At 39.7% G+C, this 59,417-nt stretch overlaps 2 protein-coding genes, 3 long non-coding RNA genes and 1 pseudogene across 5 annotated transcripts; 2 read left to right on the forward strand and 4 right to left on the reverse strand.

Moving 5' to 3' along the window:
* The first annotated feature begins 203 nt into the window (after nt 1-203).
* Nucleotides 204-1,580, forward strand: LOC106416426. The gene has a single exon (XM_013857301.3). It carries the CDS (start codon nt 307-309, stop codon nt 1,444-1,446), a length of 1,140 nt encoding a protein of 379 aa, XP_013712755.1. The 5' UTR covers nt 204-306; the 3' UTR covers nt 1,447-1,580.
* Nucleotides 1,555-7,524, reverse strand: LOC125585324 (annotated as a pseudogene).
* Nucleotides 7,525-9,100: 1,576 nt separating this feature from the next.
* LOC125586057 lies at nt 9,101-11,264 on the reverse strand. The gene is made up of 4 exons (XM_048755847.1): nt 10,908-11,264; nt 10,532-10,845; nt 9,912-10,416; nt 9,101-9,721 (listed from the first exon to the last, which is right to left on the reverse strand). Exons 1-4 carry the CDS (start codon nt 11,262-11,264, stop codon nt 9,101-9,103), a joined length of 1,797 nt encoding a protein of 598 aa, XP_048611804.1.
* Nucleotides 11,265-19,017: 7,753 nt separating this feature from the next.
* On the reverse strand, nt 19,018-20,681 carry LOC111210878. Its single transcript, XR_002662140.2, has 5 exons — nt 20,068-20,681; nt 19,846-19,982; nt 19,630-19,764; nt 19,417-19,564; nt 19,018-19,313 (listed from the first exon to the last, which is right to left on the reverse strand). It is a non-coding gene; the product is annotated as an uncharacterized LOC111210878 (long non-coding RNA).
* Nucleotides 20,682-42,264: 21,583 nt separating this feature from the next.
* Nucleotides 42,265-44,670, reverse strand: LOC106381473. Its single transcript, XR_007322241.1, has 4 exons — nt 44,559-44,670; nt 43,983-44,116; nt 43,355-43,409; nt 42,265-43,092 (listed from the first exon to the last, which is right to left on the reverse strand). It is a non-coding gene; the product is annotated as an uncharacterized LOC106381473 (long non-coding RNA).
* A 989-nt stretch (nt 44,671-45,659) lies between these two features.
* LOC106381475 lies at nt 45,660-46,324 on the forward strand. Its single transcript, XR_007322242.1, has 4 exons — nt 45,660-45,721; nt 45,954-46,031; nt 46,101-46,171; nt 46,265-46,324. It is a non-coding gene; the product is annotated as an uncharacterized LOC106381475 (long non-coding RNA).
* The last annotated feature ends 13,093 nt before the right edge of the window (nt 46,325-59,417 follow it).

Consider the following 59,417-nt stretch of genomic DNA (forward strand, 5'->3'; position numbering starts at 1 on the left):
AAAATATTAAAATACACATGTTTTCATAACGAACCAAATAAATTTATAATATAATTTGAAACTGTAAAACATATTGATTAGGGTATTTTTGATATCAGGACTGTATTAATAAAAAATAAAGTGAATATCCGACCAAAAACTTGGTGCGCAAGGCTGTATCAATAAAAAATAAGGATAGTGAATATGAGAGTAAAGAACCTAACCTTGGTGGGCAAGGCTATTTCTCTGTATTAATGGAGATGTTTTAGGTGGAGAAGATGGAAGATCATTAGATCTCTCTTGGCTTTTTGTTTAACAGCACTGATCATGTCTTTGTTTCTCAGCCGTCTCCGCCTTGAGGTGAGAAGATCCTCCTCTGTTTCCCTTCTTCTCTCTAAGGGCTTCTCAACTTCCTTGCGGCAAACCCCTCCTTGTTCCATCATGGGCGCTTTTCCTCGTGAAGACGGCGGTCTAAGAAGACTCGCAGTTGCCTATGCTCATAAACCTTCCGTGACTCAACTGGACAAGGTGATACCTTTGGGGTTGGGGTTGGTGTTTAACTGTTATGATGATGACGACTTGGATGATGAAAAAACCCTAACGATAGGGGCATCTCATGGGTGGGTAGCTACTCTGAAGAAAGATGGAATCCTGCGTCTACAAGACGATTTTAACCCTGTGGCATCGGATGCAAATCCGAAACGTATCCCTCTGCCTCCTCTTGTGACTCTTCCTCATTGCCAAACCAATATCATCACCAACGTGTCAATGTCATCATCTTCTCCAGAGGATGATGAGGACTGTGTCGTGGCTGTCAAGTTCTTAGGACCTCAGCTCAGCTTTTGCAAACCAGCAGCTGGTCAGAGTAGACCGGAGTGGACAAACATTAAGATCGAAAACCCTTGCTTCTTCTCCTCCCGTGTCATGTATTCCGAGAAAGACAACATGTTTCGCATTCCCGGATCTGGAGGACACCTCATCGGGTCATGGGACCCTTGCAATCCCAGCGATGACCCCAAGCTGCACAAAGTAGAGTTCCAAAACCTTCCTAAGCTTCCCATGGCCACACGTGAGCTTATGGATTCGTGCTTCACGAGCGAGCACTTGGTTGAGTCAAGACCCACCGGTGAGACTTTTTTGGTTAAGCAGTACAAGAAGACAGCCAAGAACAAGGAAGGTGTTGACATAATGAAAACAGAATTTTTAATGGTGTTCAAGCTAGACGATGAAGGAAACGCTGTCTGCATTCAACGCATGGGAGATCTCAACATGTTCCTCTCAATGTCTGAACCTTTCTGTGTCCTTGCTTCTTCCTTTCCTGGCATGCTCTCTAGCACCGTTCACATCTATGATTATGATGATATGGGATATGTGTATATGGATGACTTCCCCTTCCACATCTATAGAGTAAGTGGTCCACATCTTGTCCCTTATCAGATTCCACCTCAAGATATCATCGAAAACTAGTTTTGTAATGTTGTCTTTTGTTATATGCCTTCTCTTTGGAGAAATTTCTGCTTTACTACTCTCAGGGGCAATATTACTTTTGAACTGCTATATCCAAATTATTGTTATCTGCTCCTTTGAAATTATTTTGATCTTATACTAATCTTGTGATAACAACTAACTGCATGAGATGAAGCATCTCTGAGTTTTGTCATTCTATTAATGCCAATTAATCGAATACTGTCACTCTTCTCAGCCAATAAGTAATGTTTAAACCTTTAAGCATGTGTTTCTTTTTTTGGGGGAAAATTTTGCATCAAATAAAGTTGTGGTGTGAACAAATAATAGCTATCATTTTTCATAATTAAGTACACAACTAATTTTGTAGAGAGTTTTAGCCGGCATGGATGGTCGTATGTGATACTTGTAATTTGTAAACCCTTCACAGACCAAAAAACAGAGTAACACATAATCCATGTGAAGGGTTTACAAGTAAATTGTGTATAGTATTTTTTAAACATTGAACAAAACAACGTATAGTAATACTTTTCATATTTACAAACCCGAGTTACAGATTTCAAGAAAAAAATAATAATTTACATAAGAAGCTAACGTGACGTAGAAGCTAGAGCAACCGCTTGTGCCCACATCTTTAGTCTCGCCTTAACCTCCTTCGGATCATCTCCAGGGCTTGAGATACATACAACAGTTGGCAATCGGAGAGTTGCTGCCACTACTACTAGTCTGAGTCTCCCGGTTCGACCCGTTGGATACTGAAACCCGACCCGAAACTTCAAGATCGAACCCGAGATCTCTACAAGCCTTCACTTCCTCAAAACCCATCTTCATTGACTTCTTTCCTCCTTTCACCTTTGAAAAAACCGTCAACTCTCCTTCCCCTCCTCTTACATAACAGTTTCCGTCTCTGTCACTGTCTCTCTCGTCACCGTTAAAATTAAAACCGTGACCGTACCTTTTTTGGTTAACTAACGTATCGACGTTCATCACCTCGTTATCTTTCTCTAAACGGGTGGATACGTTGACTTTTCTTCTCCCGCGAGACATGATCGTTGGGAGAGTGTAAAACCCTGCAGATTCCTTGTCGGAATCTGAATCTTCACCGTCAGAGATCTCTCCATCAGCCTCGGCTCTGATGTCGTTGAAGCTCTCAAGAGACATCTCAGACATGAAGTTACCCAGTTCCGAAGGTTGACTTGTGAAGTTATCTTCATTGTCGTCGTCGTGGAATGAGCTCATGCAGATAGATAACCTATGTTGAATACGAGTTTGGTTGATCGAATGATAATGAAATGGACTCGGTTTTGTGGGTGTTACAAAGACGTTTTATTCACAATATGAGATAAACGAACGAGATTACAAAGATATTAAGGAAAGAAGGAAAAGGTCGGAGCTTTGTTGAAAGACTCCGACGGAAACACTAAGCAGAGCGATCGGTCGTAAACCCTAGATCTTGCCGTCGGTGTCTTAGTATCTGTTTACGGATCCCTTTTTCTTTCCCTTATGTCCTCCTTTTATAGCCTCGGTCCGTCTTCCTTTCGTTTGCCCTAAAGCTAGTTCTCCCTAAAAGCCTGGCCCAATTTCATGTTGAAATGGGATTTTGAGCCGAACGAGAGTTCGTCGAGCCGAAGTCGACCCAGTCAGTCGATCGGTCGCGAGACCAAGCTGATTGATCGGTCGCGAGACCAAGCTGATCGATCGGTCATTTAGCCGGTCAATCCGTTAGCCAAGCTGGTCTTGCCTGGGTTCCTGTTGTTAATTTAAGCTGATCGAATGTGTCTCCAAGCCGATCGACTGTCAGTTGCGCTTGCCGCTCAACTTGGTTGCTGATGCTAATGGGCCGAATCCTGTTGTTCGATGGGCCTTGTGGGGAATGCTAAATTCCACTCCAACAGTAAGGCCCCCCATAGTCCACTTGCGATGGATCATGGTTCGTCGTAATGGGGTGGCAAGAATTGGTTCTGAGAATGACGGGTTCGGTTCTGCTCCGACCGATGGCCCGATGTGTCTTCATACGTCTCTTGGAGGGCGATGGATCAATACGCTATGAAGTTTGGAAGGGCATTGTCCGGTGCACAGTTGCTTATCAGAAGGATGTCCTGGCTCCGTTTATGCGATAGATCGATCGGTCAATACGCCTAGATTCTTAAATCTCGATCGATCGATGCTGGATGTTTGTGCGGGCATTCCATGCTCGATAGCTAACGTCCACAAAAATATTTTCAACCAAGTCATTATTGTCGATCGAGTGCTTTTCGCTGGTCGATCGATCGATTGACCGCCGTACTGTTTTCATGTCTCTTGTTATTCTCTGTGAATATTCGACCATCGATCGGTCGATACTTATCGAATGCTCCGTGCTCGATTCACAGCGTAGGAGCCTGTCAATCGATCGGTCTGATCTAGACGTGGGAATTTGTAGTGACACCTTGAGCGGCGCAGGGAACGAGGCGATCGATGGAGTTACTGGCGGAGGTGTAAAATCTTAGGGTTTCTGAATCTTGTTGTGCGGTCGATCGCTCAGACGTCATTGTGCTACAATCACCTTTCGTCCGTTCGATCAGTCGGGTTACGCGTTGTCCGATCGATCGACCATTGCAAAGGCGCACGTACATAGCCTTTATCGACCGTTTGGTTGCGGTGCAGATGCGTTAGGGACTCCATATTTTGACTAGTCATCCTTCGGGGACGAAGCTTTGGCAGTGCTCCTACTCTTATGTTAGGGCCGATAAAACTTCTTTCGAGGATCCGCCAGATGAAAGCTTACGTGTTGTATGGAACTCTGATATTGGTAGTTTGCTAAAGTCGAATCGATCGATTTCTCAATTCTGATTTTAACTTGGTTTCTTTTCTTTATGGCTTTGCAGTTCCTCATCCGAATACTATCGGTCCTCTGGATACTATCGGTCATCTGGAAAGATCTCCCGAAGGTTGTAGTACTTAGTCAACAGACGTGGGGAAGCTTCGACCGTCAGAGGATCAGTCGTCAGTAGAAACACATCGCGAAAGGTACTTTCTCGCCGCTTTGTTCAATCGATTGACAGCCATCATTTTCCTCTCACGTCGGCTACTCTTTCTTTTGATATAGTTGATTGGGCGCAGGACGTCCCGTGTGTGACAACGACCAGGAAAAGGATAAAACTTCCACTCATGGGGAACATTCCAAAGGTATATCCGAGTTATAACGAGATTCTGCTTGCCCAACTTGGAGCCGAGAGCTTCAGTTCCATGTTTGCGTCCGAGGGAGAAGACGCCGAACCTGCCGTGGAAGTGGCGGCTGACGGGGAAGACATTGAGGTTACGAATCTGATGGTTGAAAAGACAGACGTTCCTACGGCCGATGCCTCGACGGAAGGGTGACTGAATCAGCTCCCGGCGTCATTCCGTCGAAGAAGAAAAAGAAGAACAAGTATTCTAGAAAGGCTGTGGACGACTTCGAAGGTGGGAAGAATCTAGCTGAATCAGATCAGGTGAGAGGAGATCGCTCGACTAACGAAGCGGATGGTTCTGACGACCTGACCGAGAGGGATCCTGCTGGATCGTTTGGTGTGAAGAGGAAAGAGCCGACCGGTGGAAGTTTTCCCGGTCCTGGCGAAGGAAAACGCAAGATGTCTTGCGATCGTTCTCATCCTTTTCTTAAGGAGATAGCTCTGCCGGCTTCTCGCTTGCTGCCTTGGGGAGGGTCAAGCCCTCCATATGACAGGTTTGTGTTAGTTTCATCCGAGCGTTGGACCTTTTGTCATGATAAGGATGCGTCAGTTGTTAACAACCCCGATGCATGCTCTGAATTAGTACGTCGGACCCAAGGTGGTACGCATCTGATGCCGGTGGTCCCCGAGCTTGCATTTTCAAATGGATTTATCAAGTCAGCTCAAGCTGATATGGAAGTAAGTCCCCAATTTAATAAGTGTCTTTCGGTCTCTTCCAATGTGCATATGAGTCGATCGTTACATGGGTGACTGACCATTGTCTTTTTGTCTATTTTGCAGGCCATCGTTCGTCAAAACCAGCTCATATTGGACTATGAGCAGGTGCTGTGGAGAATGTCTTCAGATCTCTCTAAGGCTGAAGCGGCGATTGAAACCAAGGATGCGGAGATTGAGAAGTCTAAAAGGGATGCGCTGAGCAAGTCCAAAGAGATGATCGCCGAGCGGACTCGATATTATTGCGAGCATAAGTAATCTGCCGAGAAGGGCGAACGTCTTGAGAAAGAGTAACGGATTGCTCGGGGCGAGATTGCTCGATTGGAGACGGGGAGGGTCGAAGAGGCTGAGAAAGCGAAGAAGACGCTGGATCGCGTGAGGCTGAGAAAGTGAAGAAGATGCTGGATCGCGTGAGAAGAGTTGCATTAGGGCCACAGCGATGGATCACTTTGATAAATTTAGGAGATACATGGCTGACCGAGATAGGCACGAGGAGAAACTCCTTCTTCACAGCCAGGATTTCGGGACCTTAGAAGCGATGGACATGTTGGAAGATTGGGGGATGCGGAGCAGGGTCTTATTGTCTCCTCTCTCCCCCGTCTTGAGCCGCTCCAAGGTTTGAACCAGTTTGGTTCAAACTTAGAGATTGTTGATTCAGAGGCTGTAGCTTCTCTTCGGTATCCCGCTCTCGAAGTTGAGCATCTTGCGGCTTCGTTGGGTCGGAACAGTTTCGATCGAGCGAAAACTACTGTGTCCGAAGGTCGGGCAGCTAAGCTGTCGGAGGGAACGGAATCCGCGGGGGCGACGGGTGCTGCCGTTTCGGATTTGGTTGCCGAGGATCAGTCTCCTTGAGTTGACTGAACCGTCTGTTGCTGTTTTATTACTTATATTTTATCTTTTTGTTGTGGCCTCCAAGTTGCGTCTTTTGATTGCTTTGATACCATGCTTTCGAACGGTTGTTGTATTCTTAGCTTTTTGCTCTTTTGGATGTTGATTATGCTTGAACTTCGACACGTTTTATCAGATGTTTTATGTTTACACCTTGTTCCATGTAAATTGCAAATGGTATATCCGACCAAATGTTGAGGAGAGATAATGCCGATCGATCGGTCACCTATTTGGTCGGTTCTCCACTCGTAGAGGGTGTTCGTGGGCTGTGTGATGTGCAATCATTCGGTCTGTTCGAAAGTGATGTACAAGCGTTCACATGATGCCTTTTGTGACCAAGTTAATGGTGTTGTGATGTGCAGTCATTCGGGCTGACCGAAAGTGACGCACAAGCGCTCACATTATGCCTCTGTGACCAAGTTAATGGCGTTGTGATGTGCAGTCATTCGGGCTGACCGAAAGTAACGTACAAGCGTTCACTTGGCGTCTCTGGAAACATATGTTCCATGTCGATGGCGTATGTTTTGGTTTTAGGTTATAGCTGGACCTGAAGACATGCTGCCTACGTACCCCGGAAAGGGGATCAAGCCATTCGTAGTTTGATTTGACCGAATGAAAGTTTAGTGGCCGAACGAAAGTGATGATAGAATCATTCATTCGGTGTTTTTCTTTTTTATTTTTTATTTTTTAGCGGCAGACGGCTGAGTATAATACTTCAGGAGGTTGGCGGCGTTCCAGGCTCTCGGTACTGGTTTACCAGTCGAGGTTTCCAATCGATAGACACCGACCAATTACGACCTTGACTATCTTGTAAGAACCTTTCTAGTTGGTTCCAAGTTTTCCTGCTCTCCACTCCTTTGTGTTCTCAAACACTTTGCGCAGCACCAAATCGTTCAGTTCCAACGGTCGGGCTCGAACTTTCTTGTTGTAGTAGGATGTTGGGGTCAAAAACGGTTGCGACAAATTTAACATTCAAAACGTCCGAGGAAGAAAATTAGAATTTCTCCGATGAATACTTTCCGAAATAGATTCTTTTTTTACGAAAAAGCTTTACGGAAGAAAGAATCGAGACGTCCGACGAAAGCTTAAAATAGGTCGTTACACAGCGACCAAACGTCCGTCCCTCTCGGTCGCTACGTAGCGACCGTGTATCCGTCTCGCTCGGTCGCTACGTAGCGACCGAGCGCTCGTCCCGCTCGGTTGCTACCTAGCGACCGAGCTCGAGCCGAAGCTCGGTCTCTACGTAGCGACCGAGCGCTCATCCCGCTCGGTCGCTACGTAGCGACCGAGCTCGAGCCGAAGCTCGGTCGCTACGTAGCGACCGAGTTCGAGCCGAAGCTCGGTCGCTACGTAGCGACCTAGCGATCGTCCCGCTCGGTCGCTACGTAGCGACCGAGCAATTGTCCCGCTCGGTCGCTACGTAGCGACCGAGCGCTCGTCCCGCTCGGTCGCTACGTAGCAACAGAGCTCGACCCGAAGCTCGGTCGCTACGTAGCGATCGAGCTCTTCCGAACATCGATACGACACCAGTCCATGCATTCTCGCCAAACCTTCAAATGCTACGCAGCGACCGAGCGGGGCAAGCGCTCGGTCGCTACGTAGCGACCGAGCGCTCGTCCCGCTCGGTCGCTGCATAGCGACCACACTCGAGCCGAAGCTCGGTCGCTACGTAGCGACCGAGCTCGAGCTCGAGCCGAATCTTGGTCGCTACGTAGCGACCGGGCTCGAGCCAAAGTTCGGTCGTTACGCAGCGATCGAGCTCTTCCGAACATCGATACGACACCAGTCCATGCATTCTCGCCAAACCTTCAAATGCTATCTCCCGAAGATCGTAGCAGGCTCAGTCCATGTTTTCCACTATTCTAACTCATCGATCAAACTTTGCGGATTAGAAACTGCGGAAAATTCGTTCATTGTCAGAAGAAATCGTAGTAAACGTGTCGAGTCGGAAGACGGCCCAAAGGGACCTAAAACACGACTCGAGGCCCATCCTACGATTTCTTAACCAAAAGCCCGTAAACCACAGCACGGTTTACGCTTGGTCCACAAGGAAGGATAAATGCCAAGTTTCCGCGAATAAATATGGAATTTTTGAAGATAATTGTGAAGATCGGGAAAATGGAATATCTCCATTTTATGCTATGACGGCTTAAGGGCAGAAGAGTAAAAGCGTAAACCGACCTTGGAGCTAGTATATAAGAAGTCCTAGGCGAGGAGCATAAAGGGGAGAACTTTTTCAGAGCAAACTTAGTACTTAGAGCAATTTAGGCAATAATCCGTTTTTGTTATTTCGAGCTGCGACTCAATTAGGTTTAGCCGTCTTAGGGTTGCTAGAACTAGGAATCTCGCCGACAGCTCTCGAGCCCAGGCTTATACCTTGTTCTCTTTTTCGATTTCTTATTTTTATCGTTGTTATTCTCGTGTTCTGATTGCTTGACGTGTGGTAATTAGCAGATATCCGGGTCCTCTGGGAAATTAGGGTTTTCCTAGTTTCCTTATTTAAACGGAAATCGACAGTGCGAATTTCGGTTCCCACAGTGGACTCGGTGAGGTGTTGGTAGTTCTGGATTTGGAGGAGCGCTTGGTCTCTTCGTTCTTCGATTGTATCAAGGGCATCGAGTAGTATCGCTCTGTTGAGTTTCGCGTTTTGTGGCATCCTCAAACACGCAAACTTGTGACTTTAACTTCTGCCGGAGCCATTGCTTCGACCCCGTAAGCGAGAGAGAATGGCGTTTTGCCCGTCGCGCTTCGTGGAGTTGTTCAATGTGACCAATTCATCGGCCCAGTGTCCCTTCTTGAGATTGAGGCGTTTCTTGATTCCGTCGAGGATTGTCTTATTGGTGGCTTCAGCTTGACCGTTGCATTGCGGGTATCAGGGCGAAGCGGTTGAGGCGGATTGCCCATCGTTCGTAGAAACCGCAGAAGTTGTTCGAAATGAACTGAGAACCATTGTCGGTGACAATTTCGTACGGGACACCATGCCGGCAGATGATGTTTTTCCAGATGAAATTTTGTACCTCGTTGTCGGTCACTTGGACAAATGCTTTAGCCTCCACCCACTTGGTGAAGTAGTCTGTCATGATCAGGATGTACTTTCTCTGTCTCGAACTCGTCATGGGTCCAACAATGTCGATCGCCCAACGCATGAATGGATATGGTGCCGTTGAAGATTGTAAGAGTTCGGTCGGACAGTATATGTAAGGGGCGTGTCGCTGGGGCGTGTCGCTGGCACTTGTCGCACTTTCGGGTATACGCTTCGCAATCAGCGACCATGGTTGGCCAGTAAAACCCATGCTTTTTACTTTGAGGGATAATGCTCGACCGCCTGAGTGGTTTACGGCTGCTCCTTCGTGAGTTTCGGCCATGTCCAATGCTGCTTCCTTTGTGCTGAGGCACGTCAAGAGGACCTTAGCAGAAGTCCAGAGGTGCAACCTTCCCTCGATGGCGACGTAGTTTGCACACTTGGCCTTCAACCGAAGTGCTTCCAACTTGTTTCTTGGAAGTTAACCGTTGGATAGGTACTGGAGGAATGGAGTTCGCCATTCAGTAGGCGTATCGTCAGGTCGATCGGTCGAGCCACTTATATCCATCGCATTCGTCATGCGAAAGGGTGATGCTAGGTTTGTCGATGTGTTGAATCGGGATGGTCCGTTTGACCTGATCTCTTGGATTGCTCCCGAGCACTGCTAGAGCATCTGCACAGACGTTTTCACCGCGAGGGATCCTTGTAAGTTGGAAAGACTCAGACTCGTTGGCGAGATCTTGCGCGACTTTGAGGTAAGCATCCATTTGTTCGTTCTTCGCATCATAGTCGCCCCTGAACTGGTTGGATACCAATTGACAGTCACAGTATGCTTGAATACATTTTGCTTGAACCGCTTGTGCTAGATGTAGCCCAGCGATGAGTGATTCGTAGTCAGCTTCATTGTTGGATGCTTTGAAACCCAACCGAAAGGACTGTTGGAGCAGTTCACCGGTTGGAGATTGGAGATGGAAGCCAATCTCGGAGCCTCTACTAGACGATGATCCGTCGACATGCAAAATCCAGATACCATTCGGCAGCTGTAGATCATGTTCGAGTTCGGGCGTTAGCTCGATGAGGAAGTCAGCCAGTACTTGCGACTTTGTGGATGGCCTGCTTTGAAATGTAACATCGTACTTTCTGAGATCATGTTCGATTGCCCATTTTGAGAGTCTGCCCGAATGATTTGGCGTTTTGCATGATGGTTCGCAGTGGTAGATTGGTCAGGACAACGATCGAATGAGACTGGAAGTACGGTCGGAGCTTTCTCGCCGAAGTCATAACGGCGAGCGCCATTTTTTTGAGCGTCGAGTACCGTGTTTCCGCGTCGGTCATGCTCTGGCTGGTGTAGAATATCGGGCGTTGCTCTCCTCGTTCTTCTTTGTCGAGCACGTTACTCACGACCGCATCAGATACCGCAATGTAAAGGTACAAAGTGTCACCTTTCTCAGGTTTTGCCAAAACGAGTGGCGTAGTAAGGTAGTGTTTGAGCTGTTCGAATGCTTCTTCACAACGCTCGTCCCAAATAAATTTCTTATTGCCCAGCAACAGGTCGTTGAAAGGGAGGCACTTATCGTTGATCGCGAGATAAACCAGTTGAGAGCGTCTATGCGTCCGGTCAACCATTGCACCTCGCGAGGACTAGGGAGGTCCAGGATAGTGGATATCTGCTTTGGGTTTGCTTTGATCCCTCGTTGCGTGACTGTATAACCAAGGAATTCGCCTGGCGTAACGCCAAAAGTGCACTTCGTGGGGTTGAGTTTCATGTCGTATTTGTTCAAGACGAGGAAACAGTCTTTAAGATGGTCGATATGGTCGGCTGCCATTTTGGATTTGACCAACATATCATGGATGTATACTTCCATTGTTACTCCCAATCGCTCAGCGAACATTTTGTTGACAAGGCGTTGATAAGTCGCGCCTGCGTTCTTGAGACCGAACGGCATTACTTTGTAGCAATACGTCCCACGGTCAGTGATGAACGCCATTTTTCGTGATCGTCTGGGTGCATCAGTATCTGGTTGTAGCCTGAGAAAGCTTCCATAAACGTTAACAGCTTTTTTCCGGACGTTGATTCGACCAGTCGATCGATATGAGGGAGAGGAAAGCTGTTTTTTGGGCATGCTTTGTTGAGATCGGTAAAGTCGACGCAGACCTCCATTTGCCATTCTTTTTCTTGACTATGGCCGGGTTTGCCAACCATTCGGGATTCTTCACTTTGGTGATTGATCATGCGCCAAGCAATCGCTCGACCTCATCATTGACGACCTTCGATCGTTCAGGTCCGAGCTTTCGTCGCTTTTGACGAACAAGTTTGAAAGTGGGGTCGACGTTAAGCTTGTGAGTTGTGATGTTGGGGTCGATGCCCTTCATATCAGCAGGTTACCAAGCAAACGTTGAAGCGTTGTCCTTAAGGAAAGAAACAATCTCATCTTTCATTTCGTCCGGTGTGGCGACCGTATTGACATGGCAAGATGCTCTTTGGTTTCCACCTCAGCGACGAGGAGATCACGGGCGGCGGCCTGGTCGCCATGAAGAGTGATGATCCGTTCGTTGTTTCCGGGGAATTTGATGCACTGGTGATAGGTAGAAGGAATAACCTTCATAGCGTGGATCCAAGGTGTGCCCAAGATTGCATTGTAAGGAGCTCATACGTCGATAACAGAGAATTTGACGGTTTTTGTAACGTCTTAGACGTAGACACGCAAACGGATCATCCCAGTAACGGTCTCAGATGATCAGTTAAAGCCAAAAAACGATCGTCTGGAGGGTTTCATTTTATCGAGGCTGACTCCCATCTTGACAAGTGTATCTTTAAAGATGAGGTCGACCGAACTGCATGTATCCACCAGAACTTTGGTCACCGTGCAGTCGCTAATGCTGATGTTGAGGAGGAGCAAATCGTTGTGCGGCATATGGACGCCTACGGCGTCTTCGGCGTAGAAGGTGATTTGGGGCAGAGTATCGGGGGTGGTAGACCAGCGTTTAGCTGTGATTGCAGCTTGCCTTCCGACTGAATTCTTTCACAGACCTGACGGAATCATTGCAAGGAGGGAAGCCTCCCATGATCACGATCAAACGTTGTGGTTGCTCTTGATGTACCTTCCCCAGTCGTGCCGTTTGCTCGGCTCTGAGAGAGTCAAGACGCGTACGCAGATCTTGAGGCTTGCGTTGATACGGGACAATTGGCTCTGGCTCCGCCTTAGATCGGTCGGTCTGTTCCTTCTGATTTTTGGTTGAGCGATTGTCGTAGGTCGTCCTTCGGGTTTTCCATTGTGGACGGGGTGGGAGATGGTGCGGTTCGGATTGTGAAAATCCTACGCCGAGACTTCGGCTTATCCTCGTCGGAGGTCGAATCCTCGTCGTGTTCGATCGGTCGCCATCATCTGCTTGAGGGGAGTCGCGAAACTTGGAGTATCCAGAGAGCGTTGGTCAAGGCTTCAACGGTGGTGTGATCAGGAACATGGACTTTGGATAGTACTCCTTTGAACTTCTCCATGAAGTCCTTGAGGCTTTCGATTGATGACTCAGATAACTTCCATAGGTCGGCCATGGATGCTCCTTGATGGGACCATATGATGTAGTTTTTGAGGAAAGACGCAGATAGGTCATGGAAGCTGTCAATCGAACCTTCCTTTAAGTTCGACAACCAACCTAGGGCCGGTCCGGAGAGACTCTCACCGAAGAGTTGGCAGAGACCCGTGTCCCTCTCTTTGTCGGAAAAGTGGTTCCGACCCATAGCGATGTTGAAAGCAGTCATGTGGTCGGTCGGATTTGAATCCCCTTAGTATCACGCATGCAACTGATAGGCATCTATAAGATTATAATCCTGATTACCTGAATGAAAATCATAATTCTAGCTATTTCATCTTACTGTTTAAAACCCATTCTAAATTACTTTAGCAACTACCTTGCTCACAATTGTTAGTTTCATTTAAACCATAATCAACCTAGCTTAATTAACCTGACTAGATTTATTGGTTCCCTAGTTCTTTATGGATTCGATCCCTAAGTACTACAATGAACCTCTTATTTAAGAGAGTAAAGTCACTCCTTAGGGTAATTTGAGCACTATCACACTATACCTAAAAGTTTAAATTGAATATAATTATTATAATGATATATATTTTCATTTGTTTATATTGATATAATTACTATAATGATATATATTTTATTATCTAGATATGAGTCTGTACATTGCAACAACTTTTTTTATATTTTAATTTAAAAAAAACATAAAAGTAATATTTATAGTCTTAAGATTATTTTTGCATGTTTTGTGTGACGCTTATCTTCTTTATTAAAAGAGAAGTACCATTTTTAACTGTAAATTTAAATTCTAGTTTTAGTAATAACAAAATCTGTTGAGAAAAAATTCTAACAATTTTTTTTAAATTAAATATATTTTAATTAATGCACTGATTAATCTCGTAATTAGTAGTATAATATTATTTATAAATTAATTTAATTAAGAAATTATTATAAAAAAAGTTATATGCTAATTTTATAAGTATAGTATATATTATATTAAAATATAAAAAGTAATGAATGAATTACATATAAAATTATTTTAAATAGGTAAACTAATATATTTTGAAAAATAATTTTATTAAAATAAATAAATAAAATACCATTCACCGTTTAAAGTGATTAAAATATCATTCACCTTCTAAAAGAATTAAAATTCGTAAATTGTGTAACAATTTTTACAAAAAGAAATTGTTAACATATGTTAAATTTTTATATTTAGAACTATCTATTATTTATTTATTTTTAAAATGCCTCCAATATGTTATCTTAAAATCATTATATACAAAATATTGTATAAAAATTTTGTATTTATAGAATGAAAGTTTTTTATTAAAAGTTATTTAATAGTAACTATAAATAATTATTTTTTCTAGCAATTTAGTTTTTCAAAAATTAGAAACAGAAGACAATTGTAAAATTATCTGACAGCATTATACACTTTTATGTACTAATTTAATGTTTTATTAAACTTATCTGATGTTTCATAGTTTTTAAAATTTCCTATTTCCTAATGATACATTTCCATGATAAAACCTTAATTAAAAATGAAGTAGGAAAAATATTTCATGGTATAAACGAAAAAATGTAATAAGATTTTAACAAAACACATATAAAGGTCACTTACAGTGACAATAATAATAATCTACTACTTATGACCAAACATGAAAATATATATCAAACATGTGTTTGATTTTCGGATAACCAAACACATATAAATACCAATCATGACAACATCTTAGTTTTTTATATTTGTAAGTGAAATAGTTTTAGCATCATACTTGTCATCAAATTCTGTTTTAAAATTATTAATAACTTGTTAGTTTTCAAAATTTTCTTTTTGTTAGGATTTTTTAAAAAGGAAAATATTATATTTTATTAATCTCCTTTTTATTTACAGTGAAAAAATAAAAAATAGTATCAAATTTATTATCATATAACAAAAACAATGAACTTAATTTTATATGTTATTTATCATATAAAATATAATGTTAGATGTAACTTTTAGGTTTATATAAGATACAATAATTGTTAACCTTAAATAATATATAATTTAAACAGATAATAATGTAATTAGTCCGATAACTTAATTTATAACATTTAACAAACAATATGTCAGCAAACGATAGATACTTTTAACATCTTACCAACCATTTTAAAAGTGATACAATATCTTGTAACAGTTAATCAAATATGTATTACCTAATGAACATATTTTGTAGAAATTTATAAACCATGTATCATAATATATCTATTTAAAGCAAAAGAGACTTAACTCTAAATTTTAACGTAAATGTTATATGAAATTTTAGTAGGTAAATTAACTATTAAAAATATACTTATAAAGTACAAAAGAAATGACTTCATTCTATTATTATATTTTCCATATAAAACATAAAATTAGATGTACTTTATTAATTGGTTTATATTTGATATAATAATTGTTAACCGTTAAGCATATAGAAGTTAAATAGATAATGATAAAGTTAGCAATGTACATATTTGGTAGCGTCTACCAAACTACGTAGCAGCTATCATTGGTTATTTTTAACATCTTATCAACTATTTTAAAAACGAAAATATGTTTGATAACATCTGACCAAACATGTATCAGCTAATATAAACATATTCTATAGAAATTTACAGTCATGTATCACATAGTCACAACTAATTTACAACAAAGAAATTTTAATGTAAAGCTTTAACATCTAACAAAACATGTATCTAAACATGTATCTGTTCACAAGATTTATTATGTAGCATCTAATCAAACATTTACCAGTTAACAAAAAACTAGTTGTTACATAGCGATTACAAATATTTTCAATCAAAAGGTGAGATTGAGGTAGTCGTTACCGATCTGGAGAAGAACACACTCTTTCTTAATGATACTGGTCCATGCATAAAGTCATCTATCTTTACAAGCATGTGAAATCTCTCTTTCATATCGTGGTCTACATTGAGCAAACAACAGAGAAGCTATAGTAGACAAACTCGTCAAGAGAATAATGCTTGTTGGATCCATATGCTCTGTTGAAAGAAATATACTTAATGAATTTTCAAATCAGTGAAAATTGAAAGAAAAAAAGAGTGAAGAATCCATTGCAAAAATAAGAAAAATCAGTTTAGGAATTTTAAAGAAACACAAGAATGAAATAAAGGGAAGAAAATTTATTATTTGAGCAAGAAATTTGGAAGAAGAAACACGAGAGACAGAGAGAGAAGAAGAGGAAAACAGAAAGAGATAGAAAGAAGATGATTGTTTGGACAGAGGTAGTTTGGGATTTAAAATATGTCTTTCTCTGTTTATATATGGCCTAATTTCTCTATTTTTTTAAACACTCATAGAAACTCATATATATTCTATATATTTATATAGTTAGACATGTGGTATACAATAATTGTTAGTGTCAGATTATGGAATGAGTTCAAAATTTTAATAATTACTGTTAATAGTAGATAAAAATAAGACCTTATTTTTAATAAGACGGTAGCTTTTGATTTTTTGATAATTGAAATGGCTTTAGAAATAAACAAAAGTATGAATTTGTGGCTTTAGAAAAAGTAGATATGTTAAGATTTGGGGTTGGCTGCCAAAAACTCCCTAATAGACTCACACACCCTATCTATTCCCTCTCTAAACTTCTTAGCTTTTGAGCAATCAACCCAAAAATATGAATTATCTTCATATCTCCCCCCCCCCCCCAAACTTTTTTAATCCCCCTCCCTAATAAATTTCGAAATCGCAATTACCAGAAATAAAAACGTGTTTAGAAAATGGTGATTGCCCAATTAAAGCCTCTAAAGACTTCTAAGTAAAAACAAAAATTGAACCCGAAATTTAAGTGAGAGAAAAATTAGGATGTAGTTGCTTAAAATTAGTGATAGAAAAGATTTTTTTAATCAATTGGCTTTTTTTATTTTAAAAGTATTTCCATATGTCAAATTTCGATTTTTCAGTGACCTTTTACTATATACTAGATCCTTTCTCCACGCTACGCGCGGATAATATATTTAAATTTGTTACATCTATCATTTTTATTTGTATGGGAATTTTTGCATATTAAATTATATATAAATAATTTTTAAATTTGATTTCTTGTAAAATTTTTAGTTTGAAGTAAGTATTTCTATTATATGTAACACAATTAACTAATAAAATATGAAGAATCAAGTCTGAGATTTTAGAATTATGTAAAAAAAATATAATTATGTATAGAACATAAATTATCTTAGTTTAAAAGATCGGAATCTCATCTCGAATAAATTCACGAAAAGAAAAAGTACTCCAATAACCTACTTAAAATATAAAACCCCCTTTTCAAAAAAACGTACTTAATAGTGTTTTTTTTTACGTGTAATAGTTGAAAACTGACAATTGAATATCAATCTAAAATATTATTTTAATATATTCAATGGTAAAATATTAATTGTAATAAACAAATTTTGAATTTTGTAATATTACATGAATTAGAAGTCTTTAAAATCTAAAATCTATTTTATTAACATAATATATTTTTTATTCATTTATTATTTTTGACGTTACAAAATATAGCTTTAGTTTTATTTGTATATTAATTTTTTTAATAATTTAGTTTATTTTTAAATAATTTAAAAATGATCAAGAATATAATATGTTTAAAATTATTTATTTATATATATCTAGATATGATGTCTCATTTTTATGTATGTTTACGTTGAGCATATTTAATTTGTAGTTTATATATTTAATAACACTTTGTTGCGTGCCGTTCTATGGTTTTAATAAATGTGTTGTCATTTCATTTTTATTACTACTAACATGATTTTTTATTTTTAATGTTATGTATTGTATTTTATCGTATATTTTCTAACCCTTCATGGTGGCAGTTTTTTTTAGAATTATTTTAATTAGATAATAGGTTTAAAGATGTAAATAAACTGTGTATGTTGTAAATTTAGACTTTTTAGTGTAACTGAGCACTATTAATTATGGAAATTATATTATTATTTTATTTTACTAAATCTTTCTGTGTATATATTTTTGTTTTATTTTGTATTTTTACAATTTTATTGCTTTATTCTTTAATTGCAGAGAATTGTTATTTCCAATTTTTGTTTCATATACCTTAAAAGTCTCCGATTGATTTTTGTTTGTTTTCTTTCTCCAATTACAATGTGCAGTTCGACAGTTTTTTTAGGGATCAAACTACTAATATCATCAGATAGAAAATCTTAAACTCCAAGAATCGAGTGAGTAATTGTGCTAGAGAAAACTGATTTAGCCACTAATATGGTTAGATATTATAATATTAGAAGGTATGAAAACTCTTCTTTGTTGTCCTACGCTGGACATAATTAAGTTATTGTCAATTGATTATATATTTGTGATAACTGGAAATACATCTTTATGTCTTCCTTACATCATCCTTAATTGGTTTACGGTTCGACCATTTCTAATATATTGAGAGTAACATAATATTAAATGTTGATTATCTCCTTCCAATTAAGAATGCACAAAATGAGAGAAATTCAAAGTGAGAACACTTTACAATTTTGTCGTCATATCTATATAGAGTTAATTTATAGATTACTCTATCTGTTTCAAAATGTATTTAGTTTTAATTAAAATTTGTAATATTTAAAAGTTATTACTTTAAAAAACTGTCATTTAATATATAAATTTAACTAATTACACAGTAATTTAAATAATTTAATTGGCCACACAATATCCAATAAATATAAAGTTACATTAAAATATAAAAATAATTTATATAGTGAAACAAAAAATACTTTTAAACCATTATATTATAAAATAAAGGAAATATTCAAATTATATTGAAACATTAGAATAGTAAAAATCAGAAAAGCTGAAATCTCAACGTCGATCATTTACGTCGGCTATGTCTTAGACCATTTCCAATGTATTCCTCTATTTTTTTTCTCTAAAAGAATTTCATAATAGAAATGGATTTGTCTCCGATGTATTTTTCTATTTTCTTTCATAAAAAGGAATATTCTTGATATATTATTTTCTAAGTTCACAAATAATATTTTTTATTTAAATTGTTACATTTATCATTTTTATTTGTATGTGAATTTTGTATATTAAATTATACATAACTAATTTTTAAATTTTATTTTTTTAATATTTTTAGTTTGAAATAAATATTTCTATTATATGTAACACAATTAACTAATAAAATATGAAGAATCAAGTCTGAGTTTTTAGAGTTTTGTAAAAAAAATATATATACGTATATAACATAAATTATTTTAGAGTTATTCTTTTCTAAGTTTACAAATAAAAGTAGTTAGGATTTTCCCTATTACATAATGATTAGAAATATTAAAAATGTAAATAACATAAGAAAGAGCTCTGTTTTAAAAAAAAGAAGCAAAATTGCTATATTTTCACCCATTTTGGCCTTCCACCCAATTCGTCACTTTCACTACATCTAAGCATTCTTTGTGCAGGTCTCCAACGTTTCCATGCCTCAACATGTTGATTTCCTCGATTCAAAATAAAACTGTAGGCAAAAAGATAAAGAGTTTGGCTTACTTTTCTGAGAAGAAACTGGTTCACCACGTATAAGAATAATCATATATCATCATCATGAGAAGAAGACATACATTGTTTTAGGGGAAGAGAAAACTCATTGATTTCATGGTTAGTGGGTCATAGTCATAATTGTCACCAGCTTTCACGAATCTTCCTCTCACTATTTTTCTCGTGTAAGCTCTCGCTCTGCGAGATGCATATCGAATCTTTTTCCCAATACTACAACTCAAACAATTAATACGATACTTGAGATAAATGAACTTAGAAAGTGTTGGCTGCTGTACCTCCATCACATCCACCATTGCCGTCCTCTTTGTAGTAGTCTATGAACTCTTGTTCCCACAAATATATCAATTCTCCGGTCTTGATCTTGTTTATACCGTTCACCGCTCCAACCACCGAGAGCGTCCAACAACTTCCTATTTTATCAAAAATAACTGCAATCTCAACCGCAATGGCGATGCACAAATCCAATCGTGCAAAGAAATAATGAATCATACCATATATGTGTCCCTGATTTTTGACTGGAATGACAGCTCCTTCCTCTCTCCAATTAACTTCACGACTGAACCTCCTTGCAAAGACGGACGGTAGTAAGAGGCGCGACCAGCAGGATGAATCCATGTATCACCGAATTCTGCAATCAAAGATTGAACATTTAGATTATCGGCTACGGGAAAAATAGAAGATTTGAGAAAAAAGAACGTTTGTCGTTATAATACCTTATCATCAAGAGAAGTAGAGTGATTTCCATGAATTACCCATGTTTCTTGATGTTTTTCAAGTCCCAAAAACAGATTAATTTGGCAACAATAAACTGGCCAGATCTTCAGAGGTGGAGAGCCTCAAACGCAGAGTGCAAAAAAACAGCATCGGAGGAAGACATTTTTGAAAATCTTTCTAGCTTAATAAAATGGTAAACTGACAATCGTGCTGAGCATCCATCATACTCTCAACCTGCTTATATTTATAGATTTGAGATGAATGAAAGGGAGAAGACGACATGGAATCTGGATTCAATGGGATTAACAATTATGGTAGAATTAAAACAAATACACTGAACCATAGGGAAGGTGAAGAGATAACGAAAGGGGAGGCGAAGAGATGAGACTCTGAAAAGCCGAGACGGCCACGTTGAGTTTTGGAAGAGAGGATAACATGGAAACCGTATCTACCGTATTTGGGCTAAACGGGCTCGACGAAACCAATCAGAACCGGGCCGGCTAAACTTTAAGCCCAGATAAATTTGCGGGCTGCTGACGTGGCGAATTTCAGACACCCTATTGGCTGATTTTAATTGATGACGTGGATAGTCTCACAAGGCTTCATATTCACCTTTTAGTATAGGTTAGATAAAAGATTATTTACTCCCCAGAAAATCTAAAATATATGTTGACGTTTGTATTTTCTTCACGTGACCAACTTCATTGAAACCCCCACCCACCCCCCCCCCCCCCCCCCCCGGGTTGGTTTTCACTATTTTCCTCTTGACTATTTTCTTCATGTGACCTATGTTTTCGCAAATCCAACGTCGTGGAAACCCTAAACCCCTGATTCTGAACTCAATCTCATCGGCAAAACCTCCACCGTCGTCGACACGGAGAAAAGGCAAACCTTTGCAGCTCTCGTTAGGCTACTACTTTCGACTCTTCAAACGGATTTAGCTTTCAAGTTTTGGACGAATGGCTTAGCTTCAGCAAGAATGGAAGGTTTAACCTTTTTTCCCTTGTAATTGTGTTTCAATTTTGAAAACCCTAAATCTCAATATTTTTAAGTACTTTTGCTTGTCTAGTTACAGGCAAGGCATCTCGGCCGGATAGGAACCTACCAGAACGCCTCTTTGCAACGGACAGGTTTCCAAGGAAAAGATTGAACATCTACTCCAACCCCGACATTCTCTGTCTCCTTAGGCATGTTCTACGCAACAGTCCAGAGTTGGAGGTTATAAGACAATCATGCTTTGGTGGTCTCTTCGATCTTCCTGCTCGACAATGTCTAGTTTCATGCAAATTAATACACAGCCTCCTGTCTAGGCAACTTGTTTGTGACCAGCAGTACACATTATGGCCAGTCGTAGGTGGTCATCCTTTCCGCTTCTCGATTGCTGAATTCCACTCAGTCACTGGCCTCCCTTGCGGTCCTCTCCCTGAAGACTATGCTCCCCTCCTCCTTCAACATAAGGTATCCTGCTAAGGATCCCTCCTGGAAGCAACTTGTTGACATGAAGTAGAATTAAGCAGCTAGACTTGAGAATTAAGCTGCCAGACTTGAAAATACTTATGAGGTTTTATAAGGTTTTATAAATGTTTTATAAGGCTTTATAAGAAGCACCAGACTTGAGAAGCAAAGAAGAAGAAGAAGAGAGAAGGAGACCATTGAATATTTTAAACAATAAATATTTTATTGTATTGTGTACTGAGGCAACTTGCCTTTAAAAGACTTGTATCCAGATCCACAATTTGAATTAAGGGAATAGAGTGTCTCTCAGATCTACTCTCTCTCTCTCTCTCTCTCTCTCTCTCTCTCTCTCTCTCTCTCTCTGTTCTTCAATGTTCTTCATCTACATCTCTTTATCCTCACATTCTTTCATGGTATCAGAGCAAGTAAGCTCCTGAGATTCATTCTTCTCTACTCTATTCTCTTTACTTCCGCAAATCTCTGATTTTCCCTTTCTATTTTTGGTAAAGTTCATCCTGTTCTTGAGTTGTTCTTCATTCCCAGAAAAAAAAATGGAAAACTCATACACTGATGTCTTTAAATCCGTGTCTATTCCGGTTACCCTCAAGGGAACCAACTACTTACTGTGGTCTAGACTTGTCAAAACCGCTCTTGGAGGCAGAGGTCTTTGGGAGTATGTTGTTGACGGCAAAGACACCAAGAAGACCATCCTAGGAGAGGATGGTAAAGAAGTTGTTGCTGCGGATGAAGGAGGTGGAAAGAGAAGTCAGAAGGATCTCATGGTCCTTTCCATCATTCAGAATAGTCTTGAAACCCCTATCTTGGAAGCTTACTCCTACTGTGAAACTTCCAAGGAGCTGTGGGATACTCTCCAGAAGGTATATGGAAATATATATAACATCAGTAGGGTGTTTGAAGTCAAGAGGGCTATCAACACTCTCAGTCAAGAGGACACTGAATTTTCCAAGCATTTTGGGAAGTTCAGATCGTTGTGGGCCGAGTTAGAGATGCTAAGACCGGCCAGTCTTGATCCGGATGTACTTAATGAGAGAAAGGAGCAAGACAAGGTCTTTGCTTTGTTGTTCACTCTCAACCCGGGTTATAGTGATCTAATCAAACACATTCTAAGAAGTGAGAAGCTTCCATCACTTGAGGAGCTTTGTGCTCAGATTCAAAAGGAGAAAGGCTCAGTGGGACTCTTTGGTGGCAAAGGAGACCTTATCATAGCTAACAAGGCTGAAGGAAATGAGCACAAACATGAGGGCATAGCTAAAAAGGGGTATTACAAGCCAGAAGATAAGAAAGTGTGGGTGTGTGACCATTGCAAGAAAAAAGGTCACGGCAAAGACAAATGCTGGATCCTTCACCCACACCTCAAGCCTCAGAAGTTCAGGACACCTTACTCTGATGCAAGGGGGAATTTCTCAGGTGAAATGGGTGAGCCATCTACTCCTCGTCCCATGAACTCGGTTGCGGCTGGAGAAGGGAAGACCTTGGGATTCAGTGGCTGTTCTATCATGAGGACTACCCAAGATGAGACAATCAAGAGGTCTGACCTTGATGCTCTCATCAAAGCCCTCAAGGAGAACTCTGGTAACACACTTGGTGTATCTTTGAATGCCTCTTATATACTGTCCAATGCTCTTGTTACAACCTTGAATGCATCTGATAGCTTTAAGCCAGTAGTTATAGATTCTGGAGCTTCTCACCACATGATTAGTGATGCTAGGTTAATCAGTAATGTTAAGCATGCCTTAGATAATGTTATGATTGCAAATGGCGACAACATACCAATAAAAGGTGTAGGAAACTTGAAACTATTTGAGAAAGATACTAAAGCATTTTATATGCTATCTTTTGCATCTAATCTATTATCTGTCAAGAAGGTTGCCACTGATCTTAACTGCAAGGTTATTTTTAGTCCTAATGATGTTGTGTTTCAGGATATTGAAACTCTTAAGATAATCGGAAAGGGTGTTACTAAAGGGGAATTGTACCTGCTTGAAGACACCAAGACTATATCATGTTTACCTTATGCTTTTAGTTCAATCCCTGTCTTAGAAAATGATGGATTGTGGCATGCTAGGTTAGGCCATCCCCATTCTAGAGCACTGAACCTGTTATTGCCTAATGTTTATTTCAAAAATGATGGCTGTGAAGCATGTATTCTTGGCAAACATTGCAAGACTGTGTTTCCCAAGTCATCTACTATCTATGAGAAATGCTTTGATCTTATACACTCTGATGTCTGGACTGCACCATGCAATTCTAGGGAAAATCATAGATATTTTGTCACCTTCATAGACCAGAAATCTAAATATACATGGCTGACTATGATACCATCTAAAGATAGAGTACTAGATGCATTTATAAACTTCCAGAGCTACATAACTAATCATTTCAATGTTAAGATCAAAGTATTCAGGTCAGATAATGGAGGGGAATATACAAGCACAGCTTTCAAATTCCACCTTGCCAAGCATGGAATAAGCCATCAAACCAGCTGCCCTTACACTCCACAACAAAATGGTGTAGCTGAGAGGAAAAACCGACATCTGATGGAAGTGGCCAGGTCCATGATGTTCTACACCAACATGCCTAAGAGGTTCTGGAGTGATGCAGTCATGATAGCATGCTATCTCATCAACCGAACTCCAACAAGATTCCTTGATGATGCCACACCTTATGAGGTATTGAACAAAAGAAAACCATCAATTGACCATTTACGGGTATTTGGGTGCTTGTGCTATGTATTGCAAACAGATGATCATAGGAACAAACTTGAGGCCAGAAGCACAAAGGCAGTGTTCATTGGGTATTCTACCACTCAAAAAGGTTACAAATGCTACTCTCCAGAGACAACAAGAGTCTTAGTATCCAGAGAGGTCAAGTTTGTGGAATCTAGAGGCTATTATGAGGAGAAGAGTTGGGACAATCTCAAGGATCTATCTCAATGGGCCTCAGATAGGGCAAACAACCTACGGATTATCATGGAGATCCTAGGTATCATCATGACACCAAATGAAAGAACTACTGGTTCAGCAAATAGTTTAGATCAAGCCAATGGTATGGATGCGGCTGAAGAGGCTTCTCATCCTAATCCTGAAGGGGGGGAATCAAGAGGATTCGTCTACTGGTCAAGAGGAACCACACATGGGTCAAGAGGATCCGCAGACTACTGATCAAGAGCAAGAGGTTCATGATCAGGATGAAAGCCAACAACAAGAGGAATCAGATCAACAAAATGAAGTTGAAGCTGAGATTGTTGGAGAGGTCCAGCCGCTTAGGAGAAGCACAAGGGTGAGAAAGCGTCCATCAAATTGGAAGTATTTCAACAGTCAAGCAGTAGCCCATCCCACTCAAGCAACTTGCTCCCTTGCTTACTATCCAAGAGATCATCAAGCCTTCATCACCAATATAGATCAAGAGTATATTCCGAGGACCTATGAGGAGGAAATGGAGATAAAGGAATGGAGAAACTCAGTAGATGATGAGGTCAGTGCCATGATCCGAAATGGAACTTGGTTTGAGAGTGAGCTCCCCAAAGGCAAGAAGGCTGTCACAAGCATGTTACTATTCACTATCAAGTACTTGGCTAATGGGCAACCAGAAAGAAAAAAAACCAGACTTGTTGCAAGAGGCTACACTCAAGTCTATGGTGAAGATTACCTTGACACCTTTGCACCAGTAGCTAAGCTTCACACGATACGGATTGTACTCTCATTGTCTGTGAACTTAGAATGGGATCTGTGGCAAATGGATGTGAAGAATGCTTTTCTACAAGGAGAGTTAGAAGATGAGGTCTACATGAGACCACCACCTGGTATGGAACACCTTACCAAACCAGGAAATGTATTGAGGCTGAAGAAAGCCATCTATGGTTTGAAACAATCACCAAGAGCGTGGTACCACAAACTAAGCACCACACTCAATGGAAGAGGTTTTGTCAAGTCTGAAGCTGATCATACCCTATTCACCCTCACTAGCCAGCAAGGAATCATTGTCATTCTCATCTATGTTGATGACATTATCATCACAGGCAGTGACAAAGAAGGGATCATCTCGACCAAAGCATTCCTTAAGGCTTCATTTGATATCAAGGACTTGGGAGAGCTCAAATACTTCCTAGGGATCGAGATGTGTAGGTCTAAAGAAGGGTTGTTTCTATCTCAAAGGAAATACACCCTTGACTTACTAAATGAGGCTGGAGATCTTGGTGGAAGAGCTGCCAAAACACCTCTAGAAGAAGGATACAAAGTGATGCGTGAGGGGGAGATTGAAGACAAGTCATATGAAGATGTAAAGCACTATAGGAGAATGGTGGGAAAACTCATTTATCTTACCATTACCTGACCAGATGTATGCTTTGCAGTAAACCAAGTAAGCCAACACATGCAAGCTCCCAAGGTACACCACTGGAACATGGTTGAGAGGATTCTCAGGTACCTAAGAGAGGCACCAGGCCAAGGAGTATGGATGGGAAGCAATAGAAGCACTGAGATTGTTGGGTACTGTGATGCGGATTGGGCAGGAGATCGAGTTGATAGGAGAACAACTACTGGATATTGTACCTTCATTGGAGGCAATTTGGTAACATGGAAGAGCAAGAAGCAGAAGGTGGTGTCTTGTTCAAGTGCTGAGGCAGAATATAGAGCTATGAGGAAGCTCACAAGCGAGTTGATTTGGATCAAGGGACTTCTGAAGGACTTGGGAATTGAAGTTACAACGCCAATCACAACGCATTGTGATAACCAGGCTGCTATACACATTGCTAGCAACTCAGTCTTCCATGAAAGGACCAAACATATAGAGGTAGATTGCCACAAAGTGAGACAAGCTGTGGAGCAGAAGATCATATTGCCGTGCTACACAAGGCGTGAAGATCAGCTAGCTGATATCTTCACTAAGGCAGCAAGCACTAAGGTATGTGAGTTCATTCATCCAAAATTGGGACTCATAGACCTATCATGTCAATGATCTCTCCTTCATGAAGTGTTCTACTCTTTTTCCTTGACTTAGATTTTCTCCCAACGGGTTTTACCTAGTTGAGGTTTTAATGAGGGAATACTTCATGGCTTCCAAGCTTGACTTGTTCCACATGGTCAAGCTTGAGGGGGAGTGTTGACATGAAGCAGAATTAAGCAGCTAGACTTGAGAATTAAGCTGTCAGACTTGAAAATACTTATGAGGTTTTATAACGTTTTATAAGGTTTTATAAATATTTTATAAGGCTTTATAAGAAGCACCAGACTTGAGTTTAGAAGCACCAGACTTGAGAAGAAAAGAAGAAAAAGAAGAGAGAAGGAGACAATTGAATATTTTAAACAATAAATATTTTATTGTATTGTGTACTGAGACAACTTGCCTTTAAAAGACTTGTATCCAGATCCACAATTTGAATTAAGGGGATAGAGTTTCTCTCAGATCTACTCTCTCTCTCTCTCTCACTCTCTCTCTGTTCTTCAATGTTCTTCGTCTACATCTCTTTATCCTCACATTCTTTCACAATTTATAGGTGATGACTCTGGTACTACAATTTCTCAACTTGGAGAGATGCTTTTAGATGACCCAGAAATGGAGTATGAGAAAAGGCTGTGAATTGCGCTTATCATGCTTGTTGATGGCGTCCTCATTGCCCACAAGCAGTATGCCCGGCCTACTTTAAAATATGTGCAAATGGTGGTTGAAGATGTCAACACTTTCCTGCAGTTTCCATGGGGCCGAGAATCATTTCTAAAGACTATATACTGTATGAAACCTCCTTTGGACAAGAAGGACCCCGTTGGAACTCTCATCCAACATCTCAAGCGGAAAACATACAAATTGGAGGGATTCCTTCTAGCGCTCCAACTAGTTGCCTTTCAAGCAATCCCACTCCTTCTAACAAAGATTCCAGCACCACTTAATTCCCTTACTATAATGGACCTCAATAATGATGGAGATCTCCCACCACATTCATCCATCTATCTCAATGATTTCCTCCTTTGTGAAGCTAACCCAGATGTAAGATTCTTATATCCTAAAATCATCAGTCATTACTCTTTTGTATCTGATTAACTACCCAAACATGCAGCTCCAAGTAACTCCACTCATTCCCTTAACTCAGCCTATACCTGTCATCGACGAGGAAGTAGAAGACGAGCATGTCAGCTACATGGAGAACCTCATTTCTCAGAAAAACGAATTCTACTCCCTGGACTGGCCAGGTGGAGATGTTTCAGTAGAACGTGTTGAAGCAGTTGCCCCAACTAAACTGTCTCTGAAACCTAAGAAGAAGAAAGGGGTGTCTGTAGAACATGTTGAAGCAGTTGCCCCAACGAAACAGTCTCTGAAACCTAAGAAGAATCTGAAACCTAAGAAGAAGAAGGGGGTGTCTGTAGAACATGTTGAAACAGTTGCCCCAACCAAACTGTCTCTGAAACCTAAGAAGAAGAAGGGGAAAAAAATTTCCTCAGCACGCAAACGTTTGTTCAATAAGAGGCTAGAAGAACAAGTCAACCACTTGTCCATTCAGGTTGCCAATCTCACTTCTCTTACCTCTCTATTTAAAAAAATACTATCGCGCAGACATGGTTTCCGCTCTGCTAGGAACTCCAAATTCACTACAACCCGCAGCTCAGGCAAAAAACATGATCAACTACTTCCTCCTCTTCCTCACGAGGTAACTGATTCTACACAATTAAGTGCCAACTTACCTTTTATCTTTCTGCTAAACAAATTCATACAACCATTGCTGCAGGAAGAAAATCACCACATCCTAGATGTAGCAGCATACAATCACCTAAACAATGACCCTGATCACCATATGACCTTCCCTACTGACCACTTAACACCAGCCTCACCCACCAAAACCTCTTTCAGCTTTGATGAACCATTTGAGGAAGTTATCTATCCAAAGGGAGATCCATATGTTGTTTCCATTTGCAAAAGTGATGTTGACCTCTTGCAGCCAGAGACATTTGTAAATGACACAATCATTGACTTCTATATTAAGTAAGTTCTTAAACTTAACCTCTCTGATGGAATGTTGACATAGAATAGACTCTGCCATGCTTTGTAGTATCTCTCACTTTTGCTTGATGGTCTCAGCATAATTCACAATTTCACTTTCCAGATCTTGTTGTCATATTGAAATTTTGTTGTGATGCTAACCTTGTTTAACTTGGATATTAACAAATAGCATCTACTGTTTTTGTGTATTCTTCAATTATTCCCAGTTATTTGAAGAATCAAATTCAAGGGGAGGAAAGACCGAGACTCCATTTCTTCAACAGCTTCCTTTTCCGTAAACTTGCTGATCTCGACAAAGATCCATCGAGTATAGCTGATGGCAAGGCTACTTTTCTACGTGTCCGGAAGTGGACAAGGAAGGTGGACATGTTTGGGAAGGACTACATATTCGTACCGGTGAACTTCAAGTATGAATTTTGTTATGGCACTTTCTATCTATGTTCGATTTGTATTGGATTCGAAATCTGACACTGCTAAATGCTAATGACAGTCTTCACTGGAGTTTGATAATCATATGTCATCCTGGTGAAGTGGCTAACTGTACAGGTAATGTCACATGATACTCTATTTATTACAAAGTCATGATCATTCACTTTATTATATTAAGTTGCATATCCTGCAGGTTTAGACTTCGACGACTCCACAAAAGTTCCATGCATATTACATATGGATTCTGTGAAAGGGAGCCATGCAGGGCTTGAGAATCTAGTCCAAAGGTATGTTAACTGCCTCACAGCCATATTTCAGTTTCATCTTCTAAGCCTCGAAGGGGGTGATAATTTGTTTTCCTGATGCTCTCTTTTCCTTATTAGTTGGAGAATATGCTGTAATTCTATGCTCTGATGCTTTTGAATTATGTGTGGAACTATATTCATGCTCAAGTCTTAACCTGGGGAGAGTTGTTGATAACAACTTTTTTGCTGATTTTAGTTACTTGTGCGAGGAATGGAAGGAGAGGCATAAGGGGACATCGGATGATATTTCTACCAGATTCATGAATTTGCGTTTTGTCTCACTTGAGGTCTGGCCTCTAGTCTTTAAATCTTTTGCCTCATAGGCCCATTTAAACGTACTTCCTCTCTTGGGAAACCTCGTTTTCTGTTCTTTATATAATAGATATCTATGCATCTGTTTTTGCTCTTTCTATTTCAGGTGCCACAGCAAGAAAACTCATATGACTGTGGCCTCTTTCTGCTGCATTATCTCGAGCTATTTCTTGCTGAAGCTCCCCAGAATTTTAGTCCTTTCAAGATACATAATGCTTCCAACTTTGTAAGTCTGTTCTCTAATTGCTATGTATTGTAGGTCATGTAAGGGCTCTAGTGATATATGTTACAGAGCCCCTAAGAGTTCCAGTTTTCTTAAAATATGATGTTGAGTACATGAACAGATCAGTTCTGCTTCATACATTCGGTTGTAGTTTCTCATTTTGTCACTGTTGAATAAATAAGCTTTGTCAAACTGAGGTTTCTTGCTATCGATTACTCTGATGTTGGCTAGTTGTGTTATCTGTTTTTATGTGTAGAAGTTGTCTATTTGCAGCCCAGTTAGGGTAGAATATTCTGCTTACTTCTTGATATCATGAATTGGGTCCAAAGAGTGGAAACATATAGTTTCTAAATGTAGTCTTCAGTCTCTTGATTTGCTGATCATGTTTTTCTCTGGTTTTCCAGCTCTATTTGAACTGGTTCCCTCCTGCCGAGGCCTCATCGAAGCGTACTCTAATTGAGAAGTTAATTTTTGAACTACTTGAAAACCATTCACGGGAAGTTAATAACGAACAGAACCAGTCGTGCGAAAGTCCAGTGCTCCTTAATAACAATACGGAAATCGAGGTTCTCTCTGGGAGATGCACCCCCTTGGTAGACTGTAAAGGGAGTATGACACAGACGCAAGACCAAGGAATTGATGCTTACAGGTCCGTGAACCCTGACCCCAAGTGTCAATCCCCTGCTGGACAAACACTAAACCCTGACCACGACCACTTAACCTGCACTCCTGACCACATTACTTTCCCTACTGACCACCACTTAGCACCAGTCTCATCCACCAAAACTTCTTACGGTGGTCAGTCATCCTCATCTTCTCACCAGAACATCTCTGACCACATGCAAAGGGACCCTCCAAGCCCAAAGAATCCTGACCACACGTGTCAATCCATTGACACACCTGCTGGTCCAGCAGCTAATCAATCCCCAAAGGGCCTAGGCTTCAATGCACGTGCTACTGTTCTTAATGCATTCACAGCAAAAGCTACAACTTCTCCTGGACATAACACAGGTTTCAATCCAAAGGTCAGATCAAACTTCTAAGACTACCTAACCATAACATATAACTCACTAAGTGTTAATTGCAGGCAACCACTTCAAACACTCCATACATACCAGATGAGCTTGTTTGCCTAAGTGATTCTTGTGAGGCAAGGAAAAAACCAAAACATATACCTACAGAGCCTGAACGCATTCTGGCTACACATTTGCTCAAATGTCAAACTGTTCCAGCAAAAACTGTTATAGGTTACGTCGACAATAACCTCTGGGAATTGTTCTACAAGACTATCAAAGCCTCCAAAAATGTGTAAGTCATCAACACTAATTTGCTCCTACCTCTGCATCTTTCACGCTTCCTCCCTATAGCTTACAAGCTTACTCATGCTTTCAGGTTGCACATCTACCCTCAGACCACCACAACTTTCACCAACAATTTTCTCCTGGAACTGTCCACTCCTCAGAAACAACTCGACAGCACCGTAAGCTAGGTTGCACGGGTACGTCGGGTTGGTGCCGTCTCACGTACCGGGTTCGGCGAGGGGACGGGTACGGCACGGGTACTCCTCGAAACGTCCCCAATACGTCTCGAGTAATGCAGGGACGGCAAAGACTTATATGGGGACGGATCTGTGAGTTGACCGAGTCGTCTCAGAAACATTTCTAAGCCATGTTCTTGATATTTTGCTCGAGATATGATTAAGAAGGTTACATCTATCATTTACTTGTTAAAAGCAATCAAAATGAGATAATGGAAACATAGATATCAAGTAATGAAATTTCTGGTGGCCATAGATTTGGGTTGCAGATCTTCTGGGTGGAGAAGATAAAGGGTCAATGACTATTTTACCATTCATTAATAGAAATGGAAAAACTAATTATATGTTTATGAAGTCATGAAATTCAAGTAATGAAATTTAACACGTTTCTTTACCCAAACTAGAGAAGTCAAACTTATTATCAAATGTTGACTAACTGAACTACTGTGTTTTTCTGAAATATTTTCAGAAACAAATACTTTCGCCATCACATTGGTTTATTCTAATGTTTTAAAAAGATTAAATTAAATTTGAATATAGATTTTATCTTACTTTTATGTTTAACTGATTATATATATATATATATATATGTATATCTATATTTGTTGCCGTACCTAAGCCGTACCCGTATCTAAAATTTTTGGTTTTGACGTTTTCCGTCCCCGTTCCCGACCCCGTTTCCAGTCCCCGTATCCGTGCCACGGCTGCTTAGACCGTAAGTATTCTAACCATCTAATTTCAAACAACATCTCTATCTTTTCTTACACCATTCTAACAACAAATTTCATACCAGCACATGGAAATCCTTATGTACACTGTTGGGAAGCATCACAAAGATATGCTTGCTGGCGTAAGCAGCATCTTTGTCTCACCCTGGCTCACCTCTTACATTCAAAAGAAGCATTGGCAGTTTGAAAGAGCCAAACATAAAGATCGGTTCCCAACGGATTTTCGTCTTTCAAGTCTTGTACTATTGCCTGGCCAAAAATCAATCACTAATGTCCACACAATTTACGCCCCAATGATATGGGCTGACAGGCACTGGGTTGGCCTGGCTATCAATCTACCAAGGCGTTTAGTGGAAGTTTTGGATCCTCTACCAGAATTAAACAATGACAGGAAGGTTAAACGGTTCCTTGATCCAGTTCTCAAAATGCTACCATTTGTCATCAACAAAATCGCCTTTCCGCCACTGTCACAGTTTACAGGCGATTCTCCATTCACCTGGTCCAGGAAGCATGCCCTCACCAAAAACTCACACACCGGTGACTGTGGACCTGTAAGCATCAAATTCATAGAGATGCATGCTCTTGGTGACCCAGCCCCACACATGTCAGGTATAACAGACACTTTGGTTGACCAGCTCCGCAAACAATATGCTCTTGACATCTACAAGTCCATCATCCTGCCTACCTATCCAACAGCACAACCAGGCTCACCCGCTTGATCACCACAACCTCTACATTTAGCTTTTGTAACAAAGGGGTCTTCTGTTCTCTAAACTTTTAATATGTTAAACCTAACGCCACCCTTTACTCGGTTTAAGTAAACTTCTGCTTTTGGCTTCTATATTAAGCACATCATTTTAGTATTTTATCCATAACTGTTTAGTCCTTTAACCATATATTCTAAAATGCAGAAACAAAAGCAACAACATAAACAAAGTTTTCACCAACTGACCACAACTAATAATCATACATAACAAAGTTTTTGTAACATTAACCCAGACACATCTTTCCTCTCCATCAGAACCCTGACCACAGATCTTTCCTCTCCACCACATACCTACAACTGATCACCAAAACGTTGACCCAAACCACACATCCATATTGCCTAATCACAACACATCTACCCTCTAAGCATCACTACTGATCCTAACCACATAACCTTCAACCCCACAACATTACGTCAGCATCCCTCCGCCCCCCTCCCCTCTCTAACCATGACCACAATTTCTCAGCATATAACTACAACACCTAAAACCCTCATAAAGAGGGGCAAGTATACTAATATAAACAGCAAGGCGACTTTTCTCCCAGACACAGCTGCCGAGGAAGTTTGTATCCAAAGGTTGAAAGCCTAAACTTTCCCACTTCCTAACCTCCACCCATAAGACAAAACTCTGTTATTTCAATTTTTTACCCCTTTGAGAAGTATCCCCCGGTCCGTTCGAAGTCTTGACATTTATACTCCGGGTTCTTCCCCCGACTTTGGTCGGAGGGACCGCCGCGCACCGCAAATCTTACCAAACGACGAGCGCAGATGAAGATGGGAAGGACTCCGATGGTTTCTAAGCTCTACTCAACCAGAACCAAAAAGCTACAAGATGGAAAAAGCTGGTTCTGAGAAAGTTTTTTAAGCAGATTTGCTTTGATACCGGGGATTCCTGGTTCTGGTTCCTTAACAGTTCTGTTCTTGGATTTCACAAAGACTATCAAAATACCGTCAACTGAGTCTTGCTTCTACCCGACAAGACCTAGTCTAAGACACCGATAAGATACAACTTGTGTTAAGGGGAATCCTTTTAACCAAGATGGCTCACAGAAGAATTTCTTCAGCTGAGAAAGGGAAAGGTCTGGACCTCAGCTCTCAACTACCACTGCATACTGCTATAGTGAAGACACCAGCTCCTGATAACTCAGATCTACTTCGTAAACATCATCTCACCCTCATAGGAAGGGTTACCAACAAGTCAGTCCAAAAGGTTTGGTCCTTGATACCGTTTTTTACAGACCATTGGAAAACTGAATTCAAACCAGTAGGGGCGGACCTGGGTAATGGTATGTTCCAGTTCCAATTTGAACTAGAAGCTGACTTGCTCTCGGTTCTGGAGAAACGACCATACCATTATGCTAGATGGATGGTTATACTCCAAAGATGGGAACCCACTATTTCACCTAAGTTCCCGTCGCTGATTCCTTTTTGGATAAAAGTGCAAGGACTGCCTGTTCATTTATGGACAGAAGCAAAGGTCAAGTGTATCGGAGAAGACATTGGCCTCTATGAAAAAGCGGAGATCACAGCGGTATCGGCAAGAATGAGAGTCCATGTGGACGGTCTGTAATGTGTCTAGGTTTTTGGTACTTGTTTATATATTTTTTATTATATTTTTCTCGATTATTTGTAGTTTTTCATTCGTGTTTCAGGTATCTAGGTGATTGAGCGCGTTAGGAACCATTGGCATGTGCATACTGGAATTTCAAGGGATTTTCATATCCTTCTGAAGGGGCTAGAGCGCAGAACGAACAACGGATCGAACCGTGAAGCAAAGAAAGAGAAAAGAATCCATCGATCGATAAGTTTTGATTGAAAAACCCATCGATCGTTGGAAGATCATGAGCCGAGAGTTTTTTTTAAATGCATCGATCGATGCGTTAAAGCCCATAAACCCATCGATCGATGCATCCTCGCTGTGTCCAGCTTCACCCACTTCCTCCACTTCACCTACTGCATCCACTCGTCTTTCATGATGAAATTGGAGCCTTTGTCGAAAAAGGAGGGTCCTTGGCCGATTATAAATAGGGGGGGCGAGCTCCATAAGAAAACACACCATCTTAGAGATCAAAACTTGAGAGAAAATAGATTTGTGAGTGTTTTTTCTAGTTTGAAGCTTTGCTTGAGTTTGAAATTTGTAGAAGAAGAAGAAGAGAATCCCTTTCTCTTCCCAGAGAAGCCTTTCTAAATTTCTTTATTTCTATAATAATCTCAATTATGTATTGTGTTTTTGGTTCCATGTGTGAGTAATCTACTAGTTAGGCTAGGGTGATTCAAAGGAACCCATGAATCCATGAAACTGATGTGTTAAAAAAGGGGTAAATCATTTAGTTCTTCATCTAGGTTGATCTTAAAGCTTGAATTAGAATGTACACCTAGTTCATGATCATTAGGAAGTTCAACACACCAAAAGTGATAGTTAAACTCCTGAAAAGAATCTAGATGAGCAAGTCTTCGTAACCAACGAGAGTTGTTGTTATGGAACTTGTGAACAAATCAAACCTGTTAAAATGCGTGTTTAGAATTATGAATATGGCGAGAGCTGATATTTAAGATTCTAAAACATAGGATTTAGTACTGCGAGAGTAGGCTAAATTACTTAAGCTGTTTGAGTTAAAGAACGGTTCTAATACATATCCCTTGTTTAATGTTTGTTTCCCGATTTATGTCATTCCCGAGAATTACCTGATGCCTAATGTCTTAATCTATAAATTAAATTTCATTTCAATTTATTACCTAAAAGTTGTGACAATTAAAAACCACAAAACACACAATCATTTTTGTTTTAGCTTGACTTTACTCTAATAAATTCATAGTGTAACCTTCGTCTCTGTGGAATTCGATCCCTAAATACTACTGCACACTACCGTGCACTTGCGGTTGGTTTTAGTGGTAAAACCTGAGGACATCAGTCTGCTCCCATTGATAAAGCACTCGGTTGTTGAGTTTCCTAATGGAGATGAGGTCAACACTACTTTGGTTTATGAAAGATTGGACAAGCACTGCCTGAAATGCCTGCGGCTAGATCATGAGATCAAAGAATGTCTGGTAGCAAGAGCGGAAGCTAAGGCACTAAAAGCCTCGCAGGAGGAAGCTATGGGAAAATCAAACAACGGAGAAAATCAGAGGGCGACCAAAGAAGCCTCTCAGATACAGTCATATGAAGTGCGCTCATCGGTCTCGAAGGCTAGAGAGTATCGGAAAGAGAACACCCCTAGAGAATCATACAATAAGGAGCATCAAGCGGCTTACCATCAGAGAGAGGATAGAAGATATGGTCAAAACCCCCACAGTTATAGAGAAGGCAAGGAATCTTGGAGGGACATAGGAAGGAATCTGGAGACTTCCTCAAGGTACCACCCTTACCAGACGAGAGAAAATTACAGCAACACCTCAAGACAGCAAGTGTACCGGGAGGTGAGAAGGTTAGAACCTGAAGTTCGCCAATCTGTAAGAGGACCAGAGGAGCATGGTCCGTTATACAATGCAACTTACACCTCTTGTGAAAGAGTGGGGTTACGTGGAGAGGAGTCTTCCTCATCAAAGGCATTGGCAAGCCCTACTGCAAGGGGGTCTCCCCTTCAGAGGGAGCACAATCAAATCGATAAAGGTGCACTAGAAGAAGCTTTGGGAGAAGTTAGAGAAACAATGGCACAATATACTAAGTGCGCAGGCCCCACAAAAAGCGCGGCCAGGCAGGAGAGGTTAAGACAGGCTGAGGAAAAATGCCAACTGGAGGAAACAGCTGCGCGAATGGTCAGAGCATCCTTAAATAAACAGATCTCACCTCCAGTCAGGGAGAACTATGAGGCACCATCGAGTCCTGCTGGAAGAATCCCTGCAGCGCTTCGACTAGGAATACCAATTGAGGACCTAAGAGAAGGGCAAGAGACCTTGAAAATGCAGAAAAGAAAACCTGGAAGACCATCAGGGAAAAGAAAGTTTTCAAACAGCCCAAAAGTATTGATTGGAGCCAGCTCACGCAAGAGGAAAGTGCAAAGCGCCAAGCCTCCTCTATGCAGACGTACATTGGGTGCAGAGATGGCAAAGCCAACAGAGGTCCCAAAGCGAATTAGAAGCAAACCTAGTTCGTCTAAGGGGTCCTCAAACAATTCAGAGAAGACACAAAGCTCGGACAATGTACCGTTAAGAAGTATGATACCAAAGTCGACAAGGAATAGGGTGGATTTTCGGGATCCACCTCTTCCTCTTCCTTAAACATACTGAGGTGGAACTGCCAGGGGATGGGGAACCCCTGGACAGTCCATTGACTACGGGAGCTAAAACGTACGGTTTATCCCGATATACTATTCCTTACAGAATCTAAGAACCAAGATAGCTTCGTTTTAAAAGAAACAGAACAACTGCAGTACGATCATCACCACCTGATCTCGCCAACAGGGCATGGAGCCGGAGGGCTCGATTATTCTGGAATCAAGTGCAAGTGTTGAATTCATCGCCAAATTTGATTGACACTTGTATTGAATTTCAAGGAAAAACTTTTTATGCTTCATTTATGTATGGAGATGTTGATAAACCCAAACGTAATATGCTTTGGAACTATCTGGTGGAGAACGCAAATAGCAGAGAAGCCCCTTGGTTCATTACCGGAGATTTCAACAATCTTTTGTACAATGAGGAAAAGGTGGGAGCTCCTCCAAGAGACGAAGGATCCTTTAGCGATCTACGAACTTTTTACGCAGAGGGGGACCTGCACGATCTTCACCATTCTGGTGACCCACTTTCTTGGAGAGGAACAAGAGGAGATCATCTTGTAAGATGTCGCCTAGATAGAGCACCAGCGAACTCAACCTGGGCAGAAATGTTTCCTACTGCTAGGAGCCATTATCTGGCCTATGAGGCCTCAGATCATAAACCTCTACTTTCCAGCTTTGAGTACGTAAGGCACAAGCGGAGAGGCCTGTTTTGTTACGACCATAGACTAAAAGACAATGAGGAGGTCAAAAGCCTAGTAAGCAAGGTCTGGAAAGAGGCAACCAATAAGTTGGTGAGAGAGCGGATCATTCTTATGCGCCAAGCTATCTCCGAATGGAACAAAAACCAACACCGAAATAGCAGAATCATCATTGAGGAGAAGAAAGCCGCACTAGAAACGGCTCTTACCAGCTCAGATAATGACCGGACTCTCATTGGAAAAATATCAACGGAGCTAAAAGAGGCTTATGCCGCAGAGGAAAATTATTGGAAGCAGAGAAGCAGATTGATGTGGCTCAGACTGGGAGACTGAAACACCGGCTTCTTCCACGCAGTGACAAAAAACAGACGGAGAGCCAATACCTTTTCTGTGATAGAGGATGAAGAGGGCAAAGCGGTTTATAAGGAGCATGAAATAGGCAGAGTAATCACAAACTATTTCAACAAACTTTACTCTACGGCAGGAGCAAGCAACAGTGATGATATAGTAGCGCAAGCTCTAAGGCCAATCATCAGTGCAGATGTGAATGAAGTTCTGATCAAACAACCGTCACCGCAGGAAATCGGAGATGCAGTATTCTCAATTCACGCAGATAAGGCACCCGGGCTAGACGGGTTCTCGGTGAGCTTTTTCCAGTCCAATTGGGAGGCGATAGGGGGAGAAATTGTTGCTGAAGTCCAAGCCTGCTTTGAATCTCATACTCTACCGCCAAAGATCAATGACACCCATATCAGGCTAATACGAAAGATACTGAGCCCCCAAGCTGTCGGTGACTACCGACCCATTGCCTTATGCAATGTTCAGTACAAGATCATCTCCAAGATACTGACAAGAAGGCTCCATCCGATTCTCTCCACGCTCATATCAGAGAATCAGTCTTCTTTTGTCCCAGGACGAGCGATCTCGAATAATGTGCTCATCATACATGAAGTTCTCCACTTTCTAAAGACATCAGATGCAGAGGTTCGTTGCTCCATGGCGGTCAAGACGGATATGAGCAAAGCTTATGACCGCCTCGAATGGGACTTTATCTGAGCTGTGATGCAAAGACTAGGCTTCCATCCCAAATGGATAAGACTGATCATGCAATGTGTCTGTCACCTACTCCTTTCTCATTAACGGTTCGCCTAGAGGAAGTGTGAAACCGAGCAGAGGAATCCGTCAGTGAGACCCTCTCTCACCATACAATTATTCATCATGTGTAGTGAGGTACTCTCGGGCCTTTGCAGTAGAGCCCAAGCTGATGGGTCTTTGATCGGGATTCAAGTTGCCCGGGGGTGTCCCCAAGTCAATCATCTTCTTTTTGCGGATGATACTATGTTCTTCATACGAGCCAGCAAAGATTGTTGTACTGCCCTCTCACTGATCTTACGGAAGTACGAGGAAGCTTCGGGACAGCGAATAAACCCGGAGAAATCGTCCATAACCTTCTCATGGAAAACCCCACTGGTGCTCAAGACAATGGTGAAAAGCATGCTGCAAATCGATAAAGGAGGGGTCGGAAAATACTTGGGTATACCCGAGCACTTTGGAAGGAAAAAGAAGGATCTATTCACCTCCATAGTCGATAAAATCCAGAAAAAAACCCGAGGCTTGTCGACGAAGATGTTGTCTATGGCAGGGAAGCCCGTGATGTTGAGAAGTGTTTTGTCGGCCATGCCCTCGCACGCCATGACCTGCTTTAAATTACCTCTCTCTGTGTGCAAACGGATCCAATCGGCATTAACGAGATTTTGGTGGGATGATAGAGAGGGGAATAAGAACATGGCATGGGTATCATGGTCTGAGATGGCTTTACCCAAAGAACAGGGAGGGCTGGGGTTCAGAGATTTCCAGTGTTTCAATGATGCGTTTCTTGAAAAACTTAGCTGGAGAATTTTACACAACCCGGAAAGTCTGGTGGGAAGAGTTTTACTTGGAAAATATTGTCGAGATGAAGACTTCCTAACCTGTGGAGACCGCTCCTCAATGTCTCATGGATGGCGCGGGATTCTTATAGGCAGAGATCTCCTAGTCAGGAACCTAGGATGGGCATTGGGAGACGGAAAAAACTATAACGATATGGTCCCATCCTTGGCTAAGCCTAACCGAACAGCAAAGACCAATGGGACCACCAACCGAAGCGACTGCTGAACTGATGGTAGCAGATTTGATGATGCCAAACTCTCGGGAATGGGATAGACAAAAGATCCAGTTCATTTGCCCAGCGGAAGCAAGAAAAATCCTAAGCATTAAACCTAGTTTATCGGGGGCTCCGGATAAACAAATTTGGTTAGGCTCGGAAACAGTGGAATTCACAACAAAAACAGGATATTATGCTGCTTTAAAGAGTAGAACACAACTCCCCGAAGACCTCCACATGGAGATGGCAAATCCTTTTGAATGGAACAAACAGGTGTGGAAGCTCCCTACAGCACCAAAGATAAAGATGTTCCTATGGAAAACTTTCAAAAACTCTCTACCGGTGGGGACTAACCTGACAGCGAGAAACATAGCTGTAGATCACAGGTGTAAGAGATGTGGAATCCCTGAATCTAGTACTCATCTTCTGTTCCATTTTTCTTTTGCGCAACAAGTTTGGAAGCTAACTCCGTATGGAAGAAGCATGGACTCAAGCGGATTGTTAGATTTAAGGGAAAGCTGGACGAGCTTACGCAATCAGGTTGTTCTCCCACCAATAGGGCTGAACTCGCAGCAATTAACGCCATGGATCCTCTAGCATATCTGGATAGCAAGGAACAACGTTTACTTCAACAATAAGTTCACAACTCCCGAGGAAACAGTCACCAGGGCAATAGCAGCAGCAAGGGAATGGAACCTCAGTCAGCTTTCAACAGTGACTCATAATCACAAGCGAAACTCACCGACTGATATACCAACTGAAGGTACTCTGATTCGTTCAGATGCTGCTTGGAATGAATCTCTTTTACTTGCAGGACTGGGGTGGACGATAAGTATGGAAGGTCGGATAAGGAGCTTCTCCACCTCCGCAGAGTTTGTCAGAACTCCTTTGATTGCAGAGGGCCTGGCTCTGAGAGCCGCTCTCCAAAAGTGTAGGGATCTGAAGATTGAAAGGGCAAGATGTGAATCTGACTCAACACAATTGGTGCAGGCGCTGCAGAAGAAAGTCATGCACATGGAGCTCTATGGTATCATAGCTGATATCAACGAGCTAGTTCTTGCTTTTGAATCTGTTTCTTTTAGATGAATATCTAGAGAGAAAAACAAAGACGCCGATCTGTTGGCTAAGCTATGTCTGGCTGATGAACAAGTATTGTATGATTTGAATGTTACCTAATTCTATTAATGAGTAATCAATGTTTGTGTTTCAAAAAAAAAAAACTGCAACACCTCCGACCCTAACCACATCTATGCACATTGTGACATTCACACCGAACCTGACAACACCAACACTCAAGTCCCTAACTACCAAACAGCAAATCACGTGCTCGAACCACAAACTGATGGATCAACCACTCCCCCTCAGTCCAACTGTTAATGGTGATGTAGCCCTATATTGCACCGGGACGGATACGGGGACAGATACAGGGACGGGGGCGGGAACGGGAAACGGCTAAATCTAAAATTTATAGATACGGATACGGCATGGGTACGTCTATATGTATATATATATGTGTGTATATGAATATTAAAACCAAAGCATAAATCTCATATAAAATAAAACACCATAATAATATCTTAAATAAAATAAAAAATCACTATAATATCTTAAGGAAAAAAAAATTGTGAGAAGCTTGTATTATATAAACAACACACACGTAAGAAAAACATAAACATAAAGAAGTCTAATACTCTTCTTTTACGTACAAACCAAAACACATACGTACATGAAACAAACCAAATACTATCTAATATTAATCTTGTCTAAGACTTTCTTTTACGTGAGCATTGAAAAACCAAAACCAGAGTTTGTGATATTCTTACTGTGTTTTTCTTAGATGTGAGAAAGAAGAAAAATAAGAGCTTGATTAAGATTAAGAGAAGATGGATTAAAAGTTTACAACCCTAATTGTTTTATACAAGACGTGTTTCTTTTTTTTCAATTGTTATCCAAATAAAAAGAGTATGAAAAAGTAAATAATCAAACTTTTACAAAATTATGCCGACTATACATCCTAAACGTTTCGGAAACGTTTCCAAAACCTAACCATGCCGTCCCCAGAAACCTTTGTCGTCCCCAGCCTCTCTGAAACGTTTCGGAAACGTTCCCACACCGTCCCCGCGCCGTCCCCGTCCCTGAAACGCCGCTGGTACGCGAGACGTCAATGATATGCCGTCCCCGTGCATCATAGCACCATGATTAATGTGGGTTCTTAGGAGTGGGGTTCTTAGCATAATTTAAAAACGGTTCTTAAATTACGCTAAGAACCCACCCCTAAGAACCTCCATTAATCATGCTCTTAGAGCACATATGATGCATACCAACAAAAGAGATGTCAACATTTGAGTTCGGCTGCTAATGCTTACCTTTTTTTACATCAATCATAGATATAGTATTAAAAAAACATAATAGAGAAATCAAGAAAGATCTGTTGCACATGCTAAATAATTACACCAACAGTTCAATAGATTTCCAAAACCATCATCTCTTTACGACTAAGAGACTAAGGATAAACACTAGTACCACAACAAATCTATATTTTGTTCAGCGTACCTTAAGAATTCATGTAAATAGCACTTAGATAACATGTTACAATAATCTTAAGTATATATAAACTATGACGCATAATGACATAATTTCTCAAACATGCAAGTTTAACTATAAGATTGCAAAGACATGATACATGATGCAGAATTTGAGGACATATGCTGAATGCAGAACTGTAAAGACATGATGAAGAATGCAAACATCAGAATGCAGAACTGTAAGGACATGATGCAGAATCTAGAACTGTAAATACATGATCCAGAATACAAACATCAGAATGCTGAGTGTAGAATCCATAATGGTAAAGACATGGTGCAGAATGCAGAACACTAAAGACATGATGCATAATGCAAACATCAGAATGCTGAGTGCAGAATCCAGAACTGTAAAGACATGATGCAGAATGCAAAATGTAGGACACTCATACAACAACCGAAATTAAATTATAAAATTACAGGAACGTGACCATATGTGACCACGAAGGGTTAGTGGTAACACAAGTAAGAAGTTTCCCAGACATTTAAACTACATAAGTCTCACATACCTTCAAAAATATATAATTATGTGAGACTCAACTAATTCAAAGAGATGTACTACCTGTCGCAGAAAGTGTGCTACACTTGCAATCTCCTCAGACCTCCTAAAGCCCAAACCTGAAAAAAATAATCAAATTAATTAGTTTTTACTTACATGTAGTCATATGCCTCATGCTTACCATGTTCCTTCCAATGCCTAAATCTTGGATCGGTTTTTAAAATTTGAACAGTCTCTGTTTCGCTATATATAATACATGTGGTGCAGTAAAGAGTCACATATGATTTGTAGTATTTTGAAGTTGTTGGTCGTTTTTCCATTCAAAAAACCACTTCAAATTTTGTAGAAGAGAAATGATTATTTCTTTGCCATAAGACTTACCTGTCACAGAAGTCTGCTACACTTGCAATATCCTCAGACCTCCTAAAGCACAAACCTGAAAAAAAATCAAATTAATTAGTCTTTACTTACGTGACTGGGTATTTAAAGAATTTGTAACCATTTGGTCGTGTTATTCCCATCCAAATGGTCTCGGTTAACATTTAGTTTATCTAAGCCGCATTCTAAAATCAAACCCATGGGTAGTTTTTTTTACCATTCTACAAGTCTTTGAAACCCATGTGTAGTCTTTGACTTGAGACTTTCTTAAACTGTTGGTTTGTTATACTCGTGGTTTGTTATACTCGTGGTTTGTAATTTTCCTTTAGGGGCAGGAAAGGGACAATCAAGCCGTGGGTGTAAGTAAAATAAGGATCTGTTTTTGATTTCTCAAGTCTTTTGTCTTAAAGACTTTTTGGTCGTTATAATCCATTCCATCCAAATAATCAAAAACAGATCCTTCTCAAGCCGTGGGTTAGTAGTAAAGTCTCTTCTTGTCTTAAAAGGCTTTTTTAAGCCGTGGGTAATAATTTTCCTTTAGGGGCAGCAAAGAGACAATGTTCCCAAAATAAGAATCTTACAGAACACTGTTTTGATGGGAATCTGTAGAGCATAAGAAAGAGTTATTTACCTTAATGACATGTTTCACACGGAGTCACTGCAAAAACATTCTGCTTCTATAAAGACCCATTTATGTTGTTGTTTCGCCTTTCAGCTCTTCCATCTCCCTCTCGTCACACCGTTTCCTCTCGTGTGAAGCTATAACTGAAACAGTAGTAAGATACACCATAAACCACAAATTATGAACCCTAAAATAAAACTACAAAGAATAAAGATGCAGCTTAGAAACTGTAACATAAATGACAGGACTTGTGAGACATAATAATACAAGAATTAGAATTTGAGAAGAAAACAGAAAGCTAATGAAAAGAGTAAAACGGGGGGTTTTTCTATCGATTCTTCACAGAGTTTAGTACGAAAAACCAAACAAATCAGGATCCAATCTGCATAAAAAAAAGACGATCAATCGAACTATAGACATCAATTGAACAAGAAAGATTCCGAAGAAACCCTAACATAGAGCGAGAAACCCCAAACCAATCGGAACGGAATCTAAAGAGAACGAAACCCTAAAAACGAAATTGCGATCGAAAATCCTCAAATAAATTTATGATTTATAGGGAGAGTGAGAGATCGAAACACTTACTATGTTAAATGAATTGGATCCGTTTCTGCAAAGTTTGGAAGAGTCGAAAACACCTACGAAGGTTGATACATTGTGGATACATTGTATGTCAGGAAAAAAATAGTGTTACTGTGGTTGATGAAAATATGGAGGGCCTTAAGAAGTACATGTATTTATTTATTGAGTCAACATTTCCTTTTCTGTTTCTAAAAATTTGTTTTAATGTTTCTATTTTCTTTCAGAAACTTCTGAATCTTCTAAAGAAAAAGCTGAGAGTTTCATTCAAGGGAAATAAAAAGGACGCCACTGAATTCTTGGAGGTATATCATTTTAATAAAAAAAATTCGTTCACTAATGTTTTGGTTGGTTTATAAAAAATAGCATGCATCATGTAATGTTTTGTTAGGAGATGAATGAGAAAGAAGCTACATAGATGAAAGAAATCATGGGTCTAAAGGGGAATGGAGTTGTATGTGTCTACCCTCGGGAAAAGAACATCAAAAACATGCTGTCCATCTCAAAAGAGAAGAAGAAAAAGCACCAACGAGTTCAAGCAGGTATAATCATATATGGTTTGATTTCTCATGTGTAAACATCTGCAACTTTTCATATATGATAACTCCATTCTTCACAATTGAAGTTTGTCCTTTAACTTGGATGAAACTTACCTCATCTTACACAATTGAACGTTGTTACTTTCTTTTATGCAGACTTTCTTTCTTAGTTTTGCTTTTTAAGATTTCAAGAATAAAATCAGGTTAGTCCTGTGGATGGCACCGTTCTGAGGTTCGGGGAGTTAAAAGAAAGTAGAGGGATGAACGAGCAAGTCAAAGGACATTCCTACTCAGCACCAGGTCTTCTCGGAACAAACTCACCTTCCCATGGTACCTGAAGGTAAGGATGAATCTGAGAAAGAAGTTGTTGCAGATAAAATCGACAAGTCTTGGCTGAAAATCTCTTTGGCTTCTCCAAAACTACGGGAGAGCATCTCAGCTAGGTCAGTGAAATATTAGCACGTCTAAGCAATGACTATAGTGTCAAGAAAATTGCAACTTATATGATCGAGTTTTGTTGCACTCCGATGAAGGGGCTCTATTATTGTGTGATATACCTAAGACCAGGGGACTATCATCGTATACACTCTCCAGCTGACTGGAATGCATTGGTTCGTAGACACTTTGCAGGTTTGGTTACTCACTAATCTCTCATGACCTTTGTAACTATTGGTATCTTTCTAAAAACACTTTTTTTCTCAGGGAGGTTGTTTCCTGTGAATGAGTGTGCTACAAGAACTATAAAAAATCTCTATGTTGAAAATGAAAGGATAATTATTTATTTGTAAACGTACCAAATATGTGTATGCTTTTCTTTTATCTCCAGATATTGATCGTCAGCTGCTAATCTAATTGAGAACAGGTCGTACTTGAAGGGATATGGAAACAAGGTTTTATGGCACTTGATGTTGATGGTGCGACCAACATTGGATCCATTGAGGTAAGTTTGATGAAAGTTACATATCTTAACTCTCTAAGCCAAAGAAATTACTGACATTTGCTGTCACAGCTATTCATCGAACCTAGGAGCAAGTGTATGATCCACAAGGTCATGGCGTAAAGCTTGAGAAAGGAAAGGAGGTATGTGGTTTCAAAAGATAACAGATACAAATTGGAGTCTAGGGAATGTAATAATATTCTTTTATTAATGTCTTTGGTAAATGGTCGATGCAGGTAGGTGTATTCAACATGGGATCAACTGTGGCGGTTCAAACAGTTCCTCAGATTACAGATTCTGTGTCAAATTCTGTTTGTTAATGACAGTGTCTGAATATGACCCTTTGACAGGCTAATAGCGGTTGAGTGTTGGAGCTACCTAGATGCCTTGAAGAACTCGCTGGCAAGAAATGCTTCTTTCATGATTCAAGTGAAACCATACAATTTCACTCCCAACCATGGCACCTTCACGTACAATGTCTGCAACTTCTGAGGACGTGTCTGTGAAACTCTTTTTTTGTGCACTACGTGTCTGTGAAACTCATTCAGAGATAAACAAAGCTTAGTAAAGAAAACATCTTCAACAGCGGTGATTGAAATAACGCATCTACTTATTAGTTATAGGTTGAAAGCAGCAACACAACTCCACAAGCGGCATGGCAGATTGCACAACCACCTGCTTCTGGCACCAACCCGATGGATGGGGCTACAAAAGGGATGGACGTTGATCAACCAACACCACCCAGCTTTGGAGATGAGGAGAAGAGCCTCTAACGCCCCTGGAGTGATTGTTGGAAGTACTACAATTTGTCTTTCCCACCAAGTTTTCTTTTCCTACATTACAAGCTCTACGCAATTACTCTTTTCCGTCGTTTGTGTTTTTCCTATTTTCTTTTTAAAATTTCCTGCAACAAGCTCCATCTGAGAACATTGTTATTTTAATTTAAATTAAAGGAAGTTTGACGGCTTAACATGTTCGCTAATATTCGTCTGGTATAATTAACATGTGGCTACCTTTAGTTAGTCCCTTGATGCATCAACATAGACTTCACTTAATACACCAATCAAAAACCTCACCTTAATCGCATCGTACTTTTAATACTCTCTATTTTCTTAAAGAAATACAGTGATTTGATCAAGTAACATAAATTCCGTAGCATTCAACCGTCTACTGATAGTATCAATTTTTTTTTGTAAACTAATAGTATCAAATCTTAAACCCGATAAAAAGGTCATCAACTAAAAGCTGAATGACACTAAAATAGAACCAACCAAAAATAGTGACACAAATACACTTACTATGTTCAACGACGGTAAGGCAAATAATACCAAAAAAAACATCAAAAGACACACACATGTCAAATGATCGTCATTTACAAGGTTTCTTCAAGTAAATCAAGAACACACCTACACCTCCCTACTTATTCCCTGACCCACAATTCTGCATATATCTACAACGCAACAACACACGTTTAAGAATAACTTCACCTACAGGATTAATTACTCCATAAAGCAACAAGCCAACAACATATACGACCCCGCGCTTGCACGGGGGGTTCCGCCCCTAGTACAGGTAAAATTAGGAGTAGTTTCACACTCAAACATCTATATTATTAAAAGCAAACTTTTATCAGTTTTATCGAAAAGAAACTGAACTCCAACACATCAAAATATGATAAAAAAATTATTGAATGGTTAGTTTAGTTATATTTGTAACTGTGTTTTAAATAAGTTTCTTTTTTAAAAATAAAAATCTGTTTACTTTTAATACTCTAAAATTTAAAGTGGAACTAAAATAAAATAGGAAAACCATTAACTTTTATTGAAAGTATATTTATACTACAGTTTTTGAAATACACACTTTCAAGGTAATTTGGATCACACGGATCAAGACCACTCTAGCCTACTCTCGTACTAAAGTCGAATACAAGACCTTAGTACCTCTCCCATTAACCTTTAGTACTTTCACTCGATTACAAGCTTATAAAACCCACTCTTATGCTAAGAATACAATTCATGTGACAACCCTAATACATAGGTCGACCATGAATATTATATACCCAATAGCCAATCGGCTAATCCTAGTCTTCTACACAATATTTTACCAAATCCCCATTTATGATAAGTTCCCCAAAGCGTCTACTAAGTCTTTATAAACTTTCCTAGCGAGATCTCTCTTTTCCAAAGTGAATCCCTACATGCTTTCTCTCCAAATAGTCTTCGCATTAACTCTGACTTGGCCGCCAATTCATTTTTCAAGTCTTTGTGTTTACTCCATCTTGATCATCCGCATGCATACTCTCTTTCACAGATTTTGTTCTACTCGATGTTGTACTTGCATATGATTCAGGATTTACACATGATCATTGCATCTTCAATCTCCCCCTTTTTAGCTTTAGATGCTTCTGAAGTACCTGCACAAATCCGCCCATAGAGACCACATATATTGATATACCATGGATTTTACCAGTTTTCAGCCATGGTATATAAGTGTTTTATAATATATTTATTATGTTCTGGAGACTTTTTAGAGTCTTTACAGGTTCATGCATGTTTTGGAGCAATGTGGTAATTATGGAGCATTTTGGAGATAAGGACAGAAGAAACTTGTAACTGTTCATTTAACCAGCCAGAGTCGACATTCAGAGTCAACTGTCGATCGACAAACACATAAAACATTCAGGATTTACACATGATCATTGCATCTTCAATCTCCCCCTTTTTAACAATACATTCTCCATTAATAATCTACCTTGGATAAAAGCAGACTGGTTTGCGGATATTATTCTTGGCAGAAGAGGTTTGAGCCTGTTAGCGATGATCTTTGACACCACTTTATACAGAACATTGCAACATGCGATAGGTCTATAATCTTTCATCTCTAGTGCTTTTGTCTTTTTTGGAATAAGGGCCAAGACGGTTGAGTTAATTCCTTTTGGAAGGAAACTCTTCATAAACACTGATTGAATAGCCACGGTGAAATCATGAGCTATCACAGACCATGTAGCTTTAAAAAACTCACAGGGAAATCCGTCTGGACCCGGCGACTTGTTCGACGGCATCGAAAACATAACGTTCTTAATCTCCTCCATTGATACCTCTTTCTCAAGAGAACTGACATCATCCTGAGTACATCTAAAGCCAATGAGCTCGCTGAGCTCTTCCTCTGTTGCACCAAGAAACTCCGCTGGTTGATTATTAAGAAGCTCCGTGAAAAACCGTACTGCTTCCTCTTGGATCTCCTCATGAGTTACAGCCACTTTACCCTCCGGACATTTAATTTCTCGCATAGTATTTTGTGCCTGGCGTATCCTTACTGAGTTATGGAACTTGTTGATGTGATCCCCTACCTCAAGCCAATGAAGTTTGGACTTCTGCTTAAGATAATCCTCTTCCAGACCTACCACATGCAGCCATCGTTCATATGCTTCCCCTTCCTCTTTTATTGCCTCTGCCGAAGGAAGTAGAAGAGTAATTTTTTGTTTCTCACAAAGCTCTATATGCGCTTCATTAGCTCGTTTTGTTAGGTTTCCCAATTTCTCTCTACCTAGAGTCCTAATTAAAGGTTTTAAGGCTTTGAGTTTTTTGGAGAAACGGAACAGAGCTGACGTAGAGTGAAATAGTTTTTCCGTGGATGCCCAATATTCCTCCACCATAGGTAGAAACGATGGAAGCTTCCCGATGGCATTTACATATTTAAATGGCTTCTTGATCTTCATATTCTCGTTAATCAACTGAATTCGACACCGAAGATGGTCTGAGAAACCTCCTGGCTCAAACACGGAGAAAGCCTGAGCGAATCTAAGCAGAGCAACATCGTCAAGTAGCACTCTATCCAGCTTTTTGCAAACCAGACCCTCCTCTCTTTTATTGCACCACGTAAACAAAGGACCTTGAGATCCTAGGTCAGTAAGAAGATAGAAACGAGCCATCTTTTGAAAGTCTCGCATCCCCTACGGAAAATTGGGCGTTTGTTCATAACCAGAATGCTCTTCTCCAGCGAGAATTTCATTGAAATCTCCCATAATTGTAAGCTTTCCCTTGAAACAGTGGAGTACTGTGATGATCACACAAATCGTCCCATAATTGTTTCCTTTCTTCAACTGTATTCCTCGCATAAATAAAGGTACAGAAAAACTCCTTCTCTGTTTCTTTTAAAGCAACCGAACATGTTATCATCTGATCAGATTTAAAAACCGGAGTGGTGCGAACTAAATCCCTCCACACTAACCAGATGCGACCACCCACATTGTGTTCATAATTAGTCAGTGAAGACCAACTTTTAAACACTGAGTTAATAATCCTCTCGGCCTTCTTTTCTCTCACCCTTGTCTCCAAAAGACAACCAAACAACATCTCTTTATTTCCAACCCACTCTTTCACTACAGAATGTTTTAAAGTTTTGATAAATCTGCGCACATTCCAAAAGAATCCTGACATTTAAAGATTTCGGCGGGAGGACCTTGTACTCTTAGCAACCGGATTTGCATCTGGCACTAATGCAGAGTTCTCCAACAACTTGTTCTGCGATTTCCTTGTACCCCGCTGTAGTCGTACTTTCTGACTATCATCCTCTGAGAGATTGATTATGGTTAGTTCTTCTACTTCATGAGTATCTTCCTCACCACCAATAGTATTTTCCTCATCACCAATAGTGTCTTCCTCCACCTCATTCACAGAGATGGCATCTTTTATCTCACCATCTTCCTCCTCTTCGTCAGAACAAAGAACAGAGAATTTTGAAGCTGAGATAATTGGTTCCTCGAATTGTTTCCGAACTGGTGATCTCAATGGGGATCTTCCTATTTTCGAAGGGTGGACATCTGACCAGCTGTCATTGACCTCTTCCGAGGCCGCTTTGTCTGGACTTCCATTCCCAAATTGCAATCTCATTGAAAGTTATTCAAACTACAAATAGATTATTGTATAATCTCTTCTGACCACCATTTACATAACTATTGTATTATATTCATATAATAAACTATGAATTGTTTCATATAGTTTGTCTGTTTGGTCCAATAGTTATTTGATAAAATATGTAACCTAGAGTTAAGAGGGTTTAGTTATAAGACATTAACTATATGGTAAAACCATAATATATTCGTTCATATTCTCATTCTTTTCTAAACTATGATATTATGCATTTTTTATGGGACTGGACAACATAAATTCATATTCATGTTCTTTTCTAAAACTTCGATATGTGACATTTGTTTTGCTTAAGAGATTTTTGGTTTTATTTGATACGTGACATGTATTTTGCTAATGAACCATATAAACTTGGTTTATTTGATATGTGACTCACCACGTTATTGTGATAAATTAATTATGGCACTTTTTTACAAATCATATATATTAGTAGGGGTGTCAAAATGATCTATAGTTCATGATCTGGCTCAGCTCAGTTCATTTTTTCATGAGCATGATCTCTATATTTTAAGTTCATTTAATAAATGAGTTTAATGATCGAGCTTAAATTAGATCACGAGTTATATGAACGATCTTTAATGAACATGAGCTGACTCATGAGCTTTTTCATTTTTTACTTACAATAATATATAATATATTTTATATATTATATTTGGATAATTTCTATTTTTTATGTAAAAAAGAGATAATTTCTATATTTATCATATTTATCTTCTAAAATTAAAATGTCAAACCAAATCTTCTGAAAAGATAATATCTATATTAATCATATTTATCTTCTAAAATTAAAATGTAAAACATACATATAAGACATTGAAGATGAATTGGCTCAAGACTCTCATGAAGAATAGGGATTTGGATCATTAGTTTTATTTTAGTTTAATTATATTAGGTGTTGTATTTTTTATTTTTGTCATGTGTTGGTTTCTATTTAGTATTTAATATTTATGTTTAGGATTTTTTAATATTTAAATTTTGAACAATATTATAGAAGTTATTCTATCACTATTTTATTTTATAATTATTATTTTTATTTAGATCACGAGTTAGCTCATTTAACTCATGATCTAGATGATCTGAGTTCGAGTTTACATATTGAAGCTCATATAAAAAATGAGCTGAGCTGGGCTAGCTCATGAAAGAGCCGAGCTCACTATGAGTTGAGCTGAGTTGAGCGAGTTAGCTCATTTTGACACCCCTAAATATATTCTTGTTTTAATTTATATCAGAGTATTGTAAATATTTTTCTAAAGGGATATCAGTGTTGGATAACAAGTTATCCTAAAGGAACTTGGATAACTAATAATGATAGATTTAGGATAAAGATAAGTTAAGTTAAGATTCCTAGATTGATATGTAATAGGAGAAGTTAAGATTTCTATTGCCTATATAAGAGGCCTAAGTGTAAGGAGGTCTCATAAGAAGAGAATAAGAAAGTTAAGAAAGATTAATAAAACAAAGCAACAGTTTTATTACGTTTGTGTTCTTGGCTACTATATTTGGTATCAGAGCAACCAGGTTATTTTGTTAGTTTGAATAGCCAATGGGCGATTCAAAAGCTTTAGTTACGGTGAAGGATGCCGTACCTAACGCTGTCGTATGTCCAATGTTAACCGCAACGAATTACTCGGTGTGGGTTATGAGGATGAAGGTGCTTCTCCGAATACACAAGGTGTGGGAAACGATTGAACCAGGGTCTGATGAAGAAGACAAGAATGACATAGCGACTGCACTGCTATTTTAATCAATTTCCGAAAGTTTGTTAATGCAAGTCGGTGATCAAGGCTCTCCTAAAGCTATCTGGGAAGCTATAAAATGAAGAAATCTTGGAGCATAGCATGTTAGAGAGGCTCGAGTCCAGACTTTGATGAATGAATTCGATCGATTAAGGATGAACGATTCGGATTCTATTGATATCTTCTCAGGAAAGATATCAGAGCTTGCATCACAAGCAACCTCATTAGGTCAAAGTATTGAAGAACCTAAGATTGTGAAGAAGTTACTTAATGGATTACCTCGGAGGAAGTACATTCACATGGCTGCGTCTCTGGAACAACTATTGGATCTAAAAAAACGAAGTATGAAGACGTTGTGGGTAGATTAAAGGCTTATGAAGAGCGCATAAAAGAAGAATCACCTCAAAATCAACAAGGCGATCTGTTATTCTCGAACTCTAAGAACTCCTACGGTTCAAGTAATTCTAGAGGAAGAGGGAGAGGATATGGTCGTGGTCAAGGCAATAGGGGTAGAGGATGCGGGAAAAACAACTCAAGCGAGAGAAACAAAGAGAAAAAGGATTACTCTCAAATCGAGTGCTTTCACTGCCACAAGAAGGGTCACTTTGCCTCAGTTTGTCCCGAGAAGAATGATGATCAGCAACTCAACAAAGCAGAAACGGAAGTAGCTGATGCAGCGTTATACATGCATGAAGTTGTGTTTTTGAATGAAGAAAACGTGATGCTGAAGAAACTTGAGCTGAACAAAACCAATGATGGTAACTGGTATCTTGACAACGGTGCTAGTAATCATATGACAGGAGAAAAGACCTTCTTCTCTGAACTCAATGAAAGTATCAAGGGAAGAGTTAAGTTTGGTGATGGCTCATGTGTAAAAATCGATGGCAAAGGCTCAATTATCTTTGAAGCAAAGACGGGAGAACAAAAGCTTCTAACTGATATATACTATATACCTGAGTTAAGAAGCAACATCCTGAGCCTAGGCCAAGCAACGGAACAAGGCTGTGATGTAAGAATGAAAGATAACTATCTGACTTTGAGAGATCCACACGGGAGGTTACTTGTAAAGGTCCTAAGATCACCTAATCGTCTCTACAAGATATCACTCAAGGTTGGAAAACCAAGTTGCCTTCTCACAAAGATGAATGAAGAACCGTGGAGATGGCACGCACGCCTTGGCCATATCAACTTCAAAACGATAAGAAGCATGGCAACACATGAGATGGTTCGAGGACTACCAGAGATCAATGAAGAGAAGCAACTATGTGAGTCGTGCCTCGTTGGGAAACAGACCCGAAACAGCTTTCCCTCAGCAACGCCACATAGATCATCACAGGCATTAGAGTTGCTGCACGCTGACCTCTGCGGTCCAATCTCTCATTCAACACTGGCGCAGAACCAGTACATATTCGTCATAATCGATGACAATACAAGATACATGTGGTCTATTTTGCTCAAAGAAAAAAATGAAGTCTTTGAGAAATTCAAGACCTTTAAAGCTCTTGTAGAGAAGGAGGTTAATAAGGTGATAGTAACATTTCGCACAGACAGAGGCGGGGAGTTTACTTCAAGAGACTTTCAAGATTATTGCAGCAACAATGGGATTAGGAGACATCTAACAGCTCCATATACGCCACAGCAAAACTGCGTTGTCGAAAAAAGAAATTGGACATTAATGGAGATGACGCGTAGTATGTTAAAAGCTATGAATGTTCCAAATTATATGTGGGGGTGAAGCGGTTCGACATGCAACGTACCTGATCAATCGAGTTCCAACTAGAGCTTTGAAGAACCAAACTCCTTATGAGAGTTTTAAAGGAAGAAAGCCAAGCATTGGACACATCAGAGTCTTTGGCTGTTTGGCATATGCCAAACTCGATGCTGCCCTTTTAAAGAAGCTCGACAACATATCACAGACGTTAGTTCATCTTGGGATTGAACCAAGGTCGAAAGCTTACCGGTTGTATAATCCCAGCACAAGAAGGATTGTTGTTAGCCGAGACGTGAAATTTGATGAGAAAGCATGCTGGAACTGGAATGAAACAGATAAAGGAAAGCAAGTAGAATCTGGAAAGTTCCACATGACGTGGGGATCAAGCATAGACGAAGGCAACGGTCCGTTTGTCATTGGTTCACATCAGGAAGAAAATATTGCGACCGAAACTGATCAACAAGAAGAAACAACAGAACCAACACCCAGGGAAGATCACGTCGCAATAAGAAGATCGTCTCAAGAGGTAAAGCTTCCTAAACACCTAGAAGACTATATTCTACTCGCCGAGATAGAGTGTGAACTACACTTGTGTTCAATCAACGATGAACCATCGACATATCAAGAAGCTAAGATACATGTTCGATGGACAAAGGCATGCGAAGACGAGATTGACTCTATCAACAGAAACAAGACATGGACATTGGTAGACAAGCCACACGGAGTTAAAATCATTGGTCTTAAGTGGATTTTCAAAATCAAAAGAAACGAGGATGGATCAATCAACAAATTCAAAGCAAGACTTGTAGCAAAGGGATATGTACAAGAACATGGAATTGATTTTGAAGAAGTGTTTGCTCCAGTAGCTCGTATAGAGTCCATTCGACTCTTAATCAGCTTAGCTTTTGCAAAGGGATGGGAAATTCACCACTTAGACGTCAAAACAGCATTCTTACATGGAGAATTGAATGAAGAAGTCTATGTATCTCAGCCTGAAGGGTTTGAAAAAGAGGGAGAAGAACATAAAGTTTTCAAACTCTCAAAGGCCCTATATGGACTAAGGCAAGCTCCTCGTGCGTGGAATACTAAACTTGATAACATTCTTAAAGGTTTACGGTTCAAGAAGTGTATGAAGGAAAGCTCGGTGTACAGAAGAGAAGAAGGAGAAGAGCTCCTAATCATCGCAATATATGTTGATGATCTCTTTGTTACAGGTAACTCAACAAAGATCATCAAAGAGTTCAAGACGGCGATGTCTCAGAAGTTTGAGATGTCTGATCTCGGGTTGCTAACCTATTATCTTGGCATTGAAGTAAAACAAAGCACTAAAGGAATCACAATAAAGCAAGAAGCCTATGCAAGACGGATCTTAGAAGAAACAGGTATGGCCGAGTGCAATCCAAACTGCAATCCAATGGAGTTCGGCCTGCAACTCTCAAAGGCGTTGGATGAACCGGAGATTGATGCAACTCAATATCGAAGAAAGATTGGGTGCTTAAGGTACTTAATGCACACTAGACCAGACATGGCGTTCTCAGTTGGGATCCTAAGTAGATATATGCAATCTCCAAGAGAGTCTCACGGGAATGCATTGAAACAAGTCTTAAGATATCTACAAGGAACTCTCGGGCATGGTCTAGAGTTTACGCGTGGAAGAACTCAGAAGCTTGTAGGGTACAGCGACAGTAGTCATAATACTGATCCGGATGATGGGAGGAGTACAACAGGTCATTTGTTTTGTCTAGGAGAAACTCCAATCACTTGGTGCTCTCAGAAACAAGACACGGTGGCATTGTCATCCTGCGAAGCTGAATTAATGGCTGCAACGGAAGCTGCAAAACAAGCTGTCTGGCTGCAAGAACTCTTGAGTGAAGTAACAGGAGGTGAGACGGAGAAGACCTTGATCCTAGTCGACAACAAGTCAGCTATATCTCTTGCAAAGAATCTAGTCTTTCACCGACGAAGCAAGCATATTCACAAGAGGTTTCACTTCATTAGGAAATGTGTTGAGCGCAAGATGTGGAACATGTACTGGGAACAAAGCAGAAAGCAGACATCTTAACTAAAGCATTGGCCAAGATCAAGTTCAAGGAGATGAGGTCGGTGATTCAAGTTCAAAAGTGAAAATGGTTTGAAGCTGAAGAGGGAGAATGTTGGATAAGCTTCAACATTACTTAGCAAACAAGTTATCCTAAAGGAACTTGGATAACTAATAATGATAGATTTAGGATAAAGATAAGTTAAGTTAAGATTCCTAGATTGATATGTAATAGGAAAAGTTAAGATTTCTATTGCCTATATAAGAGGCCTAAGTGTAAGGAGGTCTCATAAGAAGAGAATAAGAAAGTTAAGAAAGATTAATAAAACAAAGCAACAGTTTTATTACGTTTGTGTTCTTGGCTACTATAATCAGCTCTATGGTATTGGAATTACAAATTGAAAACGATGCATGCCTTCGAATTCAAACTCCTGTGACTTGTAAAGATCAAAGATAATATTTGAATCTCATGGAAATTAATTTTAGATGGATACCTTACATGGTCAATAAGCGTATCAACAAGGAAGAACCATGCTCGGCGCTATGTAGAAGCCGAAGATTTCGATCAAAACTTATTGAACATGCCTTAAGCAGAAGCGGCCCAATGATGATGGTTTTGCTTTTGTTCAGTGATTTGGTAATTCAGTGATTTGGCTCTACCAAATCTTTTGATATGAGCGAATCATTTGTGATTGATCATTTAGCCATTGCAAACTCTGGACCCAAGAGTCGGACTAGGACGCCAATGGTCGCTTTGTGGTGGTTTAGATCATTCAGAGGTAGAGACAGTTGTCTCAAATCTGTTGCATGCTCATGAGAGAAAAAATGAAACATCATCTTTAATTATTTGGAAAATGTTTACTTTTGACAAGTTGCTACCATCCCAGTGACTTTTGGTTACACAAATCTAAATATATAAATTTTAAAAAGAAAAGGTTATGCACTAAAAATGGTGGAAGTTTCCTATTTGGGCAACTAACCAATTCTTCTTGTTGATTCTGATGTATCCACCACTTTTAACGGTGGAACTTTCCTATTTGTGAAACATTTCAATATTCATAAACCCTACTTCTCATTTCTATAAGGACGACATATTGCAAGAAGCAAAACAAAAGAAAATATGCAAATTCAGACAAGGCCAGTCTTGGTGGTGGTACTGATGGTAATAATGGTGGTTATGAGCACTTTCAATGTGGAGGGAGGAGGGAGAGGAATACACAACCAAGATCAAAGGCTTCACCATGTTGGAAATAAATCCGTCATTCCATCAGCAAGAGGAGTAGACAACCACCATAACATTCCACGACAAAACTATGACAATTGGGGTGGAAAAGGAGGAGACGCTGGTGGCGACGATGGAACCGGTTAGCACCAGAAACACGTAAGACAAGACATGACTGCGGCAATGATGCTCCTAAGACATGTATGTTTGTATTATGTAAAGATTGTGATGTAATTTCTGGCTTATGTTACATTTTGTGGTTTTATTTGATGTCTCCCAAGTATACATGTATTTTTGAGAAGTGTTGTGGTTCCAAGCTTGTGTGATGAATGAATGGCACTACTCATGAGAAGTGAGTTTCATAAAGAAAAAGTATGGATTACGTGTAGTTAAAATTAGTACCTTTACAGCTGATCTGGTCAAATTCTCGTCGAAAGTTAGTGAATTCGGTTTCAATGTAAAAATCGATCGGCAGAAATCTAGAAAAAAAGAGTTTTGTATTCGATTTTAAGTTCGATTGAAAACTTAAAACAAGCTTTTCAACCGAAGAAACTGTCTAGGGATTCTTTGGTTACCAGGAAACAAAAATTAGGAAACTCTTTGTTATTTCTGCTTATCCATTTGTACAACCCATGAGCCATAGCCCACAAGAGTTGAAGTCAAGGAAACTCAACCCAAAAATATCTATTCTTTTGCAATATTCAAATATCTTATTTCTTCGAGATAAGTAGACAGTTTGGTTTAGCTCAAAGCCCATGTATCAGGAAGTAAAAAAACCATAGAGTTCGTTAGTTAGTAGGAAGTGAGTAGGATTTTAATAGTTCTGTGAGCATTCTCAATTCTCATTTGTCATGAGATAGATTAGTAAAGTGAGAAATGAAAATCCGAACTTCTGTGAGAAACAAATATCACAAAATATATATTTTTTTAAATCTACTAAACTCAGAAAAATATCAAGAAATAGTTTTCTGAATATAAAGCAACAAACGAAAAAAAAAACTAAGCAACAACAATTCTCTCAGATACCTGTTTTTAAGTTTTTGTCACAAAAATAATTCTAAACAAAATGACCAAAATAATTATTTTTTATTTTAAAAATTTTAAAAATTATTTTTTATTTTTTAAAATTTGAAAATATCCTCAAAACTCCAGCCCTCAACTTTAAACTCTAAATCTAAATTAGTTTATCTTAAGGTATAAGAGCATCATTAACCCAAAAACCCACTTTGGATTTCTTAATGATTTTTAAATATTAAATGTTACTTAAGAAACTTAGTTAAGAGACACCAACATTTTTGTGCTCCAATGGAGTCTCTTATATAGGGGTTCTTAAAAAAAAAATTAAACATTGTTCAATTAAAGATAAAATTTATTTATTAAACATTGTTTAATTAAACATTGAGGTCAGATTAATGAGATTCCCAAAACATTTTCAATTTCAAATTGTTTTGTGAAAAACAGCAAACATGAAAAAGCGTACTATCTCTATGTATGCATGAAATTCGTTTCCTGGTTTTGCAAGAACATTATTTTGATTAATGTTAATGGGACAAAATCATACAGCAGAAAGAAGCATCCAACACAAGGAAACCAAAAACAAAACAAAGAACATAATGGAGAGAGTGAAGAAACAAAAGGAGATTGACAAAGCGATACCTAAACAAATATGTCCATTGCTGTAAATATGCGGATGTAGCGGCGCCGGTGGAACAAAAATAACCTGCTCAACATATCCAACACACACAAGAAATTAC

This window comes from Brassica napus, chromosome C4, assembly GCF_020379485.1.
Source record: "Brassica napus cultivar Da-Ae chromosome C4, Da-Ae, whole genome shotgun sequence".
Taxonomy (NCBI): domain Eukaryota; kingdom Viridiplantae; phylum Streptophyta; class Magnoliopsida; order Brassicales; family Brassicaceae; genus Brassica; species Brassica napus.

What these genes read in the sequence shown, in the direction of transcription:
- LOC106416426 (XM_013857301.3), top strand. Translation starts at nt 307, where the DNA reads ATGTCTTTGTTTCTCAGCCGTCTCCGCCTTGAGGTGAGAAGATCCTCC.
- LOC125586057 (XM_048755847.1), bottom strand. Translation starts at nt 11,264, where the DNA reads ATGGCGTTCATCACTGACCGTGGGACGTATTGCTACAAAGTAATGCCG. An exon ending in TCGGCGAGAAAGCTCCGACC is followed by an intron (nt 10,417 to 10,531) that starts GTACTTCCAGTC and finishes ACATGATCTCAG; the next exon opens with AAAGTACGATGTTACATTTC. An exon ending in GGAGCAATCCAAGAGATCAG is followed by an intron (nt 9,722 to 9,911) that starts GTCAAACGGACC and finishes CTTCGGTTGAAG; the next exon opens with GCCAAGTGTGCAAACTACGT.